We start from the raw sequence: 72,089 nt of genomic DNA, 5'->3' as shown, positions 1-72,089 counted from the left end.
GATCTGGCTTTAAGTCAATTCGATAACAAATGACGAAAACGGACGGATTTCTCAGGTTATTACTACATATGAACACTTTTCACATTCTCCCGTGCAACTGGGCTGCTACTCCTCTTATTATGCAGAATCTTAAAGTCCTAGCTCATGTCCTAGGCACCAAAGCCAGGTAAAAGGTCCATATTCAATACCTAAAACTTGAATTGTACTACTTCTTACTGGCTATTACATCAACTTAGAAGCTTGATCTGTGTTCTACTATGGTGCTTTTAGTGTCTCAGCATGCCGCAGCACGCGACATAGCTTTGCAGACGATAAGTACAACCGTTTCAGAGAGAAGAGCGGCCAATGTGACGATCTGGCTTTAAGTCGGTTCGATAACAAATGACGAAAACGGACGGATTTCTCAGGTTTTTACTACATATGAACACTTTTCACATTCTGACGTGCAACTCGGCTGCTAGTCCTCCTTTCATGCAGAATCTTAAGGTCCTAGCTCATGTCCAAGGTACCGAAGCCAGCTAAAAAGTCGATAATCGATACCAAAAACTTGAATTGTTCTACTTCTTACTGGCTATTGCATCAACTTAGAAGCTTCATCTGTGTTCTACTATGGTGATTTTAGTGTCTCCGCATACCGCAGCACGCGACATAGCTTTGCAGACGATAAGTACAACCGTTTCAGAGAGAAGAGCAGCCAATGAGACGATCTGGCTTTAAGTCGATTCGATAACAAATGACGAAAACGGACGGATTTCTCATGTTTTTACTACATATGAACACTTTTCACATTCTCCCGTGCAACTCGGCTGCTAGTCCTCCTTTCATGCAGAATGTCAAGGTCCTAGCTCATGGCCAAGGCACCAAAGCCAGTTAAAAAGTCAATAATCGATACCTAATACTTCAATTGTACTACTTCTTACTGGCTATTACATCAACTTAGAGGCTTCGTCTGTGTTCTACTATGGTGCTTTTCCTGCTTCCGCCTACGGCAACACGTGACATAGCTTTGCAGACGATAAGTACAACCGTTTCAGAGAGAAGAGCGGCCAATGTGACGATCTGGCTTTAAGTCGATTCGATAACAAATGACGAAAACGGACTGATTTCTCAGGTTTTTACTACATATGAAAACTTTTCACATTCTCCCGTGCAACTCGGCTGCTAGTCCTCCTTTCATGCAGAATCTTAAGGTCCTAGCTCATGTCCAAGGAACCAAAGCCAGCTAAAAAGTCAATAATCAATACCTAAAACTTGAATTGTACTACTTCTTACTGGCTATTACATCAACTTAGAAACTTCATCTGTGTTCTACCACGGTGCTTTTAGTTTCTCCGCATACCGCAGCACGCGACATAGTTTTGCGGACGATAAGTACAACCGTTTCAGAGAGAAGAGCGGCCAATGTGACGATCTGGCTTTAAGTCGATTCGATAACAAATGACGAAAAAGGACGGATTTCTCAGGTTATTACTACATATGAACACTTTTCACATTCTCCCGTGCAACTCGGCTGCTAGTCCTCCTTTCATGCAGAATCTTAAGGTCCTAGCTCATGTCCAAGGCACCTAAGCCAGCTAAAAGGTCCATATTCAATACCTAAAACTTGAATTGTACTACTTCTTACTGGCTATTACATCAACTTAGAAGCTTGATCTGTGTTCTACTATGGTGCTTTTAGTGTCTCAGCATACCGCAGCACGCGACCTAGCTTTGCAGACGATAAGTACAACCGTTTCAGATAGAAGAGCGGCCAATGTGACGATCTGGCTTTAAGTCGATTCGATAACAAATGACGAAAAAGGACGGATTTCTCAGGTTATTACTACATATGAACACTTTTGACATTCTCCCGTTCAACTCGGCTGCTAGTCCTCCTTTCATGCAGAATCTTAAGGTCCTAGCTCATGTCCAAGGCACCAAAGCCAGCTAAAAACTCAATAATCGATACCTAAAACTTGAATTGTACTACTTCTTACTGGCTATTACATCATCTTAGGAGCTTCATCTGTGTTCTACTATGGTGCTTTTAGTGTCTCCGAATATCGCAGTACGCGACATAGCTTTGGAGACGATAAGTACAACCGTTTCAGAGAGAAGAGCGGCCAATGTGACGATCTGGCTTTAAGTCGATTCGATAACAAATGACGAAAACGAACGGATTTCTCAGGTTTTTACTATATATGACAACTTTTCACATTCTCCCGTGCAACTCGGCTGCTAGTCCTCCTTTCATGCAGAATCTTAAGGTCCTAGCTCATGTCCAAGGCACCAAAGCCAGCTAAAAAGACAATAATCAATACCTAAAACTTGAATCGTACTACTTCTTACTGGCTATTACATCAACTTTGAAGCTTCATCTGTGTTCTACTACGGTGCTTTTAGTTTCTCCGCATACCGCAGCACGCGAAATAGTTTTGCCAACGATAAGTACTACCATTTCAGACAGAAGAGCTGCCAATGTGACGATCTGGATTTAAGTCGATTCGATAACAAATGACGAAAAAGGACGGATTTCTCAGGTTATTACTACATATGAACACTTTTCACATTCTCCGGTGCAACTCGGCTGCTAGTCCTCCTATTATGCAGAATCTTAAAGTCCTAGCTCATGTCCAAGGCACGAAAGCCAGCTAAAAAGTCAATAATCGATACCTAAATCTTGAATTGGACTACTTCTTACTGGCTATTATATCAACTTAGAAGCTTCATCTGTGTTCTACTATGGTTCTTTTCCTGTTTCCGCCTACGGCAACACGTGACATAACTTTGCAGACGATAAGCACAACCGTTTCAGAGAGAAGAGCGGCCAATGTGATCATCTGGCTTTAAGTCGGTTCGCTAACAAATGACGAGAAAGGACGGATTTCTAAGGTTATTACTACATATGAACACTTTTCACATTCTACCGTGCAACTCGGATGCTAGTCCTCCTTTCATGTAGAATCTTAAGGTCCTAGCTCATGTCCAAGGCACCAAAGCCAGCTAAAAGGTCCATATACAATACCTAAAACTTGAATTGTACTACTTCTTACTGGCTATTACATCAACATAGAAGCTTGATCTGTGTTCTACTATTGTGCTTTTAGTGTCTCAGCATGCCGCAGCACGCGACATAGCTTTTCAGACGATAAGTACAACCGTTTCAGAGAGAAGAGCGGCCAATGTGACGATCTGTCTTTAAGTCGGTGCGATTACAAATGACGAAAACGGACGGATTACTCATGTTTTTACTACATATGAACACATTTCACATTCTCCGGCGCAACTCGGCTGCTTGTCCTCCTTTCATGCAGAATCTTAAAGTCCTAGCTCATGTCCAAGGCACCAAAGCCAGCTAAAAAGTCAATAATCGATTCCTAAAACTTGAATTGTACTACTTCTTACTGGCTATTACATCAACTTAGATGCTTCATCTGTGTTCTACTATGGTGATTTTAGTGTCTCCACATACCGCTGCACGCGACATAGCTTTGCAGACGATATGTACAAACGTTTCAGAGAGAAGAGCGGCCAATGTGACCATCTGGCTTTAAGTAGATTCGATAACAAATGACGAAAACGGACGGATTTCTCCGGTTTTTACTACATATGAACACTTTTCACATTCTGACGTGCAACTCGGCTGCTAGTCCTCCTTTCATGCAGAATCTTAAGGTCCTAGCTCATGTCCAAGGTACCGAAGCCAGCTAAAAAGACAATAATCGATACCTAAAACTTGAATTGTTCTACTTCTTACTGGCTATTGCACCAACTTAGAAGCTTCATCTGTGTTCTACTATGGTGATTTTAGTGTCTCCGCATACCGCAGCACGCGACATAGCTTTGCAGACGATAAGTACAACCGTTTCAGAGAGAAGAGCGGCCAATGTGACGATCTGGCTTTAAGTCGATTCGATAACAAATGACGAAAACGGTCGGATTTCTCAGGTTTTTACTACATATGAACACTTTTCACATTCTCCCGTGCAACTCGGCTGCTAGTCCTCCTTTCATGCAGAATCTTAAGGTAATAGCTCATGTCCAAGGCACCAAAGCCAGCTAAGAAGTCAATAATCGATACCTAAAACTTGAATTGTACTACTTCTTACTGGCTATTACATCAACTTAGAAGCTTCATCTGTGTTCTACTACGGTGCTTTTAGTTTCTCCGCATACCGCAGCACGCGACATAGTTTTGCAGACGATAAGTACAACCGTTTCAGAGAGAAGAGCGGCCAATGTGACGATTTGGCTAAAAGTCGATTCGATAACAAATGACGAAAACGGACGGATTTCTAAGGTTTTTACTACATATGAACACTTTTCACATTCTCCCGTGCAACTCGGTTGCAAGTCCTCCTTTCATGCAGAATCTTAAGGTCCTAGCTCATGTCCAAGGCACCAAAGCCAGCTAAAAAGTCAATAATCGATACATAAAACTTGAATTGTACTACTTCTGACTGGATATTACATCAACTTAGTAGCTTCATCTGTGTTCTACTGTGGTGATTTTAGTGTCTCCGCATACCGCAGCACGTGACATATTTTTGCAGACGATAAGTACAACCGTTCAGAGAGAAGAGCGGCCAATGTGACGATCTGGCTTTAACTCGATTCGATAACAAATGACGAAAACGGACGGATTTCTCAGGTTTTTACTACATTTGAACAGTTTTCACATTCTCCCGTGCAACTCGGCTGCTAGTCCACCTTTCATGCAGAATATTAAGGTCCTAGCTCATGTCCAATGCACCAAAGCCAGCTAAAAACTCAATAATCGATACCTAAAACTTGAATTGTACTACTTCTTACTGGATATTACATCAACTTAGAAGCTTCATCTGTGTTCTACTGTGGTGATTTTAGTGTCTCCGCATACCGCAGCACGTGACATAGCTTTGCAGACGATAAGTACAACCGTTTCAGAGAGAAGAGCGGCCGATGTGACGATCTGGCTTTAAGTCGATTCGATAACAAATGACGAAAACGGACGGAATTCTAAGGTTTTTACTACATATGAACACTTTTCACATTCTCCCGTGCAACTCGGCTGCTAGTCCTCTTTTCATGATGAATGTTAAGGTCCTAGCTCATGTCCAAGCGACCAAAGCCAGCTAAAAAGTCAATAATCGATACCTTAAACTTGAATTGTACTACTTCTTACTGGGTATTACATCAACTTAGAAACTTCATCTGTGTTCTACTATGGTGCTTTTAGTGTCTCGGCATACCGCAGCACGCGACATAGCTTTGCAGACGATAAGCACAACCGTTTCAGAGAGAAGAGCGGCCAATGTGACGATCTGGCTTTAAGTCGATTCGCTAACAAATGACGAAAAAAGACGGATTTCTCTGGTTATTACTACATATGAACACTTTTCACATTCTCCCGTGCTACTCGGCTGCTAGTCCTCCTTTCATGCAGAATCTTAAGGTCCTAGCTCATGTCCAAGGCACCAAATCCAGCTAAAAGGTCCATATTCAATACCTAAAACTTGAATTTTACTACTTCTTACTGGCTATTACATCAACTTAGAAGCTTGATCTGTGTTCTACTATGGTGCTTTTAGTGTCTGAACATACCGCTGCACGCTACATAGCTTTGCAGACGATATGTACAAACGTTACAGAGAGAAGAGCGGCCAATGTGACCATCTGGCTTTAAGTCGATTCGATAACAAATGACGAAAACGGACGGATTTCTCAGGTTTTTACTACATATGAACACTTTTCACATTCTCCCGTGCAACTCGGCTGCTAGTCCTCCTTTCATGAAGAATGTTAAGGTCTTAGCTCATGTCCAAAGCACCAAAGCCAGCTAAAAAGTCAATAATCGATACCTTGAACTTGAAATGTACTACTTCTTACTGGGTATTACATCAACTTAGAAGCTTCATCTGTGTTCTACTATGGTGCTTTTAGTGTCTCCGCATACCGCAACACGCGACATAGCTTTGCAGACGATAAGTACAACCGTTTCAGAGAGGAGAGCAGCCAATGTGACGATCTGGCTTTAAGTCGATTCGATAACAAATGACGAAAACGGACGGATTTCTCTGGTTTTTACTACATATGAACACTTTTCACATTATCCCATGCAACTGGGCTGCTAGTCCTCCTTTTATGCAGAATCTTAAAGTCCTAGCTCATGTCCAAGGCACGAAAGCCAGCTAAAAAGTCAATAATCGATACCTAAATCTTGAATTCGACTACTTCTTACTGGCTATTACATCAACTTAGAAGCTTCATCTGTGTTCTACTATGGTGCTTTTCCTGTTTCCGCCTACGGCAACACGCGACATAGCATTGCAGACTATAAGCACAACCGGTTCAGAGAGAAGAGCGGCCAATGTGACGATCTAGCTTTAAGTCGATTCTCTAACAAATGACGAAAAAGGACGGATTTCTCAGGTTATTACTACATATGAACTCTTTTCACATTCTCCCGTGCAACTCGGCTGCTAGTCCTCCTTTCATGCAGAATCTTAAGGTCCTAGCTCATGTCCAAGGCACCAAAGCCAACTAAAAGGTCAATATTCAATACCTAAAACTTGAATTGTACTACTTCTTACTGGCTATTACATCAACTTAGAAGCTTGATCTGTGGTCTACTATGGTGCTTTTAGTGTCTCCGCATACCGCAGCACGTGACATAGCTTTGCAGACGATAAGTACAACCGTTTCAGAGAGAAGAGCGGCCAATGTGACGATCTGGCTTTAAGTCGATTCGATAACAAATGACGAAAACGGACGGATTTCTAAGGTTTTTACTACATATGAACACTTTTCACATTCTCCCGTGCAACTCGGCTGCTAGTCCTCTTTTCATGATGAATGTTAAGGTCCTAGCTCATGTCCAAGCGACCAAAGCCAGCTAAAAAGTCAATAATCGATACCTTAAACTTGAATTGTACTACTTCTTACTGGGTATTACATCAACTTAGAAACTTCATCTGTGTTCTACCATGGTGCTTTTAGTGTCTCGGCATACCGCAGCACGCGACATAGCTTTGCAGACGATAAGCACAACCGTTTCAGAGAGAAGAGCGGCCAATGTGATGATCTGGCTTTAAGTCGATTCGCTAACAAATGACGAAAAAAGACGGATTTCTCAGGTTATTACTACATATGAACACTTTTCACATTCTCCCGTGCTACTCGGCTGCTAGTCCTCCTTTCATGCAGAATCTTAAGGTCCTAGCTCATGTCCAAGGCACCAAATCCAGCTAAAAGGTCCATGTTCAATACCTAAAACTTGAATTGTACTACTTCTTACTGGCTATTACATCAACTTAGAAGCTTGATCTGTGTTCTACTATGGTGCTTTTAGTGTCTCAGCATTCCGCAGCACGCGACATAGCTTTTCAGACGATAAGTACAACCGTTTCAGAGAGAAGAGCGGCCAATGTGACGATCTGGCTTTAAGTCGATTCGGTAACAAATGACGAAAACGGACGGATTTCTCAGGTTTTTACTACATATGAACACCTTTCACATTCTCCCGTGCAACTGGGCTGCTGGTCCTCCTTTTATGCAGAATCTTAAAGTCCTAGCTCATGTCCAAGGCACCAAAGCCAGCTAAAAAGTCAATAATCTATTCCTAAAACTTGATTTGTACTACTTCTTACTGGCTATTACATCAACTTAGATGCTTCATCTGTGTTCTACTATGGTGATTTTAGTGTCTGAACATACCGCTGCACGCTACATAGCTTTGCAGACGATATGTACAAACGTTACAGAGAGAAGAGCGGCCAATGTGACCATCTGGCTTTAAGTCGATTCGATAACAAATGACGAAAACGGACGGATTTCTCAGGTTTTTACTACATATGAACACTTTTCACATTCTCCCGTGCAACTCGGCTGCTAGTCCTCCTTTCATGAAGAATGTTAAGGTCTTAGCTCATGTCCAAAGCACCAAAGCCAGCTAAAAAGTCAATAATCGATACCTTGAACTTGAAATGTACTACTTCTTACTGGGTATTACATCAACTTAGAAGCTTCATCTGTGTTCTACTATGGTGCTTTTAGTGTCTCCGCATACCGCAACACGCGACATAGCTTTGCAGACGATAAGTACAACCGTTTCAGAGAGGAGAGCGGCCAATGTGACGATCTGGCTTTAAGTCGATTCGATAACAAATGACGAAAACGGACGGATTTCTCTGGTTTTTACTACATATGAACACTTTTCACATTATCCCATGCAACTGGGCTGCTAGTCCTCCTTTTATGCAGAATCTTAAAGTCCTAGCTCATGTCCAAGGCACGAAAGCCAGCTAAAAAGTCAATAATCGATACCTAAATCTTGAATTCGACTACTTCTTACTGGCTATTACATCAACTTAGAAGCTTCATCTGTGTTCTACTATGGTGCTTTTCCTGTTTCCGCCTACGGCAACACGCGACATAGCATTGCAGACTATAAGCACAACCGGTTCAGAGAGAAGAGCGGCCAATGTGACGATCTAGCTTTAAGTCGATTCTCTAACAAATGACGAAAAAGGACGGATTTCTCAGGTTATTACTACATATGAACTCTTTTCACATTCTCCCGTGCAACTCGGCTGCTAGTCCTCCTTTCATGCAGAATCTTAAGGTCCTAGCTCATGTCCAAGGCACCAAAGCCAACTAAAAGGTCAATATTCAATACCTAAAACTTGAATTGTACTACTTCTTACTGGCTATTACATCAACTTAGAAGCTTGATCTGTGGTCTACTATGGTGCTTTTAGTGTCTCCGCATACCGCAGCACGTGACATAGCTTTGCAGACGATAAGTACAACCGTTTCAGAGAGAAGAGCGGCCAATGTGACGATCTGGCTTTAAGTCGATTCGATAACAAATGACGAAAACGGACGGATTTCTAAGGTTTTTACTACATATGAACACTTTTCACATTCTCCCGTGCAACTCGGCTGCTAGTCCTCTTTTCATGATGAATGTTAAGGTCCTAGCTCATGTCCAAGCGACCAAAGCCAGCTAAAAAGTCAATAATCGATACCTTAAACTTGAATTGTACTACTTCTTACTGGGTATTACATCAACTTAGAAACTTCATCTGTGTTCTACCATGGTGCTTTTAGTGTCTCGGCATACCGCAGCACGCGACATAGCTTTGCAGACGATAAGCACAACCGTTTCAGAGAGAAGAGCGGCCAATGTGATGATCTGGCTTTAAGTCGATTCGCTAACAAATGACGAAAAAAGACGGATTTCTCAGGTTATTACTACATATGAACACTTTTCACATTCTCCCGTGCTACTCGGCTGCTAGTCCTCCTTTCATGCAGAATCTTAAGGTCCTAGCTCATGTCCAAGGCACCAAATCCAGCTAAAAGGTCCATGTTCAATACCTAAAACTTGAATTGTACTACTTCTTACTGGCTATTACATCAACTTAGAAGCTTGATCTGTGTTCTACTATGGTGCTTTTAGTGTCTCAGCATTCCGCAGCACGCGACATAGCTTTTCAGACGATAAGTACAACCGTTTCAGAGAGAAGAGCGGCCAATGTGACGATCTGGCTTTAAGTCGATTCGGTAACAAATGACGAAAACGGACGGATTTCTCAGGTTTTTACTACATATGAACACCTTTCACATTCTCCCGTGCAACTGGGCTGCTGGTCCTCCTTTTATGCAGAATCTTAAAGTCCTAGCTCATGTCCAAGGCACCAAAGCCAGCTAAAAAGTCAATAATCTATTCCTAAAACTTGATTTGTACTACTTCTTACTGGCTATTACATCAACTTAGATGCTTCATCTGTGTTCTACTATGGTGATTTTAGTGTCTGAACATACCGCTGCACGCTACATAGCTTTGCAGACGATATGTACAAACGTTACAGAGAGAAGAGCGGCCAATGTGACCATCTGGCTTTAAGTCGATTCGATAACAAATGACGAAAACGGACGGATTTCTCAGGTTTTTACTACATATGAACACTTTTCACATTCTCCCGTGCAACTCGGCTGCTAGTCCTCCTTTCATGAAGAATGTTAAGGTCTTAGCTCATGTCCAAAGCACCAAAGCCAGCTAAAAAGTCAATAATCGATACCTTGAACTTGAAATGTACTACTTCTTACTGGGTATTACATCAACTTAGAAGCTTCATCTGTGTTCTACTATGGTGCTTTTAGTGTCTCCGCATACCGCAACACGCGACATAGCTTTGCAGACGATAAGTACAACCGTTTCAGAGAGGAGAGCGGCCAATGTGACGATCTGGCTTTAAGTCGATTCGATAACAAATGACGAAAACGGACGGATTTCTCTGGTTTTTACTACATATGAACACTTTTCACATTATCCCATGCAACTGGGCTGCTAGTCCTCCTTTTATGCAGAATCTTAAAGTCCTAGCTCATGTCCAAGGCACGAAAGCCAGCTAAAAAGTCAATAATCGATACCTAAATCTTGAATTGGACTACTTCTTACTGGCTATTACATCAACTTAGAAGCTTCATCTGTGTTCTACTATGGTGCTTTTCCTGTTTCCGCCTACGGCAACACGCGACATAGCATTGCAGACTATAAGCACAACCGGTTCAGAGAGAAGAGCGGCTAATGTGACGATCTGGCTTTAAGTCGATTCTCTAACAAATGACGAAAACGGATGGATTTCTCAGGTTTTTACTACATATGAACGCTTTTCACATTCTGATGTGCAACTCGGCTGCTAGTCCTCCTTTCATGCAGAATCTTAAGGTCCTAGCTCATGTCCAAGGCACCAAAGCCAGCTAAAAAGTCAATAATCGATTCCTAAAACTTGAATTGTACAACTTCTTACTGGCTATTACATCAACTTAGATGCTTCATCTGTGTTCTACTATGGTGATTTTAGTGTCTCCACATACCGCTGCACGCGACGTAGCTTTGCAGACGATATGTACAAACGTTTCAGAGAGAAGAGCGGCCAATGTGACCATCTGGCTTTAAGTCGATTCGATAACAAATGACGAAAACGGATGGATTTCTCAGGTTTTTACTACATATGAACAGTTTTCACATTCTGACGTGCAACTCGGCTGCTAGTCCTCCTTTCATGCAGAATCTTAAGGTCCTAGCTCATGTCCAAGGTACCGAAGCCAGCTAAAAAGTCAATAATCGATACCTAAAACTTGAATTGTTCTACTTCTTACTGGCTATTGCATCAACTTAGAAGCTTCATCTGTGTTCTACTATGGTGATTTTAGTGTCTCCGGATACCGCAGCACGAGACATAGCTTTGAAGACGATAAGTACAACCGTTTCAGAGAGAAGAGCGGCCAATGTGACGATCTGGCTTTAAGTCGATTCGATAACAAATGACGAAAACGGACGGATTTCTCAGGTTTTTACTACATATGAACACTTTTCACATTCTCCCGTGCAACTGGGCTGCTGGTCCTCCTTTTATGCAGAATCTTAAAGTCCTAGCTCATGTCCAAGGCACCAAAGCCAGCTAAAAAGTCAATAATCGATTCCTAAAACTTGATTTGTACTACGTCTTACTGGCTATTACATCAACTTAGATGCTTCATCTGTGTTCTACTAAGGTGATTTTAGTGTCTGAACATACCGCTGCACGCTACATAGCTTTGCAGACGATATGTACAAACGTTTCAGAGAGAAGAGCGGCCAATGTGACCATCTGGCTTTAAGTCGATTCGATAACAAATGACGAAAACGGACGGATTTCTCAGGTTTTTACTACATATGAACACTTTTCACATTCTGACGTGCAACTCGGCTGCTAGTCCTCCTTTCATGCAGAATCTTAAGGTCCTAGCTCATGTCCAAGATACCGAAGCCAGCTAAAAAGACAATAATCGTTACCTAAAATTTGAATTGTTCTACTTCTTACTGGCTATTGCATCAACTTAGAAGCTTCATCTGTGTTCTACTATGGTGATTTTAGTGTCTCCGGATACCGCAGCACGAGACATAGCTTTGAAGACGATAAGTACAACCGTTTCAGAGAGAAGAGCGGCCAATGTGACGATCTGGCTTTAAGTCGATTCGATAACAAATGACGAAAACGGACGGATTTCTCAGGTTTTTACTACATATGAACACTTTTCACATTCTCCCGTGCAACTGGGCTGCTGGTCCTCCTTTTATGCAGAATCTTAAAGTCCTAGCTCATGTCCAAGGCACCAAAGCCAGCTAAAAAGTCAATAATCGATTCCTAAAACTTGATTTGTACTACGTCTTACTGGCTATTACATCAACTTATATGCTTCATCTGTGTTCTACTATGGTGATTTTAGTGTCTGAACATACCGCTGCACGTTACATAGCTTTGCAGACGATATGTACAAACGTTTCAGAGAGAAGAGCGGCCAATGTGACCATCTGGCTTTAAGTCGATTCGATAACAAATGACGAAAACGGACGGATTTCTCAGGTTTTTACTACATATGAACACTTTTCACATTCTGACGTGCAACTCGGCTGCTAGTCCTCCTTTCATGCAGAATCTTAAGGTCCTAGCTCATGTCCAAGATACCGAAGCCAGCTAAAAAGACAATAATCGTTACCTAAAACATGAATTTTTCTACTTCTTACTGGCTATTGCATCAACTTAGAAGCTTCATCTGTGTTCTACTATGGTGATTTTAGTGTCTCCGGATACCGCAGCACGAGACATAGCTTTGAAGACGATAAGTACAACCGTTTCAGAGAGAAGAGCGGCCAATGTGACGATCTGGCTTTAAGTCGATTCGATAACAAATGACGAAAACGGACGGATTTCTCAGGTTTGTACTACATATGAACACTTTTCACATTCTCCCGTGCAACTCGGCTGCTAGTCCTCCTTTCATGCAGAATCTTAAGGTCCTAGCTCATGTCCAAGGCACCAAAGCCAGCTAAAAAGTCAATAATCGATACGTAAAACTTGAATTGTACTACTTCTTACTGGCTATTACATCAACTTAGACGCTTCATCTGTGTTCTACTACGGTGCTTTTAGTTTCTCCGCATACCGCAGCACGGGACATAGTTTTGCAGACGATAAGTACAACCGTTTCAGAGAGAAGAGCGGCCAATGTGACGATCTGGCTTTAAGTCGATTCGATAACAAATGACGAAAACGGACGGATTTCTAAGGTTTTTACTACGTATGAACACTTTTCACATTCTCCCGTGCAACTCGGCTGCTAGTCCTCCTTTCATGCAGAATCGTAAGGTCCTAGCTCATGTCCAAGGCACCAAAGCCAGCTAAAAAGTCAATATTCGATACCTACAACTTGAATTGTACTACTTCTTACCTTCTATTACATCAACTTAGAAGCTTCATCTGTGTTCTACTATGGTGATTTTAGTGTCTCCGCATACCGCAGCACGCGACATTGCTTTGTAGACGATAAGTACAACCGTTTCAGAGAGAAGAGCGACCAATGTGACGATCTGGCTTTAAGTCGATTCGATAACAAATGACGAAAACGGACGGATTTCTCAGGTTTTTACTACATATCAACACTTTTCACATTCTGACGTGCAACTCGGCTGCTAGTCCTCCTTTCATGCAGAATCTTAAGGTCCTAGCTCATGTCCAAGTCACCAAAGCCAGCTAAAAAGTCAATAATCGATACCTAAAACTTGAATTGGACTACTTCTTACTGGCTATTACATCAACTTAGATGCTTCATCTGTGTTCTACTATGGTGATTTTAGTGTGTCAGCATACCGCAGCACGCGACATAGCTTTGCAGACGATAAGTACAACCGTTTCAGAGAGAAGAGCGGCCAATGTGACCATCTGGCTTTAAGTCGATTCGATAACAAATGACGAAAACGGATGGATTTCTCAGGTTTTTACTACATATGAACACTTTTCACATTCTCCCGTGCAACTCGGCTGTTAGTCCTCCTTCATGCAAAATCTTAAGTTCCTAGCTCGTGTCCAAGGCACCAAAGAAGGGTAAACAGTCAATAACCGATACCTAAAACTTGAATTGTACTACTTCTTACTGGCTATTACATCAACTTAGAAGCATCATCTGTGTTCTACTATGGTGCTTTTAGTGTTTCCGCATACCGCAGCACGCGACATAGCTTTGCAGACGATAAGTACAACCGTTTCAGAGAGAAGAGCGGAAAATGTGACGATCTGGCTTTAAGTCAATTCGATAACAAATGACGAAAACGGACGGATGTCTCAGGTTTTTACTACATATGAACACTTTTCACACTCTCCCGTGCAACTGGGCAGCTAGTCCTCCTTTTATGCAGAATCTTAAAGTCCCAGCTCATGTCCAGGGCACCTAAGCCAGCTAAAAAGTCAATAATCGATACCTAAAACTTGAATTGGACTACTTCTTACTGGCTATTACATCAACTTAGAAGCTTCATCTGTGTTCTATTATGGTGCTTTTCCTGTTTCCGCATACCGCAACACGCGACATAGGTTTGCAGACGATAAGTACAACCGTTTCAGAGAGAAGAGCGGCCAATGTGACGATCTGGCTTTAAGTCGATTCGATAACAAATGACGAAAACGGACGGATTTCTCAGGTTTTTACTACATATGAACACTTTTCACATTCTCCCGTGCAACTGGGCTGCTGGTCCTCCTTTTATGCAGAATCTTAAAGTCCTAGCTCATGTCCAAGGCACCAAAGCCAGCTAAAAAGTCAATAATCGATTCCTAAAACTTGATTTGTACTACGTCTTACTGGCTATTACATCAACTTAGATGCTTCATCTGTGTTCTACTATGGTGATTTTAGTGTCTGAACATACCGCTGCACGTTACATAGCTTTGCAGACGATATGTACAAACGTTTCAGAGAGAAGAGCGGCCAATGTGACCATCTGGCTTTAAGTCGATTCGATAACAAATGACGAAAACGGACGGATTTCTCAGGTTTTTACTACATATGAACACTTTTCACATTCTGACGTGCAACTCGGCTGCTAGTCCTCCTTTCATGCAGAATCTTAAGGTCCTAGCTCATGTCCAAGATACCGAAGCCAGCTAAAAGGCAATAATGGTTACCTAAAACTTGAATTTTTCTACTTCTTACTGGCTATTGCATCAACTTAGAAGCTTCATCTGTGTTCTCCTATGGTGATTTTAGTGTCTCCGGATACCGCAGCACGAGACATAGCTTTGAAGACGATAAGTACAACCGTTTCAGAGAGAAGAGCGGCCAATGTGACGATCTGGCTTTAAGTCGATTCGATAACAAATGACGAAAACGGACGGATTTCTCAGGTTTGTACTACATATGAACACTTTTCACATTCTCCCGTGCAACTCGGCTGCTAGTCCTCCTTTCATGCAGAATCTTAAGGTCCTAGCTCATGTCCAAGGCACCAAAGCCAGCTAAAAAGTCAATAATCGATACATAAAACTTGAATTGTACTACTTCTTACTGGCTATTACATCAACTTAGACGCTTCATCTGTGTTCTACTACGGTGCTTTTAGTTTCTCCGCATACCGCAGCACGCGACATAGCTTTGCAGACGATAAGTACAACCGTTTCAGAGAGAAGAGCGGCCAATGTGACGATCTGGCTTTAAGTCGATTCGATAACAAATGACGAAAACGGACGGATTTCTCAGGTTTTTACTACATATGAACGCTTTTCACATTCTGACGTGCAACTCGGCTGCTAGTCCTCCTTTCATGCAGAATCTTAAGGTCCTAGCTCATGTCCAAGGCACCAAAGCCAGCTAAAAAGTCAATAATCGATTCCTAAAACTTGAATTGTACAACTTCTTACTGGCTATTACATCAACTTAGATGCTTCATCTGTGTTCTACTATGGTGATTTTAGTGTCTCCACATACCGCTGCACGCGACGTAGCTTTGCAGACGATATGTACAAACGTTTCAGAGAGAAGAGCGGCCAATGTGACCATCTGGCTTTAAGTCGATTCGATAACAAATGACGAAGACGGATGGATTTCTCAGGTTTTTACTACATATGAACGCTTTTCACATTCTGACGTGCAACTCGGCTGCTAGTCCTCCTTTCATGCAGAATCTTAAGGTCCTAGCTCATGTCCAAGGCACCAAAGCCAGCTAAAAAGTCAATAATCGATTCCTAAAACTTGATTTGTACAACGTCTTACTGGCTATTACATCAACTTAGATGCTTCATCTGTGTTCTACTAAGGTGATTTTAGTGTCTGAACATACCGCTGCACGCTACATAGCTTTGCAGACGATATGTACAAACGTTTCAGAGAGAAGAGCGGCCAATGTGACCATCTGGCTTTAAGTCGATTCGATAACAAATGACGAAAACGGACGGATTTCTCAGGTTTTTACTACATATGAACACTTTTCACATTCTGACGTGCAACTCGGCTGCTAGTCCTCCTTTCATGCAGAATCTTAAGGTCCTAGCTCATGTCCAAGATACCGAAGCCAGCTAAAAGGCAATAATGGTTACCTAAAACTTGAATTTTTCTACTTCTTACTGGCTATTGCATCAACTTAGAAGCTTCATCTGTGTTCTCCTATGGTGATTTTAGTGTCTCCGGATACCGCAGCACGAGACATAGCTTTGAAGACGATAAGTACAACCGTTTCAGAGAGAAGAGCGGCCAATGTGACGATCTGGCTTTAAGTCGATTCGATAACAAATGACGAAAACGGACGGATTTCTCAGGTTTGTACTACATATGAACACTTTTCACATTCTCCCGTGCAACTCGGCTGCTAGTCCTCCTTTCATGCAGAATCTTAAGGTCCTAGCTCATGTCCAAGGCACCAAAGCCAGCTAAAAAGTCAATAATCGATACATAAAACTTGAATTGTACTACTTCTTACTGGCTATTACATCAACTTAGACGCTTCATCTGTGTTCTACTACGGTGCTTTTAGTTTCTCCGCATACCGCAGCACGCGACATAGCTTTGCAGACGATAAGTACAACCGTTTCAGAGAGAAGAGCGGCCAATGTGACGATCTGGCTTTAAGTCGATTCGATAACAAATGACGAAAACGGACGGATTTCTCAGGTTTTTACTACATATGAACGCTTTTCACATTCTGACGTGCAACTCGGCTGCTAGTCCTCCTTTCATGCAGAATCTTAAGGTCCTAGCTCATGTCCAAGGCACCAAAGCCAGCTAAAAAGTCAATAATCGATTCCTAAAACTTGAATTGTACAACTTCTTACTGGCTATTACATCAACTTAGATGCTTCATCTGTGTTCTACTATGGTGATTTTAGTGTCTCCACATACCGCTGCACGCGACGTAGCTTTGCAGACGATATGTACAAACGTTTCAGAGAGAAGAGCGGCCAATGTGACCATCTGGCTTTAAGTCGATTCGATAACAAATGACGAAGACGGATGGATTTCTCAGGTTTTTACTACATATGAACGCTTTTCACATTCTGACGTGCAACTCGGCTGCTAGTCCTCCTTTCATGCAGAATCTTAAGTTCCTAGCTCATGTCCAAGGCACCAAAGCCAGCTAAAAAGTCAATAATCGATTCCTAAAACTTGATTTGTACAACGTCTTACTGGCTATTACATCAACTTAGATGCTTCATCTGTGTTCTACTAAGGTGATTTTAGTGTCTGAACATACCGCTGCACGCTACATAGCTTTGCAGACGATATGTACAAACGTTTCAGAGAGAAGAGCGGCCAATGTGACCATCTGGCTTTAAGTCGATTCGATAACAAATGACGAAAACGGACGGATTTCTCAGGTTTTTACTACATATGAACACTTTTCACATTCTGACGTGCAACTCGGCTGCTAGTCCTCCTTTCATGCAGAATCTTAAGGTCCTAGCTCATGTCCAAGATACCGAAGCCATCTAAAAAGACAATAATCGTTACCTAAAACTTGAATTGTTCTACTTCTTACTGGCTATTGCATCAACTTAGAAGTTTCATCTGTGTTCTACTATGGTGATTTTAGTGTCTCCGGATACCGCAGCACGAGACATAGCTTTGAAGACGATAAGTACAACCGTTTCAGAGAGAAGAGCGGACAATGTGACGATCTGGCTTTAAGTCGATTCGATAACAAATGACGAAAACGGACGGATTTCTCAGGTTTTTACCACATATGAACACTTTTCACATTCTCCCGTGCACCTGGGCTGCTGGTCCTCCTTTTATGCAGAATCTTAAAGTCCTAGCTCATGGCCAAGGCACCAAAGCCAGCTAAAAAGTCAATAATCGATTCCTAAAAATTGATTTGTACTACGTCTTACTGGCTATTACATCAACTTAGATGCTTCTTCTGTGTTCTACTATGGTGATTTTAGTGTCTGAACATACCGCTGCACGTTACATAGCTTTGCAGACGATATGTACAAACGTTTCAGAGAGAAGAGCGGCCAATGTGACCATCTGGCTTTAAGTCGATTCGATAACAAATGACGAAAACGGACGGATTTCTCAGTTTTTTACTACATATGAACACTTTTCACATTCTGACGTGTAACTCGGCTGCTAGTACTCATTTCATGCAGAATCTTAAGGTCCTAGCTCATGTCCAAGGCACCAAAGCCAGCTAAAAAGTCAATAATCGATACGTAAAACTTGAATTGTACTACTTCTTACTGGCTATTACATCAACTTAGACGCTTCATCTGTGTTCTACTACGGTGCTTTTAGTTTCTCCGCATACCGCAGCACGGGACATAGTTTTGCAGACGATAAGTACTACCGTTTCAGAGAGAAGAGCGGCCAATGTGACGATCTGGCTTTAAGTCGATTCGATAACAAATGACGAAAACGGACGGATTTCTCGGGTTTTTACTACATATGAACACTTTTCACATTCTCCCGTGGAACTCGGCTGCTAGTCCACCTTTCATGCAGAATCTTAAAGTCCTAGCTCATGTCCAATGCACCAAAGCCAGCTAAAAAGTCGATAATCGATACCTAAAACTTGAATTGTACTACTTCATCCTGGATATTACATCAACTTAGAAGCTTCATCTGTGTTCTGCTGTGGTGATTTTAGTGTCTCCGCATACCGCAGCACGTGACATAGCTTTGCAGACGATAAGTACAACCGTTTCAGAGAGAAGAGCGGCCAATGTGACGATCTGGCTTTAAGTCGATTCGATAACAAATGACGAAAACGGACGGATTTCTAAGGTTTTTACTACATATGAACACTTTTCACATTCTCCCGTGCAACTCGGCTGCTAGTCCTCCTTTCATGAAGAATGTTAAGGTCCTAGCTCATGTCCAAGGCACCAAAGCCAGCTAAAAAGTCAATAATCGATACCTTAAACTTGAAATGTACTACTTCTTACTGGGTATTACATCAACTTAGAAGCTTCATCTGTGTTCTACTATGGTGCTTTTAGTGTCTCCGCATACCGCAACACGTGACATAGCTTTGCAGACGATAAGTACAACCGTTTCAGAGAGAAGAGCGGCCAATGTGACGATCTGGCTTTAAGTCGATTCGATAACAAATGACGAAAACGGACGGATTTCTCAGGTTTTTACTACATATGAACACTTTTCACATTCTCCCGTGCAACTGGGCTGCTAGTCATCCTTTTATGCAGAATCTTATAGTCCTAGCTCATGTCCAAGGCACGAAAGCCAGCTAAGAAGTCAATAATCGATACCTAAATCTTGAATTGGACTACTTCTTACTGGCTATTACATCAACTTCGAAGCTTCATCTGTGTTCTACTATGGTGATTTTAGTGTGTCAGCATACCGCAGCACGCGACATAGCTTTGCAGACGATAAGTACAACCGTTTCAGGGACAAGAGCGGACAATGTGACGATCTGGCTTTAAGTCGATTCGATAACAAATGACGAAAACGGACGTATTTCTCAGGTTTTACTACATATGAACACTTTTCACATTCTCCCGTGCAACTCGGCTGTTAGTCCTCCTTCATGCAAAATCTTAAGTTCCTAGCTCGTGTCCAAGGCACCAAAGAAGGGTAAACAGTCAATAACCGATACCTAAAACTTGAATTGTACTACTTCTTACTGGCTATTACATCAACTTAGAAGCATCATCTGTGTTCTACTATGGTGCTTTTAGTGTTTCCGCATACCGCAGCACGCGACATAGCTTTGCAGACGATAAGTACAACCGTTTCAGAGAGAAGAGCGGAAAATGTGACGATCTGGCTTTAAGTCAATTCGATAACAAATGACGAAAACGGACGGATGTCTCAGGTTTTTACTACATATGAACACTTTTCACACTCTCCCGTGCAACTGGGCAGCTAGTCCTCCTTTTATGCAGAATCTTAAAGTCCCAGCTCATGTCCAAGGCACCTATGCCAGCTAAAAAGTCAATAATCGATACCTAAAACTTGAATTGGACTACTTCTTACTGGCTATTACATCAACTTAGAAGCTTCATCTGTGTTCTATTATGGTGCTTTTCCTGTTTCCGCATACCGCAACACGCGACATAGCTTTGCAGACGATAAGTACAACCGTTTCAGAGAGAAGAGCGGCCAATGTGACGATCTGGCTTTAAGTCGATTCGATAGCAAATGACGAAAACGGACGGATTTCTCAGGTTTTTACTACATATGAACACTTTTCACATTCTCCCGTGCAACTGGGCTGCTGGTCCTCCTTTTATGCAGAATCTTAAAGTCCTAGCTCATGTCCAAGGCACCAAAGCCAGCTAAAAAGTCAATAATCGATTCCTAAAACTTGATTTGTACTACGTCTTACTGGCTATTACATCAACTTAGATGCTTCATCTGTGTTCTACTATGGTGATTTTAGTGTCTGAACATACCGCTGCACGTTACATAGCTTTGCAGACGATATGTACAAACGTTTCAGAGAGAAGAGCGGCCAATGTGACCATCTGGCTTTAAGTCGATTCGATAACAAATGACGAAAACGGACGGATTTCTCAGGTTTTTACTACATATGAACACTTTTCACATTCTGACGTGCAACTCGGCTGCTAGTCCTCCTTTCATGCAGAATCTTAAGGTCCTAGCTCATGTCCAAGATACCGAAGCCAGCTAAAAAGACAATAATCGTTACCTAAAACTTGAATTTTACTACTTCTTACTGGCTATTGCATCAACTTAGAAGCTTCATCTGTGTTCTACTATGGTGATTTTAGTGTCTCCGGATACCGCAGCACGAGACATAGCTTTGAAGACGATAAGTACAACCGTTTCAAGGAGAAGAGCGGCCAATGTGACGATCTGGCTTTAAGTCGATTCGATAACAAATGACGAAAACGGACGGATTTCTCAGGTTTGTACTACATATGAACACTTTTCACATTCTCCCGTGCAACTCGGCTGCTAGTCCTCCTTTCATGCAGAATATTAAGGTCCTAGCTCATGTCCAAGACACCAAAGCCAGCTAAAAAGTCAATAATCGATACGTAAAACTTGAATTGTACTACTTCTTACTGGCTATTACATCAACTTAGACGCTTCATCTGTGTTCTACTACGGTGCTTTTAGTTTCTCCGCATACCGCAGCACGGGACATAGTTTTGCAGACGATAAGTACAACCGTTTCAGAGAGAAGAGCGGCCAATGTGACGATCTGGCTTTAAGTCGATTCGATAACAAATGACGAAAACGGACGGATTTCTCAGGTTTTTACTACATATGAACACTTTTCACATTATCCCGTGGAACTCGGCTGCTAGTCCACCTTTCACGCAGAATCTTAAGGTCCTAGCTCATGTCCAATGCACCAAAGCCAGCTAAAAAGTCGATAATCGACACCTAAAACTTGAATTGTACTACTTCTTTCTGGATATTACATCAACTTAGAAGCTTCATCTGTGTTCTGCTGTGGTGATTTTAGTGTCTCCGCATACCGCAGCACGTGACATAGCTTTGCAGACGATAAGTACAACCGTTTCAGAGAGAAGAGCGGCCAATGTGACGATCTGGCTTTAAGTCGATTCGATAACAAATGACGAAAACGGACGGATTTCTCAGGTTTTTACTACATATGAACACTTTTCACATTCTCCCGTGCAACTCGGCTGTTAGTCCTCCTTCATGCAAAATCTTAAGTTCCTAGCTCGTGTCCAAGGCACCAAAGAAGGGTAAACAGTCAATAACCGATACCTAAAACTTGAATTGTACTACTTCTTACTGGCTATTACATCAACTTAGAAGCATCATCTGTGTTCTACTATGGTGCTTTTAGTGTTTCCGCATACCGCAGCACGCGATATAGCTTTGCAGACGAAAAGTACAACCGTTTCAGAGAGAAGAGCGGAAAATGTGACGATCTGGCTTTAAGTCAATTCGATAACAAATGACGAAAACGGACGGATGTCTCAGGTTTTTACTACATATGAACACTTTTCACACTCTCCCGTGCAACTGGGCAGCTAGTCCTCCTTTTATGCAGAATCTTAAAGTCCCAGCTCATGTCCAAGGCACCTATGCCAGCTAAAAAGTCAATAATCGATACCTAAAACTTGAATTGGACTACTTCTTACTGGCTATTACATCAACTTAGAAGCTTCATCTGTGTTCTATTATGGTGCTTTTCCTGTTTCCGCATACCGCAACACGCGACATAGCTTTGCAGACGATAAGTACAGCCGTTTCAGAGAGAAGAGCGGCCAATGTGACGATCTGGCTTTAAGTCGATTCGATAGCAAATGACGAAAACGGACGGATTTCTCAGGTTTTTACTACATATGAACACTTTTCACATTCTCCCGTGGAAATCGGCTGCTAGTCCACCTTTCATGCAGAATCTTAAGGTCCTAGCTCATGTCCAATGCACCAAAGCCAGCTAAAAAGTCGATAATCGATACCTAAAACTTGAATTGTACTACTTCTTCCTGGATATTACATCAACTTAGAAGCTTCATCTGTGTTCTGCTGTGGTGATTTTAGTGTCTCCGCATACCGCAGCACGTGACATAGCTTTGCAGACGATAAGTACAACCGTTTCAGAGAGAAGAGCGGCCAATGTGACGATCTGGCTTTAAGTCGATTCGATAACAAATGACGAAAACGGACGGATTTCTCAGGTTTTTACTACATATGAACACTTTTCACATTCTCCCGTGCAACTGGGCTGCTGGTCCTCCTTTTATGCAGAATCTTAAAGTCCTAGCTCATGTCCAAGGCACCAAAGCCAGCTAAAAAGTCAATAATCGATTCCTAAAACTTGACTTGTACTACGTCTTACTGGCTATTACATCAACTTAGATGCTTCATCTGTGTTCTACTATGGTGATTTTAGTGTCTGAACATACCGCTGCACGTTACATAGCTTTGCAGACGATATGTACAAACGTTTCAGAGAGAAGAGCGGCCAATGTGACCATCTGGCTTTAAGTCGATTCGATAACAAATGACGAAAACGGACGGATTTCTCAGGTTTTTACTACATATGAACACTTTTCACATTCTGACGTGCAACTCGGCTGCTAGTCCTCCTTTCATGCAGAATCTTAAGGTCCTAGCTCATGTCCAAGATACCGAAGCCAGCTAAAAAGACAATAATCGTTACCTAAAACCTGAATTTTTCTACTTCTTACTGGCTATTGCATCAACTTAGAAGCTTCATCTGTGTTCTACTATGGTGATTTTAGTGTCTCCGGATACCGCAGCACGAGACATAGCTTTGAAGACGATAAGTACAACCGTTTCAGAGAGAAGAGCGGCCAATGTGACGATCTGGCTTTAAGTCGATTCGATAACAAATGACGAAAACGGACGGATTTCTCAGGTTTTTACTACATATGAACACTTTTCACATTCTCCCGTGGAACTCGGCTGCTAGTCCACCTTTCATGCAGAATCTTAAAGTCCTAGCTCATGTCCAATGCACCAAAGCCAGCTAAAAAGTCGATAATCGATACCTAAAACTTGAATTGTACTACTACTTCCTGGATATTACATGAACTTAGAAGCTTCATCTGTGTTCTGCTGTGGTGATTTTAGTGTCTCCGCATAGCGCAGCACGTGACATAGCTTTGCAGACGATAAGTACAACCGTTTCAGAGAGAAGAGCGGCCAATGTGACGATCTGGCTTTAAGTCGATTCGATAACAAATGACGAAAACGGACGGATTTCTAAGGTTTTTACTACATATGAACACTTTTCACATTCTCCCGTGCAACTCGGCTGCTAGTCCTCCTTTCATGAAGAATGTTAAGGTCCTAGCTCATGTCCAAGGCACCAAAGCCAGCTAAAAAGTCAATAATCGATACCTTAAACTTGAAATGTACTACTTCTTACTGGGTATTACATCAACTTAGAAGCTTCATCTGTGTTCTACTATGGTGCTTTTAGTGTCTCCGCATACCGCAACACGCGACATAGCTTTGCAGACGATAAGTACAACCGTTTCAGAGAGAAGAGCGGCCAATGTGACGATCTGGCTTTAAGTCGATTCGATAACAAATGACGAAAACGGACGGATTTCTCAGGTTTTTACTACATATGAACACTTTTCACATTCTCCCGTGCAACTGGGCTGCTAGTCATCCTTTTATGCAGAATCTTATAGTCCTAGCTCATGTCCAAGGCACGAAAGCCAGCTAAGAAGTCAATAATCGATACCTAAATCTTGAATTGGACTACTTCTTACTGGCTATTACATCAACTTCGAAGCTTCATCTGTGTTCTACTATGGTGATTTTAGTGTGTCAGCATACCGCAGCACGCGACATAGCTTTGCAGACGATAAGTACAACCGTTTCAGGGACAAGAGCGGACAATGTGACGATCTGGCTTTAAGTCGATTCGATAACAAATGACGAAAACGGACGTATTTCTCAGGTTTTACTACATATGAACACTTCACATTCTCCCGTGCAACTCGGCTGTTAGTCCTCCTTCATGCAAAATCTTAAGTTCCTAGCTCGTGTCCAAGGCACCAAAGAAGGGTAAACAGTCAATAACCGATACCTAAAACTTGAATTGTACTACTTCTTACTGGCTATTACATCAACTTAGAAGCATCATCTGTGTTCTACTATGGTGCTTTTAGTGTTTCCGCATACCGCAGCACGCGACATAGCTTTGCAGACGATAAGTACAACCGTTTCAGAGAGAAGAGCGGAAAATGTGACGATCTGGCTTTAAGTCAATTCGATAACAAATGACGAAAACGGACGGATGTCTCAGGTTTTTACTACATATGAACACTTTTCACACTCTCCCGTGCAACTGGGCAGCTAGTCCTCCTTTTATGCAGAATCTTAAAGTCCCAGCTCATGTCCAAGGCACCTAAGCCAGCTAAAAAGTCAATAATCGGTACCTAAAACTTGAATTGGACTACTTCTTACTGGCTATTACATCAACTTAGAAGCTTCATCTGTGTTCTATTATGGTGCTTTTCCTGTTTCCGCATACCGCAACACGCGACATAGGTTTGCAGACGATAAGTACAACCGTTTCAGAGAGAAGAGCGGCCAATGTGACGATCTGGCTTTAAGTCAATTCGATAACAAATGACGAAAACGGACGGATGTCTCAGGTTTTTACTACATATGAACACTTTTCACACTCTCCCGTACAACTGGGCAGCTAGTCCTCCTTTTATGCAGAATCTTAAAGTCCCAGCTCATGTCCAAGGCACCTAAGCCAGCTAAAAAGTCAATAATCGATACCTAAAACTTGAATTGGACTACTTCTTACTGGCTATTACATCAACTTAGAAGCTTCATCTGTGTTCTATTATGGTGCTTTTCCTGTTTCCGCATACCGCAAACCGCGACATAGCTTTGCAGACGATAAGTACAACCGTTTCAGAGAGAAGAGCGGCCAATGTGACGATCTGGCTTTAAGTCGATTCGATAGCAAATGACGAAAACGGACGGATTTCTCAGGTTTTTACTACATATGAACACTTTTCACATTCTCCCGTGCAACTGGGCTGCTGGTCCTCCTTTTATGCAGAATCTTAAAGTCCTAGCTCATGTCCAAGGCACCAAAGCCAGCTAAAAAGTCAATAATCGATTCCTAAAACTTGATTTGTACTACGTCTTACTGGCTATTACATCAACTTAGATGCTTCATCTGTGTTCTACTATGGTGATTTTAGTGTCTGAACATACCGCTGCACGTTACATAGCTTTGCAGACGATATGTACAAACGTTTCAGAGAGAAGAGCGGCCAATGTGACCATCTGGCTTTAAGTCGATTCGATAACAAATGACGAAAACGGACGGATTTCTCAGGTTTTTACTACATATGAACACTTTTCACATTCTGACATGCAACTCGGCTGCTAGTCCTCCTTTTATGCAGAATCTTAAGGTCCTAGCTCATGTCCAAGATACCGAAGCCAGCTAAAAAGACAATAATCGTTACCTAAAACTTGAATTTTACTACATCTTACTGGCTATTGCATCAACTTAGAAGCTTCATCTGTGTTCTACTATGGTGATTTTAGTGTCTCCGGATACCGCAGCACGAGACATAGCTTTGAAGACGATAAGTACAACCGTTTCAAGGAGAAGAGCGGCCAATGTGACGATCTGGCTTTAAGTCGATTCGATAACAAATGACGAAAACGGACGGATTTCTCAGGTTTTTACTACATATGAACACTTTTCACATTCTCCCGTGCAACTCGGCTGCTAGTCCTCCTTTCATGCAGAATCTTAAGGTCCTAGCTCATGTCCAAGACACCAAAGCCAGCTAAAAAGTCAATAATCGATACGTAAAACTTGAATTGTACTACTTCTTACTGGCTATTACATCAACTTAGACGCTTCATCTGTGTTCTACTACGGTGCTTTTAGTTTCTCCGCATACCGCAGCACGGGACATAGTTTTGCAGACGATAAGTACAACCGTTTCAGAGAGAAGAGCGGCCAATGTGACGATCTGGCTTTAAGTCGATTCGATAACAAATGACGAAAACGGACGGATTTCTCAGGTTTTTACTACATATGAACACTTTTCACATTCTCCCGTGGAACTCGGCTGCTAGTCCACCTTTCATGCAGAATCTTAAGGTCCTAGCTCATGTCCAATGCACCAAAGCCAGCTAAAAAGTCGATAATCGATACCTAAAACTTGAATTGTACTACTTCTTCCTGGATATTACATCAACTTAGAAGCTTCATCTGTGTTCTGCTGTGGTGATTTTAGTGTCTCCGCATACCGCAGCACGTGACATAGCTTTGCAGACTATAAGTACAACCGTTTCAGAGAGAAGAGCGGCCAATGTGACGATCTGGCTTTAAGTCGATTCGATAACAAATGAAGAAAACGGACGGATTTCTCAGGTTTTTACTACATATGAACACTTTTCACATTCTCCCGTGTAACTGGGCTGCTGGTCCTCCTTTTATGCAGAATCTTAAAGTCCTAGCTCATGTCCAAGGCACCAAAGCCAGCTAAAAAGTCAATAATCGATTCCTAAAACTTGACTTGTACTACGTCTTACTGGCTATTACATCAACTTAGATGCTTCATCTGTGTTCTACTATGGTGATTTTAGTGTCTGAACATACCGCTGCACGTTACATAGCTTTGCAGACGATATGTACAAACGTTTCAGAGAGAAGAGCGGCCAATGTGACCATCTGGCTTTAAGTCGATTCGATAACAAATGACGAAAACGGACGGATTTCTCAGGTTTTTACTACATATGAACACTTTTCACATTCTGATGTGCAACTCGGCTGCTAGTCCTCCTTTCATGCAGAATCTTAAGGTCCTAGCTCATGTCCAAGATACCGAAGCCAGCTAAAAAGACAATAATCGTTACCTAAAACTTGAATTTTTCTACTTCTTACTGGCTATTGCATCAACTTAGAAGCTTCATCTGTGTTCTACTATGGTGATTTTAGTGTCTCCGGATACCGCAGCACGAGACATAGCTTTGAAGACGATAAGTACAACCGTTTCAGAGAGAAGAGCGGCCAATGTGACGATCTGGCTTTAAGTCGATTCGATAACAAATGACGAAAACGGACGGATTTCTAAGGTTTTTACTACATATGAACACTTTTCACATTCTCCCGTGCAACTCGGCTGCTAGTCCTCCTTTCATGAAGAATGTTAAGGTCCTAGCTCATGTCCAAGGCACCAAAGCCAGCTAAAAAGTCAATAATCGATACCTTAAACTTGAAATGTACTACTTCTTACTGGGTATTACATCAACTTAGAAGCTTCATCTGTGTTCTACTATGGTGCTTTTAGTGTCTCCGCATACCGCAACACGCGACATAGCTTTGCAGACGATAAGTACAACCGTTTCAGAGAGAAGAGCGGCCAATGTGACGATCTGGCTTTAAGTCGATTCGATAACAAATGACGAAAACGGACGGATTTCTCAGGTTTTTACTACATATGAACACTTTTCACATTCTCCCGTGCAACTGGGCTGCTAGTCATCCTTTTATGCAGAATCTTATAGTCCTAGCTCATGTCCAAGGCACGAAAGCCAGCTAAGAAGTCAATAATCGATACCTAAATCTTGAATTGGACTACTTCTTACTGGCTATTACATCAACTTCGAAGCTTCATCTGAGTTCTACTATGGTGATTTTAGTGTGTCAGCATACCGCAGCACGCGACATAGCTTTGCAGACGATAAGTACAACCGTTTCAGGGACAAGAGCGGACAATGTGACGATCTGGCTTTAAGTCGATTCGATAACAAATGACGAAAACGGACGTATTTCTCAGGTTTTACTACATATGAACACTTTTCACATTCTCCCGTGCAACTCGGCTGTTAGTCCTCCTTCATGCAAAATCTTAAGTTCCTAGCTCGTGTCCAAGTCACCAAAGAAGGGTAAACAGTCAATAACCGATACCTAAAACTTGAATTGTACTACTTCTTACTGGCTATTACATCAACTTAGAAGCATCATCTGTGTTCTACTACGGTGCTTTTAGTGTTTCCGCATACCGCAGCACGCGACATAGCTTTGCAGACGATAAGTACAACCGTTTCAGAGAGAAGAGCGGAAAATGTGACGATCTGGCTTTAAATCAATTCGATAACAAATGACGAAAACGGACGGATGTCTCAGGTTTTTACTACATATGAACACTTTTCACACTCTCCCGTGCAACTGGGCAGCTAGTCCTCCTTTTATGCAGAATCTTAAAGTCCCAGCTCATGTCCAAGGCACCTAAGCCAGCTAAAAAGTCAATAATCGGTACCTAAAACTTGAATTGGACTACTTCTTACTGGCTATTACATCAACTTAGAAGCTTCATCTGTGTTCTATTATAGTGCTTTTCCTGTTTCCGCATACCGCAACACGCGACATAGCTTTGCAGGCGATAAGTACAACCGTTTCAGAGAGAAGAGCGGCCAATGTGACGATCTGGCTTTAAGTCGATTCGATAACAAATGACGAAAACGGACGGATTTCTCAGGTTTTTACTACATATGAACACTTTTCACATTCTCCCGTGCAACTGGGCTGCTGGTCCTCCTTTTATGCAGAATCTTAAAGTCCTAGCTCATGTCCAAGGCACCAAAGCCAGCTAAAAAGTCAATAATCGATTCCTAAAACTTGATTTGTACTACGTCTTACTGGCTATTACATCAACTTAGATGCTTCATCTGTGTTCTACTATGGTGATTTTAGTGTCTGAACATACCGCTGCACGTTACATAGCTTTGCAGACGATATGTACAAACGTTTCAGAGAGAAGAGCGGCCAATGTGACCATCTGGCTTTAAGTCGATTCGATAACAAATGACGAAAACGGACGGATTTCTCAGGGTTTTACTACATATGAACACTTTTCACATTCTGACGTGCAACTCGGCTGCTAGTCCTCCTTTCATGCAGAATCTTAAGGTCCTAGCTCATGTCCAAGATACCGAAGCCAGCTAAAAAGACAATAATCGTTACCTAAAACTTGAATTTTTCTACTTCTTACTGGCTATTGCATCAACTTAGAAGCTTCATCTGTGTTCTACTATGGTGATTTTAGTGTCTCCGGATACCGCAGCACGAGACATAGCTTTGAAGACGATAAGTACAACCGTTTCAGAGAGAAGAGCGGCCAATGTGACGATCTGGCTTTAAGTCGATTCGATAACAAATGACGAAAACGGACGGATTTCTCAGGTTTTTACTACATATGAACACTTTTCACATTCTCCCGTGGAACTCGGCTGCTAGTCCACCTTTCATGCAGAATCTTAAGGTCCTAGCTCATGTCCAATGCACCAAAGCCAGCTAAAAAGTCGATAATCGATACCTAAAACTTGAATTGTACTACTTCTTCCTGGATATTACATCAACTTAGAAGCTTCATCTGTGTTCTGCTGTGGTGATTGTAGTGTCTCCGCATACCGCAGAACGTGACATAGCTTTGCAGACGATAAGTACAACCGTTTCAGAGAGAAGAGCGGCCAATGTGACCATCTGGCTTTAAGTCGATTCGATAACAAATGACGAAAACGGACGGATTTCTAAGGTTTTTACTACATATGAACACTTTTCACATTCTCCCGTGCAACTCGGCTGCTAGTCCTCCTTTCATGAAGAATGTTAAGGTCCTAGCTCATGTCCAAGGCACCAAAGCCAGCTAAAAAGTCAATAATCGATACCTTATACTTGAAATGTACTACTTCTTACTGGGTATTACATCAACTTAGAAGCTTCATCTGTGTTCTACTATGGTGCTTTTAGTGTCTCCGCATACCGCAACACGCGACATAGCTTTGCAGACGATAAGTACAACCGTTTCAGAGAGAAGAGCGGCCAATGTGACGATCTGGCTTTAAGTCGATTCGATAACAAATGACGAAAACGGACGGATTTCTCAGGTTTTTACTACATATGAACACTTTTCACATTCTCCCGTGCAACTGGGCTGCTAGTCATCCTTTTATGCAGAATCTTATAGTCCTAGCTCATGTCCAAGGCACGAAAGCCAGCTAAGAAGTCAATAATCGATACCTAAATCTTGAATTGGACTACTTCTTACTGGCTATTACATCAACTTCGAAGCTTCATCTGTGTTCCACTATGGTGATTTTAGTGTGTCAGCATACCGCAGCACGCGACATAGCTTTGCAGACGATAAGTACAACCGTTTCAGGGACAAGAGCGGACAATGTGACGATCTGGCTTTAAGTCGATTCGATAACAAATGACGAAAACGGACGGATGTCTCAGGTTTTTACTACATATGAACACTTTTCACACTCTCCCGTGCAACTGGGCAGCTAGTCCTCCTTTTATGCAGAATCTTATAGTCCCAGCTCATGTCCAAGGCACCTAAGCCAGCTAAAAAGTCAATAATCGATACCTAAAACTTGAATTGGACTACTTCTAACTGGCTATTACATCAACTTAGAAGCTTCATCTGTGTTCTATTATGGTGCTTTTCCTGTTTCCGCCTACGGCAACACGCGACATAGCTTTGCAGACGATAAGTACCACCGTATCAGAGAGAAGAGCGGCCAATGTGACGATCTGGCTTTAAGTCGATTCGATAACAAATGACGAAAACGGACGGATTTCTCAGGTTTGTACTACATATGAACACTTTTCACATTCTCCCGTGGAACTCGGCTGCTAGTCCTCCTTTCATGCAGAATCTTAAGGTCCTAGCTCATGTCCAATGCACCAAAGCCAGCTGAAAAGTCAATAATCGATACCTAAAACTTGAATTGTACTACTTCTTACTGGATATTACATCATCTTAGAAGCTTCATCTGTGTTCTACTGCGGTGATTTTAGTGTCACCACATACCGCAGCACGTGACATAGCTTTGCAGACGATAAGTACAACCGTTTCAGAGAGAAGAGCGGCCAATGTGACGATCTGGCTTTAAGTCGATTCGATAACAAATGACGGAAAAGGACGGATTTCTCAGGTTATTACTACATATGAACACTTTTCACATTCTCCCGTGCAACTCGGCTGCTAGTCCTCCTTTCATGCAGAATCTTAAGGTCCTAGCTCATGTCCAAGGCACCAAAGCTAGCTAAAAAGTCTATATTCGATACCTAAAACTTGAATTGTACTACTTCTTATTTTGTATTACATCAACTTAGAAGCTTCATCTGTGTTCTATTAAGGTGCTTTTAGTGTCTCAGCATACCGCAGCACGCGACATAGCTTTGCAGACGATAAGTACAACCGTTTCAGAGAGAAGAGCGGCCAATGTGACGATGTGGCCTTAAGTCGATTCGATAACAAATGACGAAAACGGACGGATGTCTCATTTTTTTACTACATATGAACAATTTTCACATTCTCCCGTGCAACTCGGCTGCTAGTCCTCCTTTCATGCAGAATCTTAAGGTCCTAGCTCATGTCCAAGGCACCAAAGCCAACTAAAAGGTCAATATTCAATACCTAAAACTTGAATTGTACTACTTCTTACTGGCTATTACATCAACTTAGAAGCTTGATCTGTATTCTACTATGGTCCTTTTAGTGTCTCAGCATATCGCAGCACGCGACATAGCTTTGCAGACGATAAGTACAACCGTTTCAGGGAGAAGAGCGGCCATTTTGACGATCTGGCTTTAAGTCGATTCGATAACAAATGACGAAAACGGACCGATTTCTCAGGTTTTACTTTATATGAACACTTTTCACATTCTCCCGTGCAACTCGGCTGCTAGTCCTCCTTTCATGCAGAATCTTAAGGTCCTAGCTCATGTCCAAGGCATCAAAGCCAGCTAAAAAGTCAATAATCTATACCTAAAACTTGAATTGGACTACTCCTTACTGGCTATTACATCAACTTAGAAGCTTCATCTGTGTTCTATTATGGTGCTTTTCCTGTTTCCGCCTACGGCAACACGCGACATAGCTTTGCAGACGATAAGCAGAACCGTTTCAGAGAGAAGAGCGGCCAATGTGACGATCTGGCTTTAAGTCGATTCGATAACAAATGACGAAAACTGACGGATTTCTCAGGTTTTTACTACATATGAACACTTTTCACATTCTCCCGTGCAACTCGGCTGCTTGTCCTCCTTTCATGCAGAATCTTAAGGTCCTAGCACATGTCCAAGGCACCAAAGCCAGCAAAAAGGTCAATATTCAATACCTAAAACTTGAATTGTACTACTTCTTACTGGCTATTACATCAACTTAGAAGCTTCATCTGTGTTCTACTGTGGTGATTTTAGTGTCTCCGCATACCGCAGCACGTGACATAGCTTTGCAGACGACAAGTACAACCGTTTCAGAGAGAAGAGCGGCCAATGTGACGACCTGGCTTTAAGTCGATTAGATAACAAATGACGAAAACGGACGGATTTCTAAGGTTTTTACTACATATGAACACTTTTCACATTCTCCCGTGCAACTCGGCTGCTAGTCCTCCTTTCATGAAGAATGTTAAGGTCCTAGCTCATGTCCAAGGCACCAAAGCCAGCTAAAAAGTCAATAAACGATATCTTAAACTTGAATTGTACTACTTCTTACTGGGTATTACATCAACTTAGAAGCTTCATCTGTGTTCTACTATGGTGCTTTTAGTGTCTCCGCATACCGCAACACGCGACATAGCTTTGCAGACGATAAGTACAACCGTTTCAGAGAGAAGAGCGGCCAATGTGACTATCTGGCTTTAAGTCGATTCGATAACAAATGACGAAAACGGACGTATTTCTCATGTTTTTACTACATTTGAACAGTTTTCACATTCTCCCGTGCAACTCGGCTGCTAGTCCTCCTTTCATGCAGCATATTAAGGTCCTAGCTCATGTCCAAGGCACCAAAGCCAGCTAAAAAGTCAATAATCGATACCTAAAACTTGAATTGTACTACTTCTTACTGGATATTACATCAACTTAGAACCTTCATCTGTGTTCTACTGTGGTGATTTTAGTGTCTCCGCATACCGCAGCACGTGACATAGCTTTGCAGACGATAAGTACAACCGTTTCAGAGAGAAGAGCGGCCAATGTGACGATCTGGCTTTAAGTCGATTCGATAACAAATGACGAAAACGGACGGATTTCTCAGGTTTTTACTACATATGAACACTTTTCACATTCTCCCGTGCAACTCGGCTGCTAGTCCTCCTTTCATGCAGCATATTAAGGTCCTAGCTCATGTCCAAGGCACCAAAGCCAGCTAAAAAGTCAATAATCGATTCCTAAAACTTGACTTGTACTACGTCTTACTGGCTATTACATCAACTTAGATGCTTCATCTGTGTTCTACTATGGTGATTTTAGTGTCTGAACATACCGCTGCACGTTACATAGCTTTGCAGACGATATGTACAAACGTTTCAGAGAGAAGAGCGGCCAATGTGACCATCTGGCTTTAAGTCGATTCGATAAGAAATGACGAAAACGGACGGATTTCTCAGGTTTTTACTCCATATGAACACTTTTCACATTCTGACGTGCAACTCGGCTGCTAGTCCTCCTTTCATGCAGAATCTTAAGGTCCTAGCTCATGTCCAAGATACCGAAGCCAGCTAAAAAGACAATAATCGTTACCTAAAACTTGAATTTTTCTACTTCTTACTGGCTATTGCATCAACTTAGAAGCTTCATCTGTGTTCTACTATGGTGATTTTAGTGTCTCCGGATACCGCAGCACGAGACATAGCTTTGAAGACGATAAGTACAACCGTTTCAGAGAGAAGAGCGGCCAATGTGACGATCTGGCTTTAAGTCGATTCGATAACAAATGACGAAAACGGACGGATTTCTCAGGTTTGTACTACATATGAACACTTTTCACATTGTCCCGTGCAACTCGGCTGCTAGTCCTCCTTTCATGCAGAATCTTAAGGTCCTAGCTCATGTCCAAGGCACCAAAGCCAGCTAAAAAGTCAATAATCGATACGTAAAACTTGAATTGTACTACTTCTTACTGGCTATTACATCAACGTAGACGCTTCATCTGTGTTCTACTACGGTGCTTTTAGTTTCTCCGCATACCGCAGCACGGGACATAGTTTTGCAGACGATAAGTACAACGGTTTCAGAGAGAAGAGCGGCCAATGTGACGATCTGGCTTTAAGTCGATTCGATAACAAATGACGAAAACGGACGGATTTCTCAGGTTTTTACTACATATGAACACTTTTCACATTCTCCCGTGGAACTCGGCTGCTAGTCCACCTTTCATGCAGAATCTTAAAGTCCTAGCTCATGTCCAATGCACCAAAGCCAGCTAAAAAGTCGATAATCGATACCTAAAACTTGAATTGTACTACTTCTTCCTGGATATTACATCAACTTAGAAGCTTCATCTGTGTTCTGCTGTGGTGATTTTAGTGTCTCCGCATAGCGCAGCACGTGACATAGCTTTGCAGACGATAAGTACAACCGTTTCAGAGAGAAGAGCGGCCAATGTGACGATCTGGCTTTAAGTCGATTCGATAACAAATGACGAAAACGGACGGATTTCTAAGGTTTTTACTACATATGAACACTTTTCACATTCTCCCGTGCAACTCGGCTGCTAGTCCTCCTTTCATGAAGAATGTTAAGGTCCTAGCTCATGTCCAAGGCACCAAAGCCAGCTAAAAAGTCAGTAATCGATACCTTATACTTGAAATGTACTACTTCTTACTGGGTATTACATCAACTTAGAAGCTTCATCTGTGTTCTACTATGGTGATTTTAGTGTGTCAGCATACCGCAGCACGCGACATAGCTTTGCAGACGATAAGTACAACCGTTTCAGGGACAAGAGCGGACAATGTGACGATCTGGCTTTAAGTCGATTCGATAACAAATGACGAAAACGGACGTATTTCTCAGGTTTTACTACATATGAACACTTTTCACATTCTCCCGTGCAACTCGGCTGTTAGTCCTCCTTCATGCAAAATCTTAAGTTCCTAGCTCGTGTCAAAGGCACCAAAGAAGGGTAAACAGTCAATAACCGATACCTAAAACTTGAATTCTACTACTTCTTACTGGCTATTACATCAACTTAGAAGCATCATCTGTGTTCTACTATGGTGCTTTTAGTGTTTCCGCATACCGCAGCACGCGACATAGCTTTGCAGACGATAAGTACAACTGTTTCAGAGAGAAGAGCGGAAAATGTGACGATCTGGCTTTAAGTCAATTCGATAACAAATGACGAAAACGGAAGGATGTCTCAGGTTTTTACTACATATGAACACTTTTCACACTCTCCCGTGCAACTGGGCAGCTAGTCCTCCTTTCATGAAGAATGTTAAGGTCCTAGCTCATGTCCAAGGCACCAAAGCCAGCTAAAAAGTCAATAATCGATACCTTATACTTGAAATGTACTACTTCTTACTGGGTATTACATCAACTTAGAAGCTTCATCTGTGTTCTACTATGGTGCTTTTAGTGTCTCCGCATACCGCAACACGCGACATAGCTTTGCAGACGATAAGTACAACCGTTTCAGAGAGAAGAGCGGCCAATGTGACGATCTGGCTTTAAGTCGATTCGATAACAAATGACGAAAACGGACGGATTTCTCAGGTTTTTACTACATATGAACACTTTTCACATTCTCCCGTGCAACTGGGCTGCTAGTCAACCTTTTATGCAGAATCTTATAGTCCTAGCTCATGTCCAAGGCACGAAAGCCAGCTAAGAAGTCAATAATCGATACCTAAATCTTGAATTGGACTACTTCTTACTGGCTATTACATCAACTTCGAAGCTTCATCTGTGTTCCACTATGGTGATTTTAGTGTGTCAGCATACCGCAGCACGCGACATAGCTTTGCAGACGATAAGTACAACCGTTTCAGGGACAAGAGCGGACAATGTGACGATCTGGCTTTAAGTCGATTCGATAACAAATGACGAAAACGGACGGATGTCTCAGGTTTTTACTACATATGAACACTTTTCACACTCTCCCGTGCAACTGGGCAGCTAGTCCTCCTTTTATGCAGAATCTTAAAGTCCCAGCTCATGTCCAAGGCACCTAAGCCAGCTAAAAAGTCAATAATCGATACCTAAAACTTGAATTGGACTACTTCTAACTGGCTATTACATCAACTTAGAAGCTTCATCTGTGTTCTATTATGGTGCTTTTCCTGTTTCCGCCTACGGCAACACGCGACATAGCTTTGCAGACGATAAGTACCACCGTATCAGAGAGAAGAGCGGCCAATGTGACGATCTGGCTTTAAGTCGATTCGATAACAAATGACGAAAACGGACGGATTTCTCAGGTTTGTACTACATATGAACACTTTTCACATTCTCCCGTGGAACTCGGCTGCTAGTCCTCCTTTCATGCAGAATCTTAAGGTCCTAGCTCATGTCCAATGCACCAAAGCCAGCTGAAAAGTCAATAATCGATACCTAAAACTTGAATTGTACTACTTCTTACTGGATATTACATCATCTTAGAAGCTTCATCTGTGTTCTACTGCGGTGATTTTAGTGTCACCACATACCGCAGCACGTGACATAGCTTTGCAGACGATAAGTACAACCGTTTCAGAGAGAAGAGCGGCCAATGTGACGATCTGGCTTTAAGTCGATTCGATAACAAATGACGGAAAAGGACGGATTTCTCAGGTTATTACTACATATGAACACTTTTCACATTCTCCGTGCAACTCGGCTGCTAGTCCTCCTTTCATGCAGAATCTTAAGGTCCTAGCTCATGTCCAAGGCACCAAAGCTAGCTAAAAAGTCTATATTCGATACCTAAAACTTGAATTGTACTACTTCTTATTTTGTATTACATCAACTGAGAAGCTTCATCTGTGTTCTATTAAGGTGCTTTTAGTGTCTCAGCATACCGCAGCACGCGACATAGCTTTGCAGACGATAAGTACAACCGTTTCAGAGAGAAGAGCGGCCAATGTGACGATGTGGCCTTAAGTCGATTCGATAACAAATGACGAAAACGGACGGATGTCTCATTTTTTTACTACATATGAACAATTTTCACATTCTCCCGTGCAACTCGGCTGCTAGTCCTCCTTTCATGCAGAATCTTAAGGTCCTAGCTCATGTCCAAGGCACCAAAGCCAACTAAAAGGTCAATATTCAATACCTAAAACTTGAATTGTACTACTTCTTACTGGCTATTACATCAACTTAGAAGCTTGATCTGTATTCTACTATGGTCCTTTTAGTGTCTCAGCATATCGCAGCACGCGACATAGCTTTGCAGACGATAAGTACAACCGTTTCAGGGAGAAGAGCGGCCATTTTGACGATCTGGCTTTAAGTCGATTCGATAACAAATGACGAAAACGGACCGATTTCTCAGGTTTTTACTTTATATGAACACTTTTCACATTCTCCCGTGCAACTCGGCTGCTAGTCCTCCTTTCATGCAGAATCTTAAGGTCCTAGCTCATGTCCAAGGCATCAAAGCCAGCTAAAAAGTCAATAATCTATACCTAAAACTTGAATTGGACTACTCCTTACTGGCTATTACATCAACTTAGAAGCTTCATCTGTGTTCTATTATGGTGCTTTTCCTGTTTCCGCCTACGGCAACACGCGACATAGCTTTGCAGACGATAAGCAGAACCGTTTCAGAGAGAAGAGCGGCCAATGTGACGATCTGGCTTTAAGTCGATTCGATAACAAATGACGAAAACTGACGGATTTCTCAGGTTTTTACTACATATGAAAACTTTTCACATTCTCCCGTGCAACTCGGCTGCTAGTCCTCCTTTCATGCAGAATCTTAAGGTCCTAGCTCATGTCCAAGGCACCAAAGCCAGCTAAAAAGTCAATAACCGATACCTAAAACTTGAATTGTACTTCTTCTTACTGGCTATTACATCATCTTAGAAGCTTCATCTGTGTTCTACTATGGTGCTTTTAGTGTCTCCGAATACCACAGTGCGCGACATAGCTTTGCAGACGATAAGTACAACCGTTTCAGAGACAAGAGCGGCCAATGTGACGATCTGGCTTTAAGTCGATTCGGTAACAAGTGACGAAAACGGACGGATTTCTCAGGTTTTTACTACATATGAACACTTTTCACATTCTCCCGTGCAACTCGGCTGCTTGTCCTCCTTTCATGCAGAATCTTAAGGTCCTAGCACATGTCCAAGGCACCAAAGCCAGCAAAAAGGTCAATATTCAATACCTAAAACTTGAATTGTACTACTTCTTACTGGCTATTACATCAACTTAGAAGCTTCATCTGTGTTCTACTGTGGTGATTTTAGTGTCTCCGCATACCGCAGCACGTGACATAGCTTTGCAGACGACAAGTACAACCGTTTCAGAGAGAAGAGCGGCCAATGTGACGACCTGGCTTTAAGTCGATTCGATAACAAATGACGAAAACGGACGGATTTCTTAGGTTTTTACTACATATGAACACTTTTCACATTCTCCCGTGCAACTCGGCTGCTAGTCCTCCTTTCATGAAGAATGTTAAGGTCCTAGCTCATGTCCAAGGCACCAAAGCCAGCTAAAAAGTCAATAATCGATATCTTAAACTTGAATTGTACTACTTCTTACTGGGTATTACATCAACTTAGAAGCTTCATCTGTGTTCTACTGTGGTGATTTTAGTGTCTCCGCATACCGCAGCACGTGACATAGCTTTGCAGACGATAAGTACAACCGTTTCAGAGAGAAGAGCGGCCAATGTGACGATATGGCTTTAAGTCGATTCGATAACAAATGACGAAAACGGACGGATTTCTCAGGTTTTTACTACATATGAACACTTTTCACATTCTCCCGTGCAACTCGGCTGCTAGTCCTCCTTTCATGCAGCATATTAAGGTCCTAGCTCATGTCCAAGGCACCAAAGCCAGCTAAAAAGTCAATAATCGATTCCTAAAACTTGACTTGTACTACGTCTTACTGGCTATTACATCAACTTAGATGCTTCATCTGTGTTCTACTATGGTGATTTTAGTGTCTGAACATACCGCTGCACGTTACATAGCTTTGCAGACGATATGTACAAACGTTTCAGAGAGAAGAGCGGCCAATGTGACCATCTGGCTTTAAGTCGATTCGATAAGAAATGACGAAAACGGACGGATTTCTCAGGTTTTTACTCCATATGAACACTTTTCACATTCTGACGTGCAACTCGGCTGCTAGTCCTCCTTTCATGCAGAATCTTAAGGTCCTAGCTCATGTCCAAGATACCGAAGCCAGCTAAAAAGACAATAATCGTTACCTAAAACTTGAATTTTTCTACTTCTTACTGGCTATTGCATCAACTTAGAAGCTTCATCTGTGTTCTACTATGGTGATTTTAGTGTCTCCGGATACCGCAGCACGAGACATAGCTTTGAAGACGATAAGTACAACCGTTTCAGAGAGAAGAGCGGCCAATGTGACGATCTGGCTTTAAGTCGATTCGATAACAAATGACGAAAACGGACGGATTTCTCAGGTTTGTACTACATATGAACACTTTTCACATTCTCCCGTGCAACTCGGCTGCTAGTCCTCCTTTCATGCAGAATCTTAAGGTCCTAGCTCATGTCCAAGGCACCAAAGCCAGCTAAAAAGTCAATAATCGATACGTAAAACTTGAATTGTACTACTTCTTACTGGCTATTACATCAACGTAGACGCTTCATCTGTGTTCTACTACGGTGCTTTTAGTTTCTCCGCATACCGCAGCACGGGACATAGTTTTGCAGACGATAAGTACAACGGTTTCAGAGAGAAGAGCGGCCAATGTGACGATCTGGCTTTAAGTCGATTCGATAACAAATGACGAAAACGGACGGATTTCTCAGGTTTTTACTACATATGAACACTTTTCACATTCTGCCGTGGAACTCGGCTGCTAGTCCACCTTTCATGCAGAATCTTAAAGTCCTAGCTCATGTCCAATGCACCAAAGCCAGCTAAAAAGTCGATAATCGATACCTAAAACTTGAATTGTACTACTTCTTCCTGGATATTACATCAACTTAGAAGCTTCATCTGTGTTCTGCTGTGGTGATTTTAGTGTCTCCGCATAGCGCAGCACGTGACATAGCTTTGCAGACGATAAGTACAACCGTTTCAGAGAGAAGAGCGGCCAATGTGACGATCTGGCTTTAAGTCGATTCGATAACAAATGACGAAAACGGACGGATTTCTAAGGTTTTTACTACATATGAACACTTTTCACATTCTCCCGTGCAACTCGGCTGCTAGTCCTCCTTTCATGAAGAATGTTAAGGTCCTAGCTCATGTCCAAGGCACCAAAGCCAGCTAAAAAGTCAATAATCGATACCTTAAACTTGAAATGTACTACTTCTTACTGGGTATTACATCAACTTAGAAGCTTCATCTGTGTTCTACTATGGTGCTTTTAGTGTCTCCGCATACCGCAACACGCGACATAGCTTTGCAGACGATAAGTACAACCGTTTCAGAGAGAAGAGCGGCCAATGTGACGATCTGGCTTTAAGTCGATTCGATAACAAATGACGAAAACGGACGGATTTCTCAGGTTTTTACTACATATGAACACTTTTCACATTCTCCCGTGCAACTGGGCTGCTAGTCATCCTTTTATGCAGAATCTTATAGTCCTAGCTCATGTCCAAGGCACGAAAGCAAGCTAAGAAGTCAATAATCGATACCTAAATCTTGAATTGGACTACTTCTTACTGGCTATTACATCAACTTCGAAGCTTCATCTGTGTTCTACTATGGTGATTTTAGTGTGTCAGCATACCGCAGCACGCGACATAGCTTTGCAGACGATAAGTACAACCGTTTCAGGGACAAGAGCGGACAATGTGACGATCTGGCTTTAAGTCGATTCGATAACAAATGACGAAAACGGACGTATTTCTCAGGTTTTACTACATATGAACACTTTTCACATTCTCCCGTGCAACTCGGCTGTTAGTCCTCCTTCATGCAAAATCTTAAGTTCCTAGCTCGTGTCCAAGGCACCAAAGAAGGGTAAACAGTCAATAACCGATACCTAAAACTTGAATTCTACTACTTCTTACTGGCTATTACATCAACTTAGAAGCATCATCTGTGTTCTACTATGGTGCTTTTAGTGTTTCCGCATACCGCAGCACGCGACATAGCTTTGCAGACGATAAGTACAACTGTTTCAGAGAGAAGAGCGGAAAATGTGACGATCTGGCTTTAAGTCAATTCGATAACAAATGACGAAAACGGACGGATGTCTCAGGTTTTTACTACATATGAACACTTTTCACACTCTCCCGTGCAACTGGGCAGCTAGTCCTCCTTTTATGCAGAATCTTAAAGTCCCAGCTCATGTCCAAGGCACCTAAGCCAGCTAAAAAGTCAATAATCGGTACCTAAAACTTGAATTGGACTACTTCTTACTGGCTATTACATCAACTTAGAAGCTTCATCTGTGTTCTATTATGGTGCTTTTCCTGTTTCCGCATACCGCAACACGCGACATAGCTTTGCAGGCGATAAGTACAACCGTTTCAGAGAGAAGAGCGGCCAATGTGACGATCTGGCTTTAAGTCGATTCGATAACAAATGACGAAAACGGACGGATTTCTCAGGTTTTTACTACATATGAACACTTTTCACATTCTCCCGTGCAACTGGGCTGCTGGTCCTCCTTTTATGCAGAATCTTAAAGTCCTAGCTCATGTCCAAGGCACCAAAGCCAGCTAAAAAGTCAATAATCGATTCCTAAAACTTGATTTGTACTACGTCTTACTGGCTATTACATCAACTTAGATGCTTCATCTGTGTTCTACTATGGTGATTTTAGTGTCTGAACATACCGCTGCACGTTACATAGCTTTGCAGACGATATGTACAAACGTTTCAGAGAGAAGAGCGGCCAATGTGACCATCTGGCTTTAAGTCGATTCGATAACAAATGACGAAAACGGACGGATTTCTCAGGGTTTTACTACATATGAACACTTTTCACATTCTGACGTGCAACTCGGCTGCTAGTCCTCCTTTCATGCAGAATCTTAAGGTCCTAGCTCATGTCCAAGATACCGAAGCCAGCTAAAAAGACAATAATCGTTACCTAAAACTTGAATTTTTCTACTTCTTACTGGCTATTGCATCAACTTAGAAGCTTCATCTGTGTTCTACTATGGTGATTTTAGTGTCTCCGGATACCGCAGCACGAGACATAGCTTTGAAGACGATAAGTACAACCGTTTCAGAGAGAAGAGCGGCCAATGTGACGATCTGGCTTTAAGTCGATTCGATAACAAATGACGAAAACGGACGGATTTCTCAGGTTTGTACTACATATGAACACTTTTCACATTCTCCCGTGCAACTCGGCTGCTAGTCCTCCTTTCATGCAGAATCTTAAGGTCCTAGCTCATGTCCAAGGCACCAAAGCCAGCTAAAAAGGCAATAATCGATACGTAAAACTTGAATTGTACTACTTCTTACTGGCTATTACATCAACTTAGACGCTTCATCTGTGTTCTACTACGGTGCTTTTAGTTTCTCCGCATACCGCAGCACGGGACATAGTTTTGCAGACGATAAGTACAACCGTTTCAGAGAGAAGAGCGGCCAATGTGACGATCTGGCTTTAAGTCGATTCGATAACAAATGACGAAAACGGACGGATTTCTCAGGTTTTTACTACATATGAACACTTTTCACATTCTCCCGTGGAACTCGGCTGCTAGTCCACCTTTCATGCAGAATCTTAAGGTCCTAGCTCATGTCCAATGCACCAAAGCCAGCTAAAAAGTCGATAATCGATACCTAAAACTTGAATTGTACTACTTCTTCCTGGATATTACATCAACTTAGAAGCTTCATCTGTGTTCTGCTGTGGTGATTTTAGTGTCTCCGCATACCGCAACACGTGACATAGCTTTGCAGACGATAAGTACAACCGTTTCAGAGAGAAGAGCGGCCAATGTGACCATCTGGCTTTAAGTCGATTCGATAACAAATGACGAAAACGGACGGATTTCTAAGGTTTTTACTACATATGAACACTTTTCACATTCTCCCGTGCAACTCGGCTGCTAGTCCTCCTTTCATGAAGAATGTTAAGGTCCTAGCTCATGTCCAAGGCACCAAAGCCAGCTAAAAAGTCAATAATCGATACCTTAAACTTGAAATGTACTACTTCTTACTGGGTATTACATCAACTTAGAAGCTTCATCTGTGTTCTACTATGGTGCTTTTAGTGTCTCCGCATACCGCAACACGCGACATAGCTTTGCAGACGATAAGTACAACCGTTTCAGAGAGAAGGGCGGCCAATGTGACGATCTGGCTTTAAGTCGATTCGATAACAAATGACGAAAACGGACGGATTTCTCAGGTTTTTACTACATATGAACACTTTTCACATTCTCCCGTGCAACTGGGCTGCTAGTCATCCTTTTATGCAGAATCATATAGTCCTAGCTCATGTCCAAGGCACGAAAGCCAGCTAAGAAGTCAATAATCGATACCTAAATCTTGAATTGGACTACTTCTTACTGGCTATTACATCAACTTCGAAGCTTCATCTGTGTTCCACTATGGTGATTTTAGTGTGTCAGCATACCGCAGCACGCGACATAGCTTTGCAGACGATAAGTACAACCGTTTCAGGGACAAGAGCGGACAATGTGACGATCTGGCTTTAAGTCGATTCGATAACAAATGACGAAAACGGACGGATGTCTCAGGTTTTTACTACATATGAACACTTTTCACACTCTCCCGTGCAACTGGGCAGCTAGTCCTCCTTTTATGCAGAATCTTAAAGTCCCAGCTCATGTCCAAGGCACCTAAGCCAGCTAAAAAGTCAATAATCGATACCTAAAACTTGAATTGGACTACTTCTAACTGGCTATTACATCAACTTAGAAGCTTCATCTGTGTTCTATTATGGTGCTTTTCCTGTTTCCGCCTACGGCAACACGCGACATAGCTTTGCAGACGATAAGTACCACCGTATCAGAGAGAAGAGCGGCCAATATGACGATCTGGCTTTAAGTCGATTCGATAACAAATGACGAAAACGGACGGATTTCTCAGGTTTGTACTACATATGAACACTTTTCACATTCTCCCGTGGAACTCGGCTGCTAGTCCTCCTTTCATGCAGAATCTTAAGGTCCTAGCTCATGTCCAATGCACCAAAGCCAGCTGAAAAGTCAATAATCGATACCTAAAACTTTAATTGTACTACTTCTTACTGGATATTACATCATCTTAGAAGCTTCATCTGTGTTCTACTGCGGTGATTTTAGTGTCACCACATACCGCAGCACGTGACATAGCTTTGCAGACGATAAGTACAACCGTTTCAGAGAGAAGAGCGGCCAATGTGACGATCTGGCTTTAAGTCGATTCGATAACAAATGACGGAAAAGGACGGATTTCTCAGGTTATTACTACATATGAACACTTTTCACATTCTCCCGTGCAACTCGGCTGCTAGTCCTCCTTTCATGCAGAATCTTAAGGTCCTAGCTCATGTCCAAGGCACCAAAGCTAGCTAAAAAGTCAATATTCGATACCTAAAACTTGAATTGTACTACTTCTTATTTTGTATTACATCAACTTAGAAGCTTCATCTGTGTTCTATTAAGGTGCTTTTAGTGTCTCAGCATACCGCAGCACGCGACATAGCTTTGCAGACGATAAGTACAACCGTTTCAGAGAGAAGAGCGGCCAATGTGACGATGTGGCCTTAAGTCGATTCGATAACAAATGACGAAAACGGACGGATGTCTCATTTTTTTACTACATATGAACAATTTTCACATTCTCCCGTGCAACTCGGCTGCTAGTCCTCCTTTCATGCAGAATCTTAAGGTCCTAGCTCATGTCCAAGGCACCAAAGCCAACTAAAAGGTCAATATTCAATACCTAAAACTTGAATTGTACTACTTCTTACTGGCTATTACATCAACTTAGAAGCTTGATCTGTATTCTACTATGGTCCTTTTAGTGTCTCAGCATATCGCAGCACGCGACATAGCTTTGCAGACGATAAGTACAACCGTTTCAGGGAGAAGAGCGGCCATTTTGACGATCTGGCTTTAAGTCGATTCGATAACAAATGACGAAAACGGACCGATTTCTCAGGTTTTTACTTTATATGAACACTTTTCACATTCTCCCGTGCAACTCGGCTGCTAGTCCTCCTTTCATGCAGAATCTTAAGGTCCTAGCTCATGTCCAAGGCATCAAAGCCAGCTAAAAAGTCAATAATCTATACCTAAAACTTGAATTGGACTACTCCTTACTGGCTATTACATCAACTTAGAAGCTTCATCTGTGTTCTATTATGGTGCTTTTCCTCTTTCCGCCTACGGCAACACGCGACATAGCTTTGCAGACGATAAGCAGAACCGTTTCAGAGAGAAGAGCGGCCAATGTGACGATCTGGCTTTAAGTCGATTCGATAACAAATGACGAAAACTGACGGATTTCTCAGGTTTTTACTACATATGAACACTTTTCACATTCTCCCGTGCAACTCGGCTGCTAGTCCTCCTTTCATGCAGAATCTTAAGGTCCTAGCTCATGTCCAAGGCACCAAAGCCAGCTAAAAAGTCAATAACCGATACCTAAAACTTGAATTGTACTTCTTCTTACTGGCTATTACATCATCTTAGAAGCTTCATCTGTGTTCTACTATGGTGCTTTTAGTGTCTCCGAATACCGCAGTGCGCGACATAGCTTTGCAGACGATAAGTACAACCGTTTCAGAGACAAGAGCGGCCAATGTGACGATCTGGCTTTAAGTCGATTCGGTAACAAGTGACGAAAACGGACGGATTTCTCAGGTTTTTACTATATATGAACACTTTTCACATTCTCCCGTGCAACTCGGCTGCTTGTCCTCCTTTCATGCAGAATCTTAAGGTCCTAGCACATGTCCAAGGCACCAAAGCCAGCAAAAAGGTCAATATTCAATACCTAAAACTTGAATTGTACTACTTCTTACTGGCTATTACATCAACTTAGAAGCTTCATCTGTGTTCTACTGTGGTGATTTTAGTGTCTCCGCATACCGCAGCACGTGACATAGCTTTGCAGACGACAAGTACAACCGTTTCAGAGAGAAGAGCGGCCAATGTGACGACCTGGCTTTAAGTCGATTCGATAACAAATGACGAAAACGGACGGATTTCTAAGGTTTTTACTACATATGAACACTTTTCACATTCTCCCGTGCAACTCGGCTGCTAGTCCTCCTTTCATGAAGAATGTTAAGGTCCTAGCTCATGTCCAAGGCACCAAAGCCAGCTAAAAAGTCAATAATCGATATCTTAAACTTGAATTGTACTACTTCTTACTGGGTATTACATCAACTTAGAAGCTTCATCTGTGTTCTACTATGGTGCTTTTAGTGTCTCCGCATACCGCAACACGCGACATAGCTTTGCAGACGATAAGTACAACCGTTTCAGAGAGAAGAGCGGCCAATGTGACGATCTGGCTTTAAGTCGATTCGATAACAAATGACGAAAACGGACGTATTTCTCATGTTTTTACTACATTTGAACAGTTTTCACATTCTCCCGTGCAACTCGGCTGCTAGTCCTCCTTTCATGCAGCATATTAAGGTCCTAGCTCTTGTCCAAGGCACCAAAGCCAGCTAAAAAGTCAATAATCGATACCTAAAACTTGAATTGTACTACTTCTTACTGGATATTACATCAACTTAGAAGCTTCATCTGTGTTCTACTGTGGTGATTTTAGTGTCTCCGCATACCGCAGCACGTGACATAGCTTTGCAGACGATAAGTACAACCGTTTCAGAGAGAAAAGCGGCCAATGTGACGATCTGGCTTTAAGTCGATTCGATAACAAATGACGAAAACGGACGGATTTCTCAGGTTTTTACTACATTTGAACAGTTTTCACATTCTCCCGTGCAACTCGGCTGCTAGTCCACCTTTCATGCAGAATATTAAGGTCCTAGCTCATGTCCAATGCACCAAAGACACCTAAAAAGTCAATAATCGATACCTAAAACTTGAATTGTACTACTTCTTACTGGATATTACATCAACTTAGAAGCTTCATCTGTGTTCTACTGTGTTGATTTTAGTGTCTCCGCATACCGCAGCACGTGACATTGCTTTGCAGACGATAAGTACAACCGTTTCAGAGAGAAGAGCGGCCAATGTGACGATCTGGCTTTAAGTCGATTCGCTAACAAATGACGAAAAAGGCCGGGTTTGTCAGGTTATTACTACATATGATCACTTTTCACATTCTCCCGTGCAACTCGGCTGCTAGTCCTACTTTCATGCAGAATCTTAAGGTCCTAGCTCATGTCCAAGGCACCAAAGCGAGCTAAAAGGTCCATATTCAATACCTAAAACTTGAATTGTACTACTTCTTACTGGATATTACATCAACTTAGAATATTGATCTGTGGTCTACTATGGTGCTTTTAGTGTCTCAGCATCCCGCAGCACGCGACATAGCTTTGCAGACGATAAGTACAACCGTTTCAGAGAGAAGAGCGGCCAATGTGACCATCTGGCTTTAAGTCGATTCGATAACAAATGACGAAAACGTACGGATTTCTCAGGTTTTTACTACATATGAACACTTTTCACATTCTCCCGTGCAACTCGGCTGCTAGTCCTCCTTACATGCAGAATCTTAAAGTCCTAGCTCATGTCCAAGGTACAAAAAGCTAGCTAAAAAGTCAATAATCGATTCCTAAAACTTGAATTGTACTACTTCTTACTGGCTATTACATCAACTTAGATGCTTCATCTGTGTTCTACTATGGTGATTTTAGTGTCTCCACATACCGCTGCACGCGACATAGCTTTGCAGACGATATGTACAAACGTTTCAGAAAGAAGAGCGGCCCATGTGACCATCTGGCTTTAAGTCGATTCGATAACAAATGACGAAAACGGACGGATTTCTCAGGTTTTTACTACATATGAACACTTTTCACATTCTGACGTGCAACTCGGCTGCTAGTCCTCCTTTCATGCAGAATCTTAAGGTCCTAGCTCTTGTCCAAGGTACCGAAGCCAGCTAAAGAGTCAATAATCGATACCTAAAACTTGAATTGTTCTACTTCTTACTGGCTATTGCATCAACTTAGAAGCTTCATCTGTGTTCTACTATGGTGATTTTAGTGTCTCCGCATACCGCAGCAGGCGACATAGCTTTGCAGACGGTAAGTACAACCGTTTCAGAGAGATGAGCGGCCAATGTGACGATCTGGCTTTAAGTCGATTCGATAACAAATGACGAAAACGGACGGATTTCTCAGGTTTTTACTACATATGAACACTTTTCACATTCTCCCGTGCAACTGGGCTGCTAGTCATCCTTTTATGCAGAATCTTATAGTCCTAGCTTATGTCCAAGGCACGAAAGCCAGCTAAGAAGTCAATAATCGATACCTAAATCTTGAATTGGACTACTTCTTACTGGCTATTACATCAACTTCGAAGCTTCATCTGTGTTCTACTATGGTGATTTTAGTGTGTCAGCATACCGCAGCACGCGACATAGCTTTGCAGACGATAAGTACAACCGTTTCAGGGACAAGAGCGGACAATGTGACGATCTGGCTTTAAGTCGATTCGATAACAAATGACGAAAACGGACGTATTTCTCAGGTTTTACTACATATGAACACTTTTCACATTCTCCCGTGCAACTCGGCTGTTAGTCCTCTTCATGCAAAATCTTAAGTTCCTAGCTCGTGTCCAAGGCACCAAAGAAGGGTAAACAGTCAATAACCGATACCTAAAACTTGAATTGTACTACTTCTTACTGGCTATTACATCAACTTAGAAGCATCATCTGTGTTCTACTATGGTGCTTTTAGTGTTTCCGCATACCGCAGCACGCGACATAGCTTTGCAGATGATAAGTACAACCGTTTCAGAGAGAAGAGCGGAAAATGTGACGAACTGGCTTTAAGTCAATTCGATAACAAATGACGAAAACGGACGGATGTCTCAGGTTTTTACTACATATGAACACTTTTCACACTCTCCCGTGCAACTGGGCAGCTAGTCCTCCTTTTATGCAGAATCTTAAAGTCCCAGCTCATGTCCAAGGCACCTAAGCCAGCTAAAAAGTCAATAATCGATACCTAAAACTTGAATTGGACTACTTCTTACTGGCTATTACATCAACTTAGAAGCTTCATCTGTGTTCTATTATGGTGCTTTTCCTGTTTCCGCCTACGGCAACACGCGACATAGCTTTGCAGACGATAAGTACCACCGTTTCAGAGAGAAGAGCGGCCAATGTGACGATCTGGCTTTAAGTCGATTCGTTAACAAATGACGAAAAAGGACGGATTTCTCAGGTTATTACTACATATGAACACTTTTCACATTCTCCCGTGCAACTCGGCTGCTAGTCCTCCTTTCATGCAGAATCTTAAGGTCCTAGCTCATGTCCAAGGCACCAAAGCTAGCTAAAAAGTCAATATTCGATACCTAAAACTTGAATTGTACTACTTCTTATTGGGTATTACATCAACTTAGAAGCTTCATCTGTGTTCTATTAAGGTGCTTTTAGTGTCTCAGCATACCGCAGCACGCGACATAGCTTTGCAGACGATAAGTACAAACGTTTCAGAGAGGAGAGCGGCCAATGTGACGATCTGGCTTTAAGTCAATTCGATAACAAATGACGAAAACGGACGGATGTCTCAGGTTTTTACTTCATATGAACACTTTTCACATTCTCCCGTGCAACTGGGCTGCTAGTCCTCCTTTTATGCAGAATCTTAAAGTCCTAGCTCATGTCCAAGGCACCTAAGCCAGCTAAAAAGTCAATAATCGATACCTAAAACTTGAATTGTACTTCTTCTTACTGGCTATTACATCATCTTAGAAGCTTCATCTGTGTTCTACTATCGTGCTTTTAGTGTCTCCGAATACCGCAGTACGCGACATGGCTTTGCAGACGATAAGTACAACCGTTTCAGAGAGAAGAGCGGCCAATGTGACGATCTGGCTTTAAGTCGATTCGATAACAAATGACGAAAACGGACGGATTTCTCAGGTTTGTACTACATATGAACACTTTTCTCATTCTCCCGTGCAACTCGGCTGCTAGTTCTCCTTTCATGCAGAATCTTAAGGTCCTAGCACATGTCCAAGGCACCAAAGCCAGCAAAAAGGTCAATATTCAATACCTAAAACTTGAATTGTACTACTTCTTACTGGCTATTACATCAACTTAGAAGCTTCATCTGTGTTCTACTGTGGTGATTTTAGTGTCTCCGCATACCGCAGCACGTGACATAGCTTTGCAGACGACAAGTACAACCGTTTCAGAGAGAAGAGCGACCAATGTGACGATCTGGCTTTAAGTCGATTCGATAACAAATGACGAAAACGGACGGATTTCTAAGGTTTTTACTACATATGAACACTTTTCACATTCTCCCGTGCAACGCGGCTGCTAGTCCTCCTTTCATGCAGAATATTAAGGTCCTAGCTCATGTCCAAGGCACCAAAACCAGCTAAAAAGTCAATAATCAATACCTAAAACTTGAATTGTACTACTTCTTACTGGCTATTACATCAACTTAGAAGCTTCATCTGTGTTCTACTACGGTGCTTTTAGTTTCTCCGCATACCGCAGCACGTGACATAGTTTTGCAGACGATAAGTACAACCGTTTCAGAGAGAAGAGCGGCCAATGTGACGATGTGGCTTTAAGTCGATTCGATAACAAATGACGAAAACGGACGGATGTCTCATTTTTTTATTACATATGAACAATTTTCACATTCTCCCGTGCAACTCGGCTGCTAGTCCTCCTTTCATGCAGAATCTTAAGGTCCTAGCTCATGTCCAAGGCACCAAAGCCAACTAAAAGGTCAATATTCAATACCTAAAACTTGAATTGTACTACTTCTTACTGGCTATTACATCAACTTAGAAGCTTGATCTGTATTCTACTATGGTCCTTTTAGTGTCTCAGCATATCGCAGCACGCGACATAGCTTTGCAGACGATAAGTACAACCGTTTCAGAGAGAAGAGCGGCCATTTTGACGATCTGGCTTTAAGTCGATTCGATAACAAATGACGAAAACGGACCGATTTCTCAGGTTTTTACTACATATGAACACTTTTCACATTCTCCCGTGCAACTCGGCTGCTAGTCCTCCTTTCATGCAGAATCTTAAGGTCCTAGCTCATGTCCAAGGCATCAAAGCCAGCTAAAAAGTCAATAATCTATACCTAAAACTTGAATTGGACTACTCCTTACTGGCTATTACATCAACTTAGAAGCTTCATCTGTGTTCTATTATGGTGCTTTTCCTGTTTCCGCCTACGGCAACACGCGACATAGCTTTGCAGACGATAAGCAGAACCGTTTCAGAGAGAAGAGCGGCCAATGTGACGATCTGGCTTTAAGTCGATTCGATAACAAATGACGAAAACTGACGGATTTCTCAGGTTTTTACTACATATGAACACTTTTCACATTCTCCCGTGCAACTCGGCTGCTAGTCCTCCTTTCATGCAGAATCTTAAGGTCCTAGCTCATGTCTAAGGCACCAAAGCCAGCTAAAAAGTCAATAACCGATACCTAAAACTTGAATTGTACTTCTTCTTACTGGCTATTACATCATCTTAGAAGCTTCATCTGTGTTCTACTATGGTGCTTTTAGTGTCTCCGAATACCGCAGTGCGCGACATAGCTTTGCAGACGATAAGTACAACCGTTTCAGAGACAAGAGCGGCCAATGTGACGATCTGGCTTTAAGTCGATTCGATAACAAATGACGAAAACTGACGGATTTCTCAGGTTTTTACTACATATGAACACTTTTCACATTCTCCCGTGCAACTCGGCTGCTTGTCCTCCTTTCATGCAGAATCTTATGGTCCTAGCACATGTCCAAGGCACCAAAGCCAGCAAAAAGGTCAATATTCAATACCTAAAACTTGAATTGTACTACTTATTACTGGCTATTACATCAACTTAGAAGCTTCATCTGTGTTCTACTATGGTGCTTTTAGTGTCTCCGCATACCGCAACACGCGACATAGCTTTGCAGACGATAAGTACAATCGTTTCAGAGAGAAGAGCGACCAATGTGACGATCTGGCTTTAAGTCGATTCGATAACAAATGACGAAAACGGACGTATTTCTCATGTTTTTACTACATTTGAACAGTTTTCACATTCTCCCGTGCAACTCGGCTGCTAGTCCTCCTTTCATGCAGCATATTAAGGTCCTAGCTCATGTCCAAGGCACCAAAGCCAGCTAAAAAGTCAATAATCGATAACTAAAACTTGAATTGTACTACTTCTTACTGGATATTACATCAACTTAGAAGCTTCATCTGTGTTCTACTGTGGTGATTTTAGTGTCTCCGCATACCGCAGCACGTGACATAGCTTTGCAGACGATAAGTACAACCGTTTCAGAGAGAAGAGCGGCCAATGTGACGATCTGGCTTTAAGTCGATTCGATAACAAATGACGAAAACGGACGGATTTCTCAGGTTTTTACTACATTTGAACAGTTTTCACATTCTCCCGTGCAACTCGGCTGCTAGTCCACCTTTCATGCAGAATATTAAGGTCCTAGCTCATGTCCAATGCAGCAAAGACACCTAAAAAGTCAATAATCGATACCTAAAACTTGAATTGTGCTACTTCTTACTGGATATTACATCAACTTAGAAGCTTCATCTGTGTTCTACTGTGGTGATTTTAGTGTTTCCGCATACCGCAGCACGTGACATTGCTTTACAGACGATAAGTACAACCGTTTCAGAGAGAAGAGCGGCCGATGTGACGATCTGGCTTTAAGTCGATTCGCTAACAAATGACGAAAAAGGACGGGTTTCTCAGGTTATTACTACATATGATCACTTTTCACATTCTCCCGTGCAACTCGGCTGCTAGTCCTACTTTCATGCAGAATCTTAAGGTCCTAGCTCATGTCCAAGGCACCAAAGCGCGCTAAAAGGTCCATATTCAATACCTAAAACTTGAATTGTACTACTTCTTACTGGATATTACATCAACTTAGAAGCTTGATCTGTGGTCTACTATGGTGCTTTTAGTGTCTCAGCATCCCGCAGCACGCGACATAGCTTTGCAGACGATAAGTACAACCGTTTCAGAGAGAAGAGCGGCCAATGTGACGATCTGGCTTTAAGTCGATTCGATAACAAATGACGAAAACGTACGGATTTCTCAGGTTTTTACTACATATGAACAGTTTTCACATTCTCCCGTGCAACTCGGTTGCTAGTCCTCCTTACATGCAGAATCTTAAAGTCCTAGCTCATGTCCAAGGCACAAAAAGCTAGCTAAAAAGTCAATAATCGATACCTAAAACTTGAATTGTACTACTTCTTACTGGCTATTACATCAACTTAGATGCTTCATCTGTGTTCTACTATGGTGATTTTAGTGTCTCCACATACCGCTGCACGCGACATAGCTTTGCAGACGATATGTACAAACGTTTCAGAGAGAAGAGCGGCCCATGTGACCATCTGGCTTTAAGTCGATTCGATAACAAATGACGAAAACGGACGGATTTCTCAGGTTTTTACTACATATGAACACTTTTCACATTCTGACGTGCAACTCGGCTGCTGGTCCTCCTTTCATGCAGAATCTTAAGGTCCTAGCTCTTGTCCAAGGTACCGAAGCCAGCTAAAGAGTCAATAATCGATACCTAAAACTTGAATTGTTCTACTTCTTACTGGCTATTGCATCAACTTAGAAGCTTCATCTGCGTTCTACTATGGTGATTTTAGTGTCTCCGCATACCGCAGCACGCGACATAGCTTTGCAGACGGTAAGTACAACCGTTTCAGAGAGAAGAGCGGCCAATGTGACGATCTGGCTTTAAGTCGATTCGATAACAAATGACGAAAACGGACGGATTTCTCAGGTTTGTACTACATATGAACACTTTTCACATTCTCCCGTGCAACTCGGCTGCTAGTCCTCCTTTCATGCAGAATCTTAAGGTCCTAGCTCATTCCAAGGCACCAAAGCCAGCTAAAAAGTCAATAACCGATACCTAAAACTTGAATTGTACTACTTCTTACTGGCTATTACATCATCTTAGGAGCTTCATCTGTGTTCTACTTTGGTGCTTTTAGTGTTTCCGAATACCGCAGTACGCGACATAGCTTTGCAGACGATAAGTACAACCGTTTCAGAGACAAGAGCGGCCAATGTGACGATCTGGCTTTAAGTCGATTCGATAACAAATGACGAAAACGGACGGATTTCTCAGGTTTTTACTACATATGAACACTTTTCACATTCTCCCGTGCAACTCGGCTGCTAGTCCTCCTTTCATGCAGAATCTTAAGGTCCTAGTTCATGTCCAAGGCACCAAAGCCAGCTAAAAAGTCAATAATCAATACGTAAAACTTGAATTGTACTACTTCTTACTGGCTATTACATCAACTTAGAAGCTTCATCTGTTTTCTACTACGTTGCTTTTAGTTTCTCCGCATACCGCAGCACGCGACATAGCTTTGCAGACGATAAGTACAACCGTTTCAGAGAGAAGAGCGCACAATGTGACGATCTGGCTTTAAGTCGATTCGATAACAAATGACGAAAACGGACGGATTCCTCAGGTTTTTACTACATATGAACACTTTTCACATTCTCCCGTGGAACTCGGCTGCTAGTCCACCTTTCATGCAGAATCTTAAGGTCCTAGCTCATGTCCAATGCACCAAAGCCAGCTGAAAAGTCAATAATCGATACCTAAAACTTGAATTGTACTACTTCTTACTGGATATTACATCATTTTAGAAGCTTCATCTGTGTTCTACTGCGGTGATTTTAGTGTCACCACATACCGCAGCACGTGACATAGCTTTGCAGACGATAAGTACAACCGCTTCAGAGAGAAGAGCGGCCAATGTGACGATCTGGCTTTAAGTCGATTCGATAACAAATGACGAAAAAGGACGGATTTCTCAGGTTATTACTACATATGAACACTTTTCACATTCTCCCGTGCAACTCGGCTGCTAGTCCTCCTTTCATGCAGAATCTTAAGGTCCTAGCCTATGTCCAAGGCACCAAAGCCAGCTAAAAAGTCAATATTCGATACCTAAAACTTGAATTGTACTACTTCTTATTGGGTATTACATCAACTTCGAAGCTTCATCTGTGTTCTACTATGGTGCTTTTAGTGTCTCCACATACCGCAGCTCGCGACATAGCTTTGCAGACGATAAGTACAAACGTTTCAGTGAGAAGAGCGGCCAATGTGACTATCTGGCTTTAAGTCAATTCGATAACAAATGACGAAAACGGACGGATTTCTTAGGTTTTTACTACATATGAACACTTTTCACATTCTCCCGTGCAACTCGGCTGCTAGTCCTCCTTTCATGCAGAATCTTAAGGTCCTAGCTCATGTCCAAGGCACCAAAGCCAGCTAAAAAGTCAATAATCAATACCTAAAACTTGAATTGTACTAACTCTTACTGGGTATTACATCAACTTACAAGCTTCATCTGTGTTCTACTATGGTGCTTTTAGTGTCGCCGCATACCGCAGCACGCGACATAGCTTTGCAGACGATAAGTACAACCGTTTCAGAGAGAAGAGCGGCCAATGTGACGATCTGGCTTTAAGTCGATTCGATAACAAATGACGAAAACGGACGGATTTCTCAGGTTTGTACTACATATGAACACTTTTCACATTCTCCCGTGCAACTCGGCTGCTAGTCCTCCTTTCATGCAGAATCTTAAGGTCCTAGCTCATGTCCAATGCACCAAAGACACATAAAAGTCAATAATCGATACCTAAAACTTGAATTGTGCTACTTCTTACTGGATATTACATCAACTTAGAAGCTTCATCTGTGTTCTACTGTGGTGATTTTAGTGTCTCCGCATACCGCAGCACGTGACATTGCTTTACAGACGATAAGTACAACCGTTTCAGAGAGAAGAGCGGCCGATGTGACGATCTGGCTTTAAGTCGATTCGCTAACAAATGACGAAAAAGGACGGGTTTCTCAGGTTATTACTACATATGATCACTTTTCACATTCTCCCGTGCAACTCGGCTGCTAGTCCTACTTTCATGCAGAATCTTAAGGTCCTAGCTCATGTCCAAGGCACCAAAGCGCGCTAAAAGGTCCATATTCAATACCTAAAACTTGAATTGTACTACTTCTTACTAGATATTACATCAACTTAGAAGCTTGATCTGTGGTCTACTATGGTGCTTTTAGTGTCTCAGCATCCCGCAGCACGCGACATAGCTTTGCAGACGATAAGTACAACCGTTTCAGAGAGAAGAGCGGCCAATGTGACGATCTGGCTTTAAGTCGATTCGATAACAAATGACGAAAACGGACGGATTTCTCAGGTTTGTACTACATATGAACACTTTTCACATTCTCCCGTGCAACTCGGCTGCTAGTCCTCCTTTCATGCAGAATCTTAAGGTCCTAGCTCATGTCCAATGCACCAAAGACACATAAAAGTCAATAATCGATACCTAAAACTTGAATTGTGCTACTTCTTACTGGATATTACATCAACTTAGAAGCTTCATCTGTGTTCTACTGTGGTGATTTTAGTGTCTCCGCATACCGCAGCACGTGACATTGCTTTACAGACGATAAGTACAACCGTTTCAGAGAGAAGAGCGGCCGATGTGACGATCTGGCTTTAAGTCGATTCGCTAACAAATGACGAAAAAGGACGGGTTTCTCAGGTTATTACTACATATGATCACTTTTCACATTCTCCCGTGCAACTCGGCTGCTAGTCCTACTTTCATGCAGAATCTTAAGGTCCTAGCTCAAGTCCAAGGCACCAAAGCCAGCTAAAAAGTCAATAATCGATAACTAAAACTTGAATTGTACTACTTCTTACTGGCTATTACATCAACTTAGAAGCTTCATCTGTGTTTTACTATGGTGCTTTTAGTGTCTCCACATACCGCAGCACGTGACATTGCTTTACAGACGATAAGTACAACCGTTTCAGAGAGAAGAGCGGCCGATGTGACGATCTGGCTTTAAGTCGATTCGATAACAAATGACGAAAACGGACGGATTCCTCAGGTTTTTACTACATATGAACACTTTTCACATTCTCCCGTGGAACTCGGCTGCTAGTCCACCTTTCATGCAGAATCTTAAGGTCCTAGCTCAAGTCCAAGGCACCAAAGCCAGCTAAAAAGTCAATAATCGATAACTAAAACTTGAATTGTACTACTTCTTACTGGCTATTACATCAACTTAGAAGCTTCATCTGTGTTTTACTATGGTGCTTTTAGTGTCTCCACATACCGCAGCACGCGACATAGCTTTGCAGACGATAAGTACAACCGTTTCAGAGAGAAGAGCGGCCAATGTGACGATCTGGCTTTAAGTCGATTCGATAACAAATGTCGAACACGGACGGATTTCTCTGGTTTTTACTACATATGAACACTTTTCACATTCTCACGTGCAACGCGGCTGCTAGACCTCCTTTCATGCAGCATATTAAGGTCCTAGCTCATGTCCAAGGCACCAAAGCCAGCTAAAAAGTCAATAATCGATAACTAAAACTTGAATTGTACTACTTCTTACTGGATATTACATCAACTTAGAAGCTTCATCTGTGTTCTACTGTGGAGATTTTAGTGTCTCCGCATACCGCAGCACGTGACATAGCTTTGCAGACGATAAGTACAACCGTTTCAGAGAGAAGAGCGGCCAATGTGACGATCTGGCTTTAAGTCGATTCGATAACAAATGACGAAAACGGACGGATTTCTCAGGTTTGTACTACATATGAACACTTTTCACATTCTCCCGTGCAACTCGGCTGCTAGTCCTCCTTTCATGCAGAATCTTAAGGTCCTAGCTCATGTCCAAGGCACCAAAGCCAGCTAAAAAGTCAATAACCGATACCTAAAACTTGAATTGTACTACTTCTTACTGGCTATTACATCATCTTAGGAGCTTCATCTGTGTTCTACTTTGGTGCTTTTAGTGTTTCCGAATACCGCAGTACGCGACATAGCTTTGCAGACGATAAGTACAACCGTTTCAGAGAGAAGAGCGGCCAATGTGACGATCTGGCTTTAAGTCGATTCGATAACAAATGACGAAAACGGACGGATTTCTCAGGTTTTTACTACATATGAACACTTTTCACATTCTCCCGTGCAACTCGGCTGCTAGTCCTCCTTTCATGCAGAATCTTAAGGTCCTAGCTCATGTCCAAGGCACCAAAGCCAGCTAAAAAGTCAATAATCAACACGTAAAACTTGAATTGTACTACTTCTTACTGGCTATTACATCAACTTAGAAGCTTCATCTGTTTTCTACTACGTTGCTTTTAGTTTCTCCGCATACCGCAGCACGCGACATAGCTTTGCAGACGATAAGTACAACCGTTTCAGAGAGAAGAGCGCACAATGTGACGATCTGGCTTTAAGTCGATTCGATAACAAATGACGAAAACGGACGGATTCCTCAGGTTTTTACTACATATGAACACTTTTCACATTCTCCCGTGGAACTCGGCTGCTAGTCCACCTTTCATGCAGAATCTTAAGGTCCTAGCTCATGTCCAATGCACCAAAGCCAGCTGAAAAGTCAATAATCGATACCTAAAACTTGAATTGTACTACTTCTTACTGGATATTACATCATTTTAGAAGCTTCATCTGTGTTCTACTGCGGTGATTTTAGTGTCACCACATACCGCAGCACGTGACATAGCTTTGCAGACGATAAGTACAACCGCTTCAGAGAGAAGAGCGGCCAATGTGACGATCTGGCTTTAAGTCGATTCGATAACAAATGACGAAAAAGGACGGATTTCTCAGGTTATTACTACATATGAACACTTTTCACATTCTCCCGTGCAACTCGGCTGCTAGTCCTCCTTTCATGCAGAATCTTAAGGTCCTAGCCTATGTCCAAGGCACCAAAGCCAGCTAAAAAGTCAATATTCGATACCTAAAACTTGAATTGTACTACTTCTTATTGGGTATTACATCAACTTCGAAGCTTCATCTGTGTTCTACTATGGTGCTTTTAGTGTCTCCACATACCGCAGCACGCGACATAGCTTTGCAGACGATAAGTACAAACGTTTCAGTGAGAAGAGCGGCCAATGTGACTATCTGGCTTTAAGTCAATTCGATAACAAATGACGAAAACGGACGGATTTCTCAGGTTTTTACTACATATGAACACTTTCCACATTCTCCCGTGCAACTCGGCTGCTAGTCCTCCTTTCATGCAGAATCTTAAGGTCCTAGCTCATGTCCAAGGCACCAAAGCCAGCTAAAAAGTCAATAATCAATACCTAAAACTTGAATTGTACTAACTCTTACTGGGTATTACATCAACTTACAAGCTTCATCTGTGTTCTACTATGGTGCTTTTAGTGTCGCCGCATACCGCAGCACGCGACATAGCTTTGCAGACGATAAGTACAACCGTTTCAGAGAGAAGAGCGGCCAATGTGACGATCTGGCTTTAAGTCGATTCGATAACAAATGACGAAAACGGACGGATTTCTCAGGTTTGTACTACATATGAACACTTTTCACATTCTCCCGTGCAACTCGGCTGCTAGTCCTCCTTTCATGCAGAATCTTAAGGTCCTAGCTCATGTCCAATGCACCAAAGACACCTAAAAAGTCAATAATCGATACCTAAAACTTGAATTGTGCTACTTCTTACTAAATATTACATCAACTTAGAAGCTTCATCTGTGTTCTACTGTGGTGATTTTAGTGTCTCCGCATACCGCAGCACGTGACATTGCTTTACAGACGATAAGTACAACCGTTTCAGAGAGAAGAGCGTCCGATGTGACGATCTGGCTTTAAGTCGATTCGCTAACAAATGACGAAAAAGGACGGGTTTCTCAGGTTATTACTACATATGATCACTTTTCACATTCTCCCGTGCAACTCGGCTGCTAGTCCTACTTTCATGCAGAATCTTAAGGTCCTAGCTCATGTCCAAGGCACCAAAGCGCGCTAAAAGGTCCATATTCAATACCTAAACTTGAATTGTACTACTTCTTACTGGATATTACATCAACTTAGAAGCTTGATCTGTGGTCTACTATGGTGCTTTTAGTGTCTCCACATACCGCTGCACGCGACATAGCTTTGCAGACGATATGTACAAACGTTTCAGAGAGAAGAGCGGCCCATGTGACCATCTGGCTTTAAGTCGATTCGATAACAAATGACGAAAACGGACGGATTTCTCAGGTTTTTACTACATATGAACACTTTTCACATTCTGACGTGCAACTCGGCTGCTAGTCCTCCTTTCATGCAGAATCTTAAGGTCCTAGCTCTTGTCCAAGGTACCGAAGCCAGCTAAAGAGTCAATAATCGATACCTAAAACTTGAATTGTTCTACTTCTTACTGGCTATTGCATCAACTTAGAAGCTTCATCTGTGTTCTACTATGGTGATTTTAGTGTCTCCGCATACCGCAGCACGCGACATAGCTTTGCAGACGGTAAGTACAACCGTTTCAGAGAGAAGAGCGGCCAATGTGACGATCTGGCTTTAAGTCGATTCGATAACAAATGACGAAAACGGACGGATTTCTCAGGTTTGTACTACATATGAACACTTTTCACATTCTCCCGTGCAACTCGGCTGCTAGTCCTCCTTTCATGCAGAATCTTAAGGTCCTAGCTCATGTCCAAGGCACCAATGCCAGCTAAAAAGTCAATAATCAATACGTAAAACTTGAATTGTACTACTTCTTACTGGCTATTACATCAACTTAGAAGCTTCATCTGTGTTCTACTACGTTGCTTTTAGTTTCTCCGCATACCGCAGCACGCGACATAGCTTTGCAGACGATAAGTACAACCGTTTCAGAGAGAAGAGCGCACAATGTGACGATCTGGCTTTAAGTCGATTCGATAACAAATGACGAAAACGGACGGATTCCTCAGGTTTTTACTACATATGAACACTTTTCACATTCTCCCGTGGAACTCGGCTGCTAGTCCACCTTTCATGCAGAATCTTAAGGTCCTAGCTCAAGTCCAATGCACCAAAGCCACCTGAAAAGTCAATAATCGATACCTAAAACTTGAATTGTACTACTTCTTACTGGCTATTACATCATTTTAGAAGCTTAATCTGTGTTCTACTGCGGTGATTTTAGTGTCACCACATACCGCAGCACGTGACATAGCTTTGCAGACGATAAGTACAACCGCTTCAGAGAGAAGAGCGGCCAATGTGACGATCTGGCTTTAAGTCGATTCGATAACAAATGACGAAAAAGGACGGATTTCTCAGGTTATTACTACATATGAACACTTTTCACATTCTCCCGTGCAACTCGGCTGCTAGTCCTGCTTTCATGCAGAATCTTAAGGTCCTAGCACATGTCCAAGGCACCAAAGCCAGCTAAAATTCAATATTCGATACCTAAAACTTGAATTGTACTATTTCTTATTGGGTATTACATCAACTTCGAAGCTTCATCTGTGTTCTACTATGGTGCTTTTAGTGTCTCCACATACCGCAGCACGCGACATAGCTTTGCAGACGATAAGTACAAACGTTTCAGTGAGAAGAGCGGCCAATGTGACGATCTGGCTTTAAGTCAATTCGATAACAAATGACGAAAACGGACGGATTTCTCAGGTTTTTACTACATATGAACACTTTTCACATTCTCCCGTGCAACTCGGCTGCTAGTCCTCCTTTCATGCAGAATCTTAAGGTCCTAGCTCATGTCCAAGGCACCAAAGCCAGCTAAAAGGTCAATATTCAATACCTAAAACTTGAATTGTACTACTTCTTACTGGCTATTACATCAACTTCGAAGCTTCATCTGTGTTCTACTATGGTGCTTTTAGTGTCTCAGTATACCGCAGCACGCGACATAGCTTTGCAGACGATAAGTACAACCGTTTCAGAGAGAAGAGCGGCCAATGTGACGATCTGGCTTTAAGTCGATTCGATAACAAATGACGAAAACGGACGTATTTCTCAGGTTTTACTACATATGAACACTTTTCACATTCTCCCGTGCAACTCGGCTGCTAGTTCTCCTTCATGCAAAATCTTAAGTTCCTAGCTCGTGTCCAAGGCACCAAAGAAGTGTAAAAAGTCAATAACCGATACCTAAAACTTGAATTGTACTACTTCTTACTGGCTATTACATCAACTTCGAAGCTTCATCTGTGTTCTACTATGGTGCTTTTAGTGTCTCAGCATACCGCAGCACGCGACATAGTTTTGCAGACGATAAGTACAACCGTTTCAGAGAGAAGAGCGGCCAATGTGACGATGTGGCTTTAAGTCGATTCGATAACAAATGACGAAAACGGACGGATGTCTCATTTTTTTACTACATATGAACATTTTTCACATTCTCCCGTGCAACTCGTCTGCTAGTCCTCCTTTCATGCAGAATCTTAAGGTCCTAGCTCATGTCCAAGGCACCAAAGCCAACTAAAAGGTCAATATTCAATACCTAAAACTTGAATTGTACTACTTCTTACTGGCTATTACATCAACTTAGAAGCTTGATCTGTATTCTACTATGGTGCTTTTAGTGTCTCCGAATACCGCAGTACGCGACATAGCTTTGCAGACGATAAGTACAACCGTTTCAGAGACAAGAGCGGCCAATTTGACGATCTGGCTTTAAGTCGATTCGATAACAAATGACGAAAACTGACGGATTTCTCAGGTTTTTACTACATATGAACACTCTTCACATTCTCCCGTGCAACTCGGCTGCTTGTCCTCCTTTCATGCAGAATCTTAAGGTCCTAGCACATGTCTAAGGCACCAAAGCCAGCTAAAAGGTCAATATTCAATACCTAATACTTGAATTGTACTACTTCTTACTGGCTATTACATCAACTTCGAAGCTTCATCTGTGTTCTACTATGGTGCTTTTAGTGTCTCAGCATACCGCAGCACGCGACATAGCTTTGCAGACGATAAGTACAACCGTTTCAGAGAGAAGAGCGGCCAATGTGACGATCTGGCTTTAAGTCGATTCGATAACAAATGACGAAAACGTACGGATTTCTCCGGTTTTTACTACATATGAACACTTTTCACATTCTCCCGTGCAACTCGGCTGCTAGTCCTCCTTACATGCAGAATCTTAAAGTCCTAGCTCATGTCCTAGGCACAAAAAGCTAGCTAAAAAGTCAATAATCGATTCCTAAAACTTGAATTGTTCTACTTCTTACTGGCTATTGCATCAACTTAGAAGCTTCATCTGTGTTCTACTATGGTGATTTTAGTGTCTCCGCATACCGCAGCACGCGACATAGCTTTGCAGACGGTAAGTACAACCGTTTCAGAGAGAAGAGCGGCCAATGTGACGATCTGGCTTTAAGTCGATTCGATAACAAATGACGAAAACGGACGGATTTCTCAGGTTTGTACTACATATGAACACTTTTCACATTCTCCCGTGCAACTCGGCTGCTAGTCCTCCTTTCATGCAGAATCTTAAGGTCCTAGCTCATGTCAAAGGCACCAAAGCCAGCTAAAAAGTCAATAACCGATACCTAAAACTTGAATTGTACTACTTCTTACTGGCTATTACATCATCTTATGAGCTTCATCTGTGTTCTACTATGGTGCTTTTAGTGTTTCCGAATACCGCAGTACGCGACATAGCTTTGCAGACGATAAGTACAACCGTTTCAGAGAGAAGAGCGGCCAATGTAACGATCTGGCTTTAAGTCGATTCGATAACAAATGACGAAAACGGACGGATTTCTCAGGTTTTTACTACATATGAACACTTTTCACATTCTCCCGTGCAACTCGGCTGCTAGTCCTCCTTTCATGCTGAATCTTAAGGTCCTAGCTCATGTCCAAGGCACCAAAGCCAGCTAAAAATCAATAATCAATACGTAAAACTTGAATTGTACTACTTCTTAATGGCTATTACATCAACTTAGAAGATTCATCTGTGTTCTACTACGTTGCTTTCAGTTTCTCCGCATACCGCAGCACGCGACATAGCTTTGCAGACGACAAGTACAACCGTTTCAGAGAGAAGAGCGGCCAATGTGACGATCTGGCTTTAAGTCGATTCGATAACAAATGACGAAAACGGACGGATTCCTCAGGTTTTTACTACATATGAACACTTTTCACATTCTCCCGTGGAACTCGGCTGCTAGTCCACCTTTCATGCAGAATCTTAAGGTCCTAGCTCATGTCCAATGCACCAAAGCCAGCTGAAAAGTCAATATTCGATACCTAAAACTTGAATTGTACTACTTCTTACTGGATATTACATCATTTTAGAAGCTTCATCTGTGTTCTACTGCGGTGATTTTAGTGTCACCACATACCGCAGCACGTGACATAGCTTTGCAGACGATAAGTACAACCGCTTCAGAGAGAAGAGCGGCCAATGTGACGATCTGGCTTTAAGTCGATTCGATAACAAATGTCGAAAAAGGACGGATTTCTCAGGTTATTACTACATATGAACACTTTTCACATTCTCCCGTGCAACTCGGCTGCTAGTCCTCCTTTCATGCAGAATCTTAAGGTCCTAGCTCATGTCCAAGGCACCAAATCCAGCTAAAAAGTCAATATTCGATACCTAAAACTTGAATTGTACTACTTCTTATTGGGTATTACATCAACTTCGAAGCTTCATCTGTGTTCTACTATGGTGCTTTTAGTGTCTCCACATACCGCTGCACGCGACATAGCTTTGCAGACGATAAGTACAACCGTTTCAGTGAGAAGAGCGGCCAATATGACTATCTGGCTTTAAGTCAATTCGATAACAAATGACGAAAACGGACGGATTTCTCAGGATTTTACTACATATGAACACTTTTCACATTCTCCCGTGCAACTCGGCTGCTAGTCCTCCTTTCATGCACAATCTTAAGGTCCTAGCTCATGTCCAAGGCACCAAAGCCAGCTAAAAGGTCAATATTCAATACCTAAAACTTGAATTGTACTACTTCTTACTGGCTATTACATCAACTTCGAAGCTTCATCTGTGTTCTACTATGGTGCTTTTAGTGTCTCAGCATACCGCAGCACGCGACATAGCTTTGCAGACGATAAGTACAACCGTTTCAGAGAGAAGAGCGGCCAATGTGACGATCTGGCTTTAAGTCGATTCGATAACAAATGACGAAAACGGACGTATTTCTCAGGTTTTACTACATATGAACACTTTTCACATTCTCCCGTGCAACTCGGCTGCTAGTCCTCCTTCATGCTAAATCTTAAGTTCCTAGCTCGTGTCCAAGGCACCAAAGAAGGGTAAAAAGTCAATAACCGATACCTAAAACTTGAATTGTACTACTTCTTACTGGCTATTACATCATCTTAGGAGCTTCATCTGTGTTCTACTATGGTGATTTTAGTGTCTCCACATACCGCTGCACGCGATTTCGCTTTGCAGACGATATGTACAAACGTTTCAGAGAGAAGAGCGGCCAATGTGACCATCTGGCTTTAAGTCGATTCGATAACAAATGACGAAAACGGACGGATTTCTCAGGTTTTTACTACATATGAACACTTTTCACATTCTCCCGTGCAACTCGGCTGCTAGTCCTCCTTTCATGCAGAATCTTAAGGTCCTAGCTCATGTCCAAGGCACCAAAGCCAGCTAAATATCAATAATCAATACGTAAAACTTGAATTGTACTACTTCTTACTGGCTATTACATCAACTTAGAAGATTCATCTGTGTTCTACTACGTTGCTTTTAGTTTCTCCGCATACCGCAGCACGCGATATAGCTTTGCAGACGATAAGTACAACCGTTTCAGAGAGAAGAGCGCCCAATGTGACGATCTGGCTTTAAGTCGATTCGATAACAAATGACGAAAACGGACGGATTCCTCAGGTTTTTACTACATATGAACACTTTTCACATTCTCCCGTGGAACTCGGCTGCTAGTCCACCTTTCATGCAGAATCTTAAGGTCCTAGCTCATGTCCAATGCACCAAAGCCAGCTGAAAAGTCAATATTCGATACCTAAAACTTGAATTGTACTACTTCTTACTGGATATTACATCATTTTAGAAGCTTCATCTGTGTTCTACTGCGGTGATTTTAGTGTCACCACATACCGCAACACGTGACATAGCTTTGCAGACGATAAGTACAACCGCTTCAGAGAGAAGAGCGGCCAATGTGACGATCTGGCTTTAAGTCGATTCGATAACAAATATCGAAAAAGGACGGATTTCTCAGGTTATTACTACATATGAACACTTTTCACATTCTCCCGTGCAACTCGGCTGCTAGTCCTCCTTTCATGCAGAATCTTAAGGTCCTAGCTCATGTCCAAGGCACCAAAGCCAGCTTAAAAGTCAATATTCGATACCTAAAACTTGAATTGTACTACTTCTTATTGGGTATTACATCAACTTCGAAGCTTCATCTGTGTTCTACTATGGTGCTTTTAGTGTCTCCACATACCGCAGCACGCGACATAGCTTTGCAGACGATAAGTACAACCGTTTCAGTGCGAAGAGCGCCCAATGTGACGATCTGGCTTTAAGTCGATTCGATAACAAATGACGAAAACGGACGGATGTCTCATTTTTTTACTACATATGAACATTTTTCACATTCTCCCGTGCAACTCGTCTGCTAGTCCTCCTTTCATGCAGAATCTTAAGGTCCTAGCTCATGTCCAAGGCACCAAAGCCAACTAAAAGGTCAATAATCAATACCTAAAACTTGAATTGTACTACTTCTTACTGGCTATTACATCAACTTAGAAGCTTGATCTGTATTCTACTATGGTGCTTTTAGTGTCTCCGAATACCGCAGTACGCGACATAGCTTTGCAGACGATAAGTGCAACCGTTTCAGAGAGAGGAGCGGCCAATTTGACGATCTGGCTTTAAGTCGATTCGATAACAAATGACGAAAACTGACGGATTTCTCAGGTTTTTACTACATATCAACACTCTTCACATTCTCCCGTGCAACTCGGCTGCTTGTCCTCCTTTCATGCAGAATCTTAAGGTCCTAGCACATGTCCAAGGCACAAAAGCCAGCAAAAAGGTCAATATTCAATACGTAAAACTTGAATTGTACTACTTCTTACTGGCTATTACATCAACTTAGAAGCTTCATCTGTCTTCTACTGTGGTGATTTTAGTGTCTCCGCATACCGCAGCACGTGACATAGCTTTGTAGACGACAAGTACAACCGTTTTAGAGAGAGGAGCGGCCAATGTGACGATCTGGCTTTAAGTCGATTCGATAACAAATGACGAAAACGGACGGATTTCTAAGGTTTTTACTACAAATGAACACTTTTCACACTCTCCCGTGCAACTCGGCTGCTAGTCCTCCTTTCATGAAGAATGTTAAGGTCCTAGCTCATGTCCAAGGCACCAAAGCCAGCTAAAAAGTCAATAATCGATACCTGAAACTTGAATTGTACTACTTCTTACTGGATATTACATCAACTTACAAGCTTCATCTGTGTTCTACTGTGGTGATTTAAGTGTCTCCGCATACCGCAGCACGAGACATAGCTTTGCAGACGATAAGTACAACCGTTTCAGAGAGAAGAGCGGCCAATGTGACGATCTGGCTTTAAGTCGATTCGATAACAAATGACGAAAACGGACGGATTTCTCAGGTTTTTACTACATTTGAACAGTTTTCACATTCTCCCGTGCAAATCGGCTGCTAGTCCTCCTTTCATGCAGAATATTAAGGTCCTAGCTCATGTCCAATGCACCAAAGCCAGCTAAAAAGTCAATAATCGGTACCTAAAACTTGAATTGTACTACTTCTTACTGGATATTACATCAACTTAGAAGCTTCATCTGTGTTCTACTGTGGTGATTTTAGTGTCTCCGCATACCGCAGCACGTGACATAGCTTTGCAGATGATAAGTACAACCGTTTCAGAGAGAAGAGCGGCCAATGTGACGATCTGGCTTTAAGTCGATTCGCTAACAAATGACGAAAACGTACGGATTTCTCAGGTTTTTACTACTTATGAACACTTTTCACATTCTCCCGTGCAACTCGGCTGCTAGTCCTCCTTACATGCAGAATCTTAAAGTCCCAGCTCATGTCCATGGCACCAAAGCTAGCTAAAAAGTCAATAATCGATTCCTAAAACTTGAATTGTACTACTTCTTACTGGCTATTATATCAACTTAGATGCTTCATCTGTGTTCTACTATGGTGATTTTAGTGTCTCCACATACCGCTGCACGCGACATAGCTTTGCAGACGATATGTACAAACGTTTCAGAGAGAAGAGCGGCCAATGTGACCATCTGGCTTTAAGTCGATTCGATAACAAATGACGAAAACGGACGGATTTCTCAGGTTTTTACTACATATGAACACTTTTCACATTCTGACGTGCAACTCGGCTGCTAGTCCTCCTTTCATGCAGAATCTTAAGGTCCTAGCTCATGTCCAAGGTACCGAAGCCAGCTAAAGGGTCAATAATCGATACCTAAAACTTGAATAGTACTACTTCTTACTGGCTATTGCATCAACTTAGAAGCTTCATCTGTGTTCTACTATGGTGATTTTAGTGTCTCCGCATACCGCAGCACGTGACATAGCTTTGCAGACGGTAAGTACAGCCGTTTCAGAGAGAAGAGCGGCCAATGTGACGACCTGGCTTTAAGTCGTTTCGATAACAAATGACGAAAACGGACGGATTTCTCAGGTTTGTACTACATATGAACACTTTTCACATTCTCCCGTGGAACTCGGCTGCTAGTCCACCTTTCATGCAGAATCTTTAGGTCCTAGCTCATGTCCAATGCACCAAAGCCAGCTGAAAAGTCAATAATCGATACCTAAAACTTGAATTGTACTACTTCTTACTGGATATTACATCATCTTAGAAGCTTCATCTGTGTTCTACTGCGGTGATTTTAGTGTCACCACATACCGCAGCACGTGACATAGCTTTGCAGACGATAAGTACAACCGCTTCAGAGAGAAGAGCGGCCAATGTGACGATCTGGCTTTAAGTCGATTCGATAACAAATGACGAAAAAGGACGGATTTCTCAGGTTATTATTACATATGAACACTTTTCACATTCTCCCGTGCAACTCGGCTGCTAGTCCTCCTTTCATGCAGAATCTTAAGGTCCTAGCTCATGTCCAAGGCACCAAAGCCAGCTAAAAAGTCAATATTCAATACCTAAAACTTGAATTGTACTACTTCTTATTTGGTATTACATCAACTTAGAAGCTTCATCTCTGTTCTATTAAGGTGCTTTTAGTGTCTCCACATACCGCAGCACGCGACATAGCTTTGCAGACGATAAGTACAACCGTTTCAGTGAGAAGAGCGGCCAATGTGACGATCTGGCTTTAAGTCAATTCGATAACATATGACGAAAACGGACGGATTTCTCAGGTTTTTACTACATATGAACACTTTTCACATTCTCCCGTGCAACTCGGCTGCTAGTCCTCCTTTCATGCAGAATCTTAAGGTCCTAGCTCATGTCCAAGGCACCAAAGCCAGCTAAAAGGTCAATATTCAATACCTAAAACTTGAATTGTACTACTTCTTACTGGCTATTACATCAACTTAGAAGCATCATCTGTGTTCTACTATGGTGCTTTTAGTGTCTCCGCATACCGCAGCACGCGACATAGCTTTGCAGACGATAAGTACAACCGTTTCAGAGAAAGGAGCGGCCAATTTGACGATCTGGCTTTAAGTCGATTCGATAACAAATGACGAAAACTGACGGATTTCTCAGGTTTTTACTACATATCAACACTCTTCACATTCTCCCGTGCAACTCGGCTGCTTGTCCTCCTTTCATGCAGAATCTTAAGGTCCTAGCACATGTCCAAGGCACAAAAGCCAGCAAAAAGGTCAATATTCAATACGTAAAACTTGAATTGTACTACTTCTTACTGGCTATTACATCAACTTAGAAGCTTCATCTGTCTTCTACTGTGGTGATTTTAGTGTCTCCGCATACCGCAGCACGTGACATAGCTTTGCAGACGTCAAGTACAACCGTTTTAGAGAGAAGAGCGGCCAATGTGACGATCTGGCTTTAAGTCGATTCGATAACAAATGACGAAAACTGACGGATTTCTAAGGTTTTTACTACAAATGAACACTTTTCACACTCTCCCGTGCAACTCGGCTGCTAGTCCTCCTTTCATGAAGAATGTTAAGGTCCTAGCTCATGTCCAAGGCACCAAAGCCAGCTAAAAAGTCAATAATCGATACCTTAAACTTGAATTGTACTACTTCTTACTGGGTATTACATCAACTTAGAAGCTTCATCTGTGTTCTACTATGGTGCTTTTAGTGTCTCCGCATACCGCAACACGCGACATAGCTTTGCAGACGATAAGTACAACCGTTTCAGAGAGAAGAGCGGCCAATGTGACGATCTGGCTTTAAGTCGATTCGATAACAAATGACGAAAACGGACGTATTTCTCAGGTTTTTACTACATTTGAACAGTTTTCACATTCTCCCGTGCAACTCGGCTGCTAGTCCTCCTTTCATGCAGCATATTAAGGTCCTAGCTCATGTCCAAGTCACCAAAGCCAGCTAAAAAGTCAATAATCGATACCTAAAACTTGAATTGTACTACTTCTTACTGGATATTACATCAACTTAGAAGCTTCATCTGTGTTCTACTGTGGTGATTTTAGTGTCTCCGCATACCGCAGCACGAGACATAGCTTTGCAGACGATAAGTACAACCGTTTCAGAGAGAAGAGCGGCCAATGTGACGATCTGGCTTTAAGTAGATTCGATAACAAATGACGAAAACGGACGGATTTCTCAGGTTTTTACTACATTTGAACAGTTTTCACATTCTCCCGTGCAAATCGGCTGCTAGTCCACCTTTCATGCAGAATATTAAGGTCCTAGCTCATTTCCAATGCACCAAAGCCAGCTAAAAAGTCAATAATCGATACCTAAAACTTGAATTGTACTAGTTCTTACTGGATATTACATCAACTTAGAAGCTTCATCTGTGTTCTACTGTGGTGATTTTAGTGTCTCCGCATACCGCAGCACGTGACATAGCTTTGCAGATGATAAGTACAACCGTTTCAGAGAGAAGAGCGGCCAATGTGACGATCTGGCTTTAAGTCGATTCGATAACAAATGACGAAAAAGGACGGATTTCTCAGGTTATTACTATATATGAACACCTTTCACATTCTCCCGTGCAACTCGGCTGCTATTCCTACTTTCATGCAGAATCTTAAGGTCCTAGCTCATGTCCAAGGCACCAAAGCCAGCTAAAAGGTCCATATTCAATACCTAAAACTTGAATTGTACTACTTCTTACTGGCTATTACATCAACTTAGAAGCTTGATCTGTGGTCTACTATGGTGCTTTTAGTGTCTCAGCATCCCGCAGCACGCGACATAGCATTGCAGACG

The sequence above is a fragment of the Schistocerca gregaria genome, unplaced genomic scaffold, assembly GCF_023897955.1.
Source record: "Schistocerca gregaria isolate iqSchGreg1 unplaced genomic scaffold, iqSchGreg1.2 ptg000280l, whole genome shotgun sequence".
Lineage (NCBI taxonomy): Eukaryota > Metazoa > Arthropoda > Insecta > Orthoptera > Acrididae > Schistocerca > Schistocerca gregaria.
Note: the sequence above shows the minus strand (reverse complement) of the source record.